Genomic DNA, 71,613 nt, shown 5'->3' with positions numbered 1-71,613 from the left:
TCCAAGTTTATTGCTTCAATTGAAATTTTGAAGATTTCTAAGCAGTTATTTAATATCTGTCCAAATAATTACCTATAAAAAAATCTGTCTAAATACTTAAAGAATAGGAATAGTAAACCACTTAGAAACTCCATTGCAAGTCAAACTGCAATGAGGGTTGTTTATGTGGATGAGAGGGAAGATTGAATAATTGAAGTAGGTGATTGGAATAGTGGCTTGACATTATCTGTGTTTCTTTTGTATCCAATGGTAGAAAGAGACTCATTAATGAAGTGGTGGATCCCTTTGCCACCTGTACCAGTTTTCATCTCAGCATTTATTGTTAATGGTGGTTTAGGTCTTGAGCTCTGTTCTACCTGTATTTAGAGTTTCGGATATTGAACTTCACACTTGTGGCATTGGGTGGTAGCTTTGAAATATGGGGAAGACTAGGGTGGATACAAAAGCTAGTAGAGGGTTGCTGGTCGCATGGTTGTAGCCTCGGGCAGAGCATCAAAATGGGATGGGATATTTTGTTTTTGGTCATGTGACTTTTGTTGTTGGCGAAGGTGTTCGAGTTAGGTTTTGGCATGGCTCATGGTGTGGACACACTCCTTCAAAGGAGCTGTATCCAGATCTGTTTGCTTGCTCAGTTGACAAGAAAGCTTCAGCGTCTGATTTGTTGGATCATCATGTGGGTAGAGAGATAAGGAGTCGGAATGTAATTTTTACAGGGAGTTGCACAATTGGGAACTGGATTCAGTAAATTCATTCTTTCCTTACTCTCAGATTCCTAAAGGGTAGGGGGGAGATAGGATGAGATGGTGATTAAATGGGAATGATACATTTGATGGTAGCTCATTCTATAAGGCTATTCATGGTACGATTGGTATTCCTTTCCTTGGAAGAGTATATGGTGCTTTAAAGCCCCAAAGAGGGTTTCTTTTTTTTATGTGGATGGCTGTTTGGGGTAAAATCCTTACTACTGATAATATCATTAAGAAGGGCTTCTCTTTCTTTAGTTGGTGTTGATTATGTAGGCGTAGTGGGGAAACAGTGAGTCATTTATTGCTTCACTGTGATGTTACTTACGCCTTGTGGTGTGAAGTTTTCTCTATGTTTGGAGTTCAGTAGCTAATGCCAATGACAGTTGCATCTTTATCATTTGGGTGGAGGAATTGGTTGGGAAAGGGCAATTTAGAATTTAGTGCCATCTTGTTTGATGTGGTTGGTGTGCATGGTTCATAATGGGGAGAGATCCAATCAGTTGAAATCCTCTTTGATTTGCACCTTGTTTGAGTGGTCTTGGGTTTGGGGTTTTACTCATTGTAACTCTGTTTGATTTTCACAATTCTCTTAACTTTGCTTTGTAATTTTTTTGGCTGTGTTCATTATCATGAACCTGATTTTTATTTTTATTTTTTAGTAAATCAATTCTACTTGACAAAAAAAAGAAGAAAAAAAATCAGATATTTTACCAGGTTTCTAATTTACTTTTAACTTGTCCACGAACAGCCCGCTACCCTTGCAACCAATGTAAAAGCGGTTTTCACTTGCCTGCTAGACCAAGTAAGCTGTCAATTAAGTCACGGTATTCTCTAGATTTGTGTCATAGGAGCTCAGATTTTCTCTTTTTGCAGGTTAGTCAATACATAACTGAAGGGCTGGAACGGGCTAGAGACAGCCTGACTGAAGCTGCTAATTTGAGGGAAAAGTTTGTGCTGGGCTCAAATCTTAGTAGAAGGGTGGCTGCTGCTGCTGCATCGGCTGTAATTACCTGATCCCATTACCCTATCTATACATTTTATATGTATTGTGAGATATATTTTGAAATTCTTCTGTCTAAAATGGAATATATAGTTAACCCAACATAAGAGTGATTGCTTGATACATAGGCAGAAGCTGCTGCTGCTGCTGGCGAAAGCAGTTTCAGATCTTTCATGGTTGCTGTACAGCGTTGTGGTAGTAGCGTGGCTATAGTTCAGCAAGTATGTTCGGATGCCTTCTTTAATTGTTTAAATTTAGCTCATGAGATAATGACCTGATATGATTGAGAACTTAAACATGATTTGAACATTTCCCTGCAGTATTTTGCAAATTCTATTTCTCGGCTTTTACTGCCCGTAGATGGTGCACATGCTGCTTCATGTGAAGAAATGGCAACTGCTATGTCCAGTGCAGAGACTGCTGCTTATAAAGGGCTTCAACAGTGCATTGAAACTGTGATGGCTGAGGTCCGTTACTGAATTAAATCATTTCTTTAGATTCTAGTGCATAGAAGCAGGTAACCTAGGCACAAAACCTTTATGAAAATTGATCAAGTGATGGTGCAATCTCTTACTTTTCAGGTGGAGCGGTTACTTTCAGCTGAACAAAAGGCAGCGGATTATCGATCTCCTGATGATGGAATTGCTCCTGATCATCGACCAACAAATGCCTGCACGAGGTAAATTGAAGTGACAAATTTGGAACTTGTGAACTTAATTAATAAGGATGAAATTTTTACTGAGTCTGAAAACCTATTAACTTCACCAGTTTAAAATATGGTTATTTTAAGATATATATAACCTTGTTTTTACCTTTTAACTTGTTATGTTTGTCAATCATTTTATGTGACAAATCTGTGCCCATCTGTTACATTAATTGGAAAAACTATATTTGATTATGATGATGTTTCTGGATATTGAGTAATGTTTCTCTTCTCTTGGCTAGAGTTGTAGCATATCTTTCCCGTGTGCTTGAGTCTGCGTTCACTGCACTGGAAGGTCTTAACAAACAAGCATTCCTGACTGAATTGGTATGATATTTATTTTCTGAAGTTTCTCATGACTAGTCTTGTATATGACTGTCATTTTAATGACTCATTTCTCTCTTTGACTCTTGTTGGCCTGGGTTATTAGAATGCATTTGGTGAAGTAAGCATGTGTGATGGACATTCAGTAAGAACAGAAGCTTTCATAGTTGAAGAATCAAATAATTATGTGATCCATTTTTGTTCATGATAAAGAAAATTGACTGAATTTAAGACAATATATTACCTTGACATGGTAAAGAATGAATGCTGACAACTAATTTACATTTCTACACAGCATAATTAGTGTGAGCATCATAATTGCATTAAACTATTTACCTTGTTGGTTGTTTTTCCAGCAACCTTTTTTGTGCATATATGATATTCTTTCACTTTTGTTCTTCTTTTCTGTTTTTCTTTCTTTTGGGGGATGGACTGCAAATTTGAAGTTTTGATATGCTTAGTATTAACATCTTTGTTCACATACTAATTTATCATTTTGTTATTTAGGGAAACCGCTTGCATAAAGGGCTGCTTAATCATTGGCAGAAGTTCACTTTTAATCCCAGGTGACTGGCTTGGCTCAAATGTTTTATGCCCTGCTATTCTTTTTTATCATTTCATGAAAGTTGTGTATGATTGACATGGCGAATGGTTGTCTGTCATTATGATATAAATTGGAGCTTTATCAGAGGTGTCTTTGTGCACTGTGCAACCTTTTTTTAATATATTTTGACAGAGAGGTCTATTAGCTTATTGTGTCCAGATGTTGGCAGAAGGTTATTCCTGTATATTGACCATTGAGAATATGAAGTAATTGATTTCCAAAAATGATGAAAATCTCAACAAAGGAAATTGAAACAATTTCAACAACATATGGCAAAGTGTTACCCTTTAAAATGAAAACCACATTCTCTCTTTTCACTCTCCCCCCCTCTAAAGTGAATTTTTTGAGTTTTCTTGTTACCTATGTTTGTGGTCCCTCTAGAATTGGCAGGGACTCAATCTTTGAGTTTTATTTTCAGTATTTCTTACGTGCCTTTTTTATCTTCTTCTTTTTTTTTTTTTTTCCTCTCTCCCTTCTAAACGTCTTTCTGATCCACCAATAGTTCAGTGGCTCTATTGATCATCTTCCTTTGTGGATTATATTGTTTGATGAACTATTGTTAGCAAACAAAAAAAAAAATTGTCAAACTCTGCAATTTCTTGTTGATTCTGTTCATTCTTTTTAAATTGATTTTTTTGTCTGATTTGTCCTTGGCACAAATGTACAATCACTTGTGTTTACAGTGGCGGACTGCGGCTGAAGCGTGACATAACTGAGTATGGAGAATTTGTGCGCAGTTTCAATGCTCCTTCTGTTGATGAAAAATTTGAATTGCTGGGCATGTAAGTTGCAAAAGGTTTGCACGATTTTCAATTTATTCAATTTTGTATCTCAGTTTACTGATGAATTTTTGTATTCAGCATGGCAAATGTCTTTATTGTTGCTCCTGAAAGCCTCTCGACTCTATTTGAGGGTACCCCCAGTATCCGAAAAGATGCACAAAGGTATTATTGAGTACATGTTAAATTGCAATTTTGTGACTCATCCACTAGAAATGCATTTAAAAAGTTATTTTTTGTTTTACCAAGGAGCATGAATTCCTTTTCCATTAAAATATCAAGCATGATTTTTGAATGGTAGAAAATGTTCAAATTTTCTGGGTTTTCCCCCCTTCTCATCCAAACACATCCAGGAAGTGCATTTTAACACATTTCACAAGAACACTTTGTTTTGCGTTTATGATATTCACTGGTAGGTGGTGAGTCTTTTACATTGACGGTGCCTGCTTTTAATGATGAAATTTTGATTCATCTCCCAACTCAGGTTTATTCAGCTTAGAGAAGACTACAAGAGTGCAAAACTCGCAGCCAGACTTAGTTCCTTGTGGCCAAGCTTGAGTTGATATGGAAGTGGAATGCTGATTTAAATTTGACTTTGAGATTTCTTGAATAGTTCATAGCAAGCTGTTACTAAGCTGTGGGGACCGACTCCTCAAGTTGAATTAATTTGGTGGCACCTGAACCAGGATTAAATTAATGGCCAGGCTGATGAGCTCATCTTTGGACAGAAAATTCAGTACAATAGATTTTTTTTTCTTATTATTTAAATTTCTTTCTTTCTTGGAGTGTATATTTTTTGAAGGTATGGATAGGATGAGCAATAGGCTTGTGTTCATTTAAGAAATTAACTTATGTTAGGTTCAATAGCTCTTGTTTGTGTGTCGAGGAAATTCATGTCCCGGTGTGCGCCCTTGTAAATGATACTTTTGGGTATGAATAATGACAAAGTTGATTTTGTTGCATTGAGTGGTCCAAACTTAAAATAGTATTTGTTTTTATTTCAATATAAATTAGATACGTTGAGAATTATTTGTTGTACTTTTCTTTTGATCATTGCTTGTTTGGAGGTCACTTCTAGCCTTATGTTATCTGCCTATTACTTAGGCTTTTGAGTAATTATTGTGGAACATCTCATCTTCTGAAAATGCAGCCTATTTGCATGATTTAAGAAATATGTATTGCTCAAAGTATTAAATAGTTGGTTGGATTATCAATTTCTTCATTTTCAGTTACTGTTAAGAAGCGGACATCGGTGCGTGATGGTGTAATATGTTTATATTCAACTATCTACAATCCTGCAGAATATTTCTTGACAAAGTTGAGTGATATGCGTATTTGACCAATAAACGCAAAATTTAGTGATAGATTGTAATAAATGCAGTAGAATAATTGTCATCCTAGTTTTGAACTCCAAATTTGTACTTGTTTCATTAAAAAAAAAAAAAAAAAAACCCTTTCAATTACATCCATACAAAAAGTAATATGATTTACAATTATTCAATTTCATACAACTCTTCGATTCCTCTCTTTATGAAGAAGGAATTAATAATAATAGGTCATAAGAGTACGTATACAAAAATGCTACGATAGTCTCTAGTCTCTAATAATGATGATGGACGCACCAATGAAGGTCCAAAATGCAAGTACATGTCTACTCCTACCAAGTTCATGAATCACAAATGGAAAGGGGACGCAGAAGCACATAAAATGCAGCCAGTGATTTGGACACATAGCAATTCCCGTAATTGTGGTGGGGGGCTCCTATTTTTGCTAGTGTAGCATCTTTCTCCCACTATAAAGTGCTCTCTCTCTCTCCAAGAGATTTTTTCTCTCCATGAGATTTATTAGAGAGAGAGAGAGAGAGAGAGAGAGAGAGAGAGAGAGAGAGAGATTGATTGATGAAATTTAGTGGGGGTGGGTTGCTTGTAGATTGCTATCATCTTTGATAGCTAAGGTATCTATCACTTGCATATCCTTGTGCCAAACCCACGATGATAATTGCTCTGTAAGATTGGCCACTTTGATACCTTCTCTCTCTCCATAAAAAATACCAAGAAAACAAGTGCTTAAGATATTGAAGACCCCACAAATGACCACTATATATCTTCATGATCGATTATCACCATCCCATTTCTTTTCAAGCCTCCATCGACCATATACGGCTAGACTTGTTAACTAGACATCTGAAGTCTTGTTCTATCCCAATCCCATACTTTTGACAGAAATTAAGGGATTGTTAAGTGCTGCAAACGTTTGACCAACCAAATGGAAACTGAACTAAAATCTCTCAAACTTAGCGTCCATCTAGGATGGGCTATAACATAAAAAAGATCTCTACCAACCAAACCCAATCCACCCCCAAAAGCACCTAGTGCTTTACTGCTCTCTATCAATGTCAATACTCGATACGTTTTACAAAGTGCGTAGCAAAAGAGAAAAAATATAGGGTATATGACGGCCCGGTTTGTGCCATAGGCTGTGGTGGTGGTCCAACTCTATAGTCTAGAAATGCCTTTCATCTCTTCTTCAACATGCATCATCAAGATTAACAATATATATATATATATATATATATATATATATTTTTTTTTTTTTTGAGAAACCACCCCAGGAAGAGGGGGGACAATATATATATATATATAAAACTCATTTCATATCTTTTTCTCAGCTGAAAAGATGGTATGATTGACGTGATTTGTGCCAACTAAGATTTGATCCCAACTTGACAAACATACACACGTAGACATAAAAAGTACCTGCACCGAACCGCATACGATTTTATGATGATAAAGGCAATCAGGAAGGGATTAATTACAAGTAGTTTACGTTATTAAGTGGCCATAATTTTAACCTATTTGCATTTGCAAATTGGTAATTATAAAACTCGATCCTAGAATCAGTTTGATGATGCATCATCATAGCCTTTCCACATTTTAAATTGAATTATATTCTATATTGGCAACCATTTTGGAATCTTATTATGCCATGAATAATACTCATAACATGCAAAATAGGCACCATTCATATCCAATTATTAAACAGCTTTTTGTTTAATGATTCCCAATTTCTTGTGGAAAAAGAACAGCGTTATATCATTGAATTTGAATGTGTTTTGTTTTGTTTTAGTGAAATTGACGGTGTTTTGTGACCTAACATGTGATTCGTCCATTTTTCTAAATAAAATATAAACTGAAAATCTTTGGCTTATTTTTTGCTGATTTCCTCTAGGGTTGCCACATAAACTTTTGAAAACTCCATTTTTTCCATGTCATCGTTCTAATGTATATTGATGGGAATAAGATTTTTACCCATTTGACTAATCGTTCGACACTCTTCACAACATATTCATCCAACATATTCCCCAGTCAACCTTCTATTGACATCGTTCAAAGCCAGATGTCCAACCCCATGGATGACTATGGTGCATTCTTCCAGATGGGCTCGTCCAACGAGTGTCAGAACTCTTCCAATCAGGTATTATGAGGCTTAGTGTTCATTTGGGATAAGCTAAAAATTTCAACTTATTTGCAATTTCATCTTATTTTTGCTACTATTCATGAGTCCCGTTGCACTTTTTGGTACTATTCATAGGTCTCATTATACTATTCAACTAACTTTTACCTTTATTTATAGTATTTTCAGCAAAAAATTTTCAATTTCAGCTAAATAAGTTGTGCCCAAACAGATACTTAATTCGTCCAACCATTTCTCCCAATCATCCGATCATTCAAATGATGGGTGACATAGATGACCCTTTGACACAGAGCCATGACCATTTTGACATGTACATCCCCTAACATCAAGGATTCTCAAACCTAGATGCATCACTCATCCAACACAGGTGTAGTTTAGTCGTTTGACTTTCCATCACCTAGCATGGGGGCCTTTCCAGTCAAGTCACGCCACTCGTTCGACATAGATGTTATGTCGTTCAACATGTATTGTGGGCAGACTTAAACATGGGTTGTCCGACCCTTTGAACAATTACACTTTGATGAAAGTACACTTATGGAAATCCCTAGGCCTTAAGCACAAGATATTCGCCCACCAATCCACATTCTGAAATAGTGGGTGCAAACTTTGTGAATCTCACTATCATTAACTCCACACCTTCCATCACGCCCAATTAAGAAAATGGCTAACATCATGGAAGGTAGTTAGCCCAAGACCCTTGTATAACCAGATCCTCTTCATTTTGAAGTATGCGCCATTAACCCAAAAACTACTGCCATTCGAGCTTTATTGGGTTTCTATGAGTTCCAAACTTAAGTATCGGAGAAACTTAAGGTCAACACCACACTGGTACCCTCCGATAGCATTCTTCCTTCTTGCAAGTCTTCCAGTACTTATAGATGGATGATTGGCTCATTAATTTTCCATGTATCATCATATATATTGTAGGGATATTAGGCCCAATAGAATGTATTGGGGCGGGGGCCTAATCTGAGGACACCTCATAAGTTTGAGGATGGATAGACATGGGATAGAGGTCAGCACTGATAAATAAAGGAAAAGATTTAGGCGTTATGTTCTAGGGAAGTGATCCGAGGATGAATGCTTCCTCGGCTAGGCAAAACTAAGGTCAGAAGATGCGGTTTGACATCAAGAGCAATGTTCCAGACGGTTCCACTGATGAGGATAAGTATCCAGAAAAATCAAGACAAAGGGAGGCCATGAAATATCTAAAGTGAAAATTGCTACTACCGCATTAAATGCTTTGCAGTTAATTCTTTGGTCGTATTAATGAATAAGTGATACCTGAACAATATCTTTTAGCCTTACAGCTACTCCTTAAAGATTTCAAGAAGATGTTGATGGGATAAGGATCAACACTAGCAATCTAGTCTACACATGGAGGGTAAAGATGAAGGAAAAAGATAGTATAAAATAGAAAGGAGACCCTGAGAGGATGGGGTTAAGAAGTTGAGAGAAAAACACTGTAGCAATCAAGAACTGAACTTGTAATCAAACTTGAGAATCAATTTATAAGAATTGATTTCCTTGGACTGTGCCGAGAACAATTTTCTTTTGATTAAACCAATCTACTTACATTTTTTTGTCATCTAGATCCACTTGTTGTCTAACTCACTAAAGCCCGGTTTTCCAATCTACTCTCTACAGATTCATTGTATTGGGCTCTTTGGGCCTAAGTTCATACATCCTTTGGGCTAGGGACTCAACTTTGGTCCTTACATATATTTTAAAATTAGAATTTAGGGTTACAAATAGTACTAAACAATATTACTATATATAAATTAGAACTCACCTTATTTTGGATAAAGAAGAACACGGCAACACCAAACAAATCCTGGTTAAATTAGATTTGATCTTCTCTCAACCAATTTTAATTAAATTTTGTATGTTTTCAATAAATTCTCTAACTTGAAATTTTATTTATTAATACTTACAAGTTGACATGGTTACATATTTTGAAAATCTAGTCGTTGGATCGTACGTTTTTTATGTTCTTAACATACATGTCAAATTTTGTGTTAATCATATATTATTTACCATTCGATCTATAAGCTTATTTTTTATACTAAATTTTAAATTACAACAACTTGAAATTTAAATATTTGATTAATTACATAGCTATGTATCTTTAATCTTTTGGAAACTTTACAAGCATGGAAGAAATAAGAAAAAAATGTATTCCAATGGTGAATTTGTTAAAATTCACATCCAATAAAAATATATTAAGTGGAGTTGTAGCCTCAGGTTACAACAAAGTTTGTAGTCAAACTTCGCCCTTAAAGAAGTCATATAACTCATTAAAAAAAATCATATAACTAAAATTACATAAACTATTTAATTTTCATATAGTAGGTTGAAGAAATTTGATTATGGTTCTAAAAAAAAAAAAAAAATGAGATTGAAGAAAGATAGCTCCAACCCAGTATGGACTCAAACTTTATATATATATATATATATATATGTATATATATATATCCTGTCTCTGTTTTAGGAGTATTTATTTTATTTTTCTTTTTTGGGATGGCATGCTTTGCGCATGTCCAACAATGCCGTCATCCAAGAACAAAGATCTAGATTTTGATAGTTTTTTTTTATTTTTTATTTCTTTTAACGGAGATTTTGATAGTATTTTATTCTAATAATATAATATGAAAATCCTAATCTTAAAAAAAAAAAAAAAATTGTACTTATTTTTTAGTTACTTATCATCTAACAACAACTTGATGGGAGTAAAATATCAAATTGTCAACCGAAACAAATTGCCTAAAAGGTGAGCGAGAGGACGGTCGAGCCCATAAAAAAAAAAAAAAAAAAAAAAAAAAAAAACAGAAAAAGAATCATTTGGGTGCGCTTTGGGCTGAGTCAAATGTCAACGCATCCAAATTGTAGACTTGCACCCATGTCACTGTCCCCACACCACACACTTGCAATCCAAAGCCTCGTGCCATCCACTTATAGTGATTCAAACTCAACATTTAACATTGTCTTGGAATCGATCATAGTTCTTGGTGTGTCTCTAAGATCTAGACCATTTATAATACTCACATAAAGATCACGTGTCTTCCTTTCAGTACCGGCTGAACCTATAAGTCATTTAGGCCACCTTCTAAGGCCCCCACTTGTAAGAGGGCCCACAATAGTACTAATATATTATATAATGTCGTGAAAAAAAAAAAAAAGTTAAGGCCTGCCCAAAAGACTTAAGATCTGCCCAAATTATTTAAGCCTTTAATTGAAAATTGAGAAGAAGCAAGTTATTTCTAACAATTTCTCACAAAGCAAAAAGACTAAAAGGACATGAAGTCCAATCAAATCACCAAATCTTTAGCTCAGAAAAAAAAAAAAAAAATCACCACATCCAAGTATCCTTTGGATCAAACCTTTGTACTATATTTCATTAAAAATACCCATATTTATTACTTGAAATGTAGAGAGGGAGAGAAAGAGAGACATTGATTTTCTTAATATACAAGTAACAAAATGCAGAAAAAAAAGATAACAAAAGGTAGAAAAAATAAAGAATAGACAAGTAACAAAAGGCAGAAAAAAGAAAGAAGAAAAAAACACTCACTCTCTCCATCTTGATTCTAAAAGAAAAACTTTTTTTAGTTGGCTTACTCGTCAATTGGTGTTGCCAATAGACTGGTGTGTTCACAGATCTTTATTTCAGGTTTGTTTTTTGTTTTCTCTTCAGTCTTCCCTTTGCCTCTTTGGTCTTCTTCATGGTTTGCCGCTGGGTTTTTATTCTCATTTTTTGCTTAACTTTCGTTGTACTCTTTACGCACTGTTTTAAAAACCGGACCGAACCGGCCGGTCCGACCGGTTCAACCGGGAACCGGAGGCCAATCCGGTCCGGTTAAAAGGTCAATAACCGGTCAAAAACCGGTCAATAACCGGAAAACCGGCCAAAAACCGGTCAAAAACCGGGGTTGAACCGGAAATTAAAAAAAAAACGGTTCTTTGACGGGTTCGGTTTTTAAAACCATGCTCTTTAGTCTTTAGTTTTTTTTATTTTTACTCTTAAATTTTGATTTCTTTAGTATTCTCTAGAAAACTATGGAATGGACCCACTTAAAGCATTGATCCTAGTCCTACACATTGTTTTTTTTTTTTTTTAATTTTAAGAAATCAGATTTAGTGGTATGGATGGATAGTGGGCTGGTCTTAGCGGATCAAGTTTAGTTTTTTGGGAAGAGTATGAATTTATAATTAAATATAATAAAAAGCCCTGTTTAAAGCTTTCGCCTAGGGCCTCCAAAGTCGTTGAGCCGGCTCTACATACTATCCTATAGTATACACTCCTATATATATATATATATATATATATATTTATATACATGTAGTTTTGAGGATGTATGTTAACTTAATCATACATAATAGAACTAGATAGATGTTGGCATGTCATGTTGGTGCTGTGTTGAGCAGAGATATTTGGCTATATACTATATATATCCACAACATGAACATGAACATAACATGATCTATTTAATAATTGTGTTAAGCCCTCTTACTCCTAATGTTTATTAAATGGATTGACATATATAAACACGCTTAATAAATATAAATATGCTGTGTTGAGTTTATAGAAACACTTGTTGTTTTTTACGATCACGACCCATTTTAATCCATTTAATAAATATGGCTTAAATTTTGACATGATTAACATGTTATCTATAATAAGGCAAAAGTTTACTTCTCAACCAGTTAGAGAAGGAGTTAAAGGAATCTCCTCTAACTTATTATGTGATGACTTATAAAATTGTCTGATTTATTTAACTAATGAGTATATAATGGGTTCTTGATAGTTCAATTGGTATAGTCTATTATTGTAGAATAATCAAATTCGCTTATTCTAAAAATCAATTGATGTCTTGACTTAATTGTAAAAACAATTATCATAGAGTGGATGTTATAAACAACTTCCATACAAATTCTATTTTATAATAACAATAATTTTTTTTTTAGAAATATTTTATTGATTGTAACAATAATTAAAGTACGAAAGAAATACCATAAAAAAGTTCAACTTTTAATCCAACAAAGTTTCATTCAAATTTTGAAACATACAATCTAAGGAAAATAAAATAAAATAAGTTTTTTCTTCTTCTTTGTTTTGGGTAAAAAGATTATGGAATTTAGGATTTCATAGAAGAATTTACTAATATATCATTTAAATGTGTTTACTTACTAAATTCAATATTTAAAATTCAAATTTACGTTGGATAAACATGACACATTTAAATGAGTTAATTAAGTTTATATGAAATTATGTCAACTTGTCTAGAAATGAATAATGAATTGAGCTAGATTAATTGTAGATTAAGAGTAGATCAATAAAAAAATTGACATTTATTATAAACTTGTTAAAACGGGTCAACCCACTTTAACACTAATTTATTTATACTAAACACTGACTTATAAAAAATTTGTCATGTCTAGGCCATGTAAAACATTGCCACCTTAGGTATCACAACAATTTGATAGGTTTTATTTATTTATATATTTTAGGTCATATTGATGGGTGTTGAAGTATATTTGTTAGGGTAGAATTTAATAATGCAGTCGAGCAATTATTTATAGGGAGCTAACCTGCTTTTAACATAAAATCTAAATTTTTATAAATTTTGGTTATTTTCCATGTAAGCAAGATTTCTTTCAAGTCTCCTTAACAGTGTTTGAGGCACTACAATGTCTAGCTAGTTAAAAAAAAAAAAAAAAAATGCTAATATACAAATTTAACTATAATATTTTTTCTCATAAAAAAAAACTATAATATTTTTCATAAATTGATAAAACCGTACAAAACAACTTGTGAAAACTTTTCTATATATATATAGACTAATATTAATAAGTTTTTACTTATAAACATTTTTAATACTAATTTTGTTTTTTAAACAATATCATAGGATTCGGGAGTTGGGACTGAGAAAATTGCGGGTATTAAAGTCATAACCCACGCGCTGCCGGTAACTCTTGAGACTCTTTCTTTGTAAAAGATGTGGGCCCAATAAAATCTGCAAGCTGTCACGCCACCCCAAATTTTAACTCGTTTCACTTACACCGTCATTCCACGCGCTCTATCATGTTTAGTCTGAACTCTTTTTCAGCCGTTGGATAATATCTCACAATTGGACCAAAACTTTTCAATCAAACCCCCTACTTGCTCGACTACATAGACATGTACAACTCGCTTTATTATTTAAACATGTGGAGACCACCGTCAAATTGTGTATACTAATACTAGAGTCTAGACTAGACCAGCCTAGGCCTAATTTAAAGGACCAAACAAAATATCAAAACAATTTTGGGATATTTTCTTTTTGAGTAAACAACCATCAAAATCGGTGTCATCCATATGTTTTCCATGTGGGGTTTTTTTTTTTCAATTTTCATTCAAAATCTGTAATTGAGGGATTCTTATTGTTAGAATCTTTATTTAATTTGATTGATATCGTACTTTTCTGTAATATGATTGATATATCGATTCAATATATGCAATGTACTGTAATCTCCTAACATATACTTGTTGTGCAAACCAAATTTAAGCCCTAATTTTTGGATCCAATAATTTTAATTTAATTATTGCTTGAAAGATAAAATTGACACTTATGAATATGATAATTAAATAGATGTTGCCAGTTACGTAATTGAGATTTGAGAATAAAGTTTATTACACTGGTTTTTTTTTTTGTGTGCTATTTTAATTTAAATATATTTTATTGAAACAAGACATTAGAGATTTGATGAGATAAGCTGAAACTCAAGGCAGGATCAAGGCTTTTTTATAAAGTTATGTGTGAGTTAAGAAAAAGTATAAAAAAATTAAAAACCATAAATTAAACATGTCGGTTTAAATGTTGCAACACTAAAAATAAATACACTTTAAAGAAACTCACTAGGAAAAAAAAAAACCAATTATAGAAATTTTAATGAAACTAAATAAATATAGAATGAAATTAAATAGAATCAAAGTGAGATACATTTGCAGTATTATTTTATAGTGATTGATTCTTTCTTGCCAATTTTGATTCAAAACACCATCCCCATCCCCATCCCCATCCCCATCCCCATCCCCATGTAGTCATTATTATTCAAGAACGGCGCAAAATAAGCGCGTGAGGACACGTAGACATACCTACCCACTAAGCGGCATCTATGATTTTTGATGAGCGCACCCAAAAAAAAAAAAGAAAAAAAAAAGGAAAACAAATTCACTGGCCTCCACTTTTTTCCACACACTTCGTTTTCTTTTTCCTCATTGTCGGTATAACTCACGAGGTGTGTGCAGTTTTGTAAAGGTAAGAGCGTGTGGTACAATTTTCCTCGTAAAATAAAATCCCACCCCTTTGACATTTGGACAAGTCAACCCCAAAAATCAATATTTTTTTGGGTATATGACTATATGTTTGAATAAAAAAACGAAGAAAAAGAAAGCACAAAAGATACGCATAGAGATGCCAAATGAAATTGCTCTCTCTCTCTCTCTCTCTCTCTCTAGACTATTGAAACCCACTTTCGCTCTCTACTACCAACATTGTCTCTATATATAATTCTCTCCCACTCATTACACCCTTATAAGAATAAGATTAGCCCCCTCCCCCCCTCTCTCTCTCTCTCTCTTAACCAAAAGTCAGCGCCTTGTTTTGTCTTTCTTTTTCTCTTTCTTCAAACAGTGTTGGCAGAGACAAATTAAGGTACAGATTCACAGGGTCTGTCTTCTAAGGCCATGGAAGAAGATTGGGATCTACACGCTGTGGTCAGAGGCTGTGTCTCCACGTCTCGCACTAACTCCTCCTCCACCGCCACCACCACCACTACCAACACCACCACCACCACCACCACCAGCAGTACATCTTTTATGCCTAATTTTCATTATTCCAATAATAATAACTTATACTTTTCTGGTGGTGTTGGTGAACAACTTGGCTTAGGACAAGGCCAACTTTTCTCATTCTCAGATCCCTTTGAAGCAAGACGACATGTTTCTGAGGATTTGGATTTGCATGAGCTTTGCAAGCCTTTCTTCCCCAAATCTGAGCCTCTCTCTCCACAACCCTCCCCTCTCACATCCTTCTCTAATTCCCTTTCCTCTTTCACTGAATCCAAACCCCAAATACTACAACAACAACAACAACAACAACAAAAACAACATCAACATCAAGTACTACAACAACAACAAAAACTACAGACTAAACAGTCTCAATCTGGCTCTGCCTCCAACCCCAAGTCCAAAAGAAGGTAAATTTGACAACTTTTTTTTTAGTACTTAGCCAAAATCGTAGATTCGAAAAATACCCAGTTCTTAAAATCTTCTCTTTGATTGATAATAATTTTTAACTTCGAAAAATAAGCTGGTTAATAATTATAGAATTTTCTATTTCAGGAAGAATCTCCTTAAGAAAGTTTGTCATGTACCAGCCGAGGGTCTCTCTTCAGACATATGGGCTTGGAGAAAATATGGCCAAAAACCCATCAAAGGATCCCCATATCCAAGGTTTGTCTCTCGAATTCTTTACTTTTAATTAATATTATAATCATTAATTTTTGGATATGCATTTAGTTAATTCAACATTCTGTTCTATATATTTTAGTTAATAAACAAATAATAATTGAATTTATTTTGCTTCTAATTTATTTACAGGGGTTATTATAGATGTAGTAGTTCAAAAGGGTGTTTGGCCCGAAAACAAGTGGAGCGAAACAAAACCGACCCGGGAATGTTCATAGTGACATACACAGGAGAGCACAACCACCCAGCACCCACGCACCGAAACTCACTAGCTGGGTCCACGCGTCAGAAGCCCTTGACACCCCAAACCGTCACCGCTGGTGACTCTAACAAAACCCAAAAGCAGTACTCTTCCCCAGAAACCTCGTTCGAGGAAGAGCTTGTTGTACCTCAGACTCAGACTCAGAGTACAACAACCGACAGCAAAGAAGAAGAGGAAGAAGAAGAAGAAGAGAGAGAGGATTTGGTGGAGGAAGATGACGAAGAAGGAGACGAGTTTGGGATATCGGACATGGTTCTAAACGATGATTTCTTCATGGGTTTGGATGGGTTCGAAGGTCCGGGCACCGGAGATTACTTTCCCGACAACTTTCCGGCGAGCTTTGCTCCTATGTCTAACTGTAGTAACTGGGTGGCCAACAATGCTGGCTGACTTGAAGAAATTTCAAAACGCTGACGTGGATTATGCTTTTTGTGACACACACGTAGACACAGTTTTTAGAGAGAGAGAGAGAGAGAGAGAGGTGGTGTATCTGGTAGTGGTAACAATTGGGTGGAATCTAAATTTATGGTTGTTAGTGAGTCTTCTAGAGTAGGGAAAAGGGAAGATATTCTCTTTTTGTGGATCGTAGAAGTAATTTGGTAGATAAAATCATTATTTTATCTTTTTCATCTCTTTTGTTTTGGTGGGAGTAAAGTAAATTTAGTGATTAATTTAATTGCTTTGTTTACCTTTCTGTTTGTGGTTCAAATTTTTTTGCCATGTGCTTGGGTTTTTTGAATGATTATCACTTATCAATTTGCATGGAGTTCGGATTAGAAAACTTTGGTCCTAAAACCCATAATTTAAGAGAATCAATTTAATAAAGATCTCTTATAAAAACCTATGTCTTCTCTTATTAGGACCTATGGTAAAGGCATGTGTTTCGCAAACCTATGTCTCAAAGTTCGAAACACATCAGAGCATTCATATTTTACATTTTCAAATACTATTTTATTTATTTTACTAATTTATTTAATAATACACACAACATTTCAGTTCTTATTTATACATATAACATAATAAAATAATATAAATTACTTAATAAAAAAAAAAAAACTCGTTTCTCTCTCCTCTCTCTCTCTCTCTCTCAAGCAAACCCAACAGCAAACACCACATTTAGCAAACCCACCACTGCCAACAACCACCTACCACCAAAGCTCAGCCACCACCACCACCACCACCACCACCACCACCACCACCCAATCACCGAAAATTGATCCAACCAACCACTCCCACCCAAATCCTAACCCACCGACCCAAAACTGAAACCCATTACCCTCCACCACCATTGACCATAAAAAACCAATGCCACTAACCACCAAAAACAACCCAAGACTCATAACTCATTCCAACCCAAGCCTCAAACATTGATTCAACAAACCCAAGACCCATAATGAGCAAAACCCAAAAATGATCTTTAAGCTGTTGCTGTGTCGCCTTCAAGCCTCTGTTGTTGCCTTTAAGCCTCTACTGCCGTGTCGCCATCAAAAGGGACCGAGTAGAGATGGGAGAGAGTGAGTTTTTATTATTATTTTATTTTATTAAATGAAGATAGAGAAAAATACTTTTTGGAATAAAAAAATATTATTTATCATTTAGCAACTAGCTACAATGTGTTGGTATTGATACCAACTTAGAGTACTCACAGCAGTGGTGCTATATTGTTATATTTTAGTTCCTTAAACATCAAAATCATGCTCCAGTAGTGGAGCTAAATCTATTTTTTTTAGCTCCATTGCTACAGTGTACATCTATAGATAGATATGCATTGTTCATAAGAGCTAAAAAAAAAATTATTTTATTCCTGGCCTGATTAAAATAATAAAAACTCACATCGTACCCCTCTCTCTCTCTCTCTCTCTCTCTCTCTCTCTCTCTCCATCTGAAAGCTCTCATCTCATCTCTCAAAACTCTCTCAACATCACTCTCTCAAGCTCACTCATTCACCGCCGCCGGCTCGACTCATCCTCAACGTCGCTGCCATCGACTCACCAGCTGTCCCAAGCCACTGATCAGCCTCAGACCCATGCCACCTCAGACCCACGCCGCTGATCACCTCAGACCCACTTCTCTTCCGTCGATCCACTTTAGGTCAAAACGGTTGGTGCTCTTCTTCCCTCACCTCCATTCCGCCGCTGGGTTGTGGTTGTGTTTTGGCCTCGTGGATCAAAGTTGCTTTCTGTGGATCGGAGTGCTTGCTCGTGGATCGGAGTGGTTATCATTGTGGTTGTGCTTGCTCGTGGATATTTGGTACCTGACTGGGAAACCCATGGAGCTTGCTAACCCATTCCTTCTGCCGACCCAGTTCGTCGGTGTTGTGCTTGTTTGTGATTGGTGATATTTTATTTTGTTTGTGATTGGTGATTTTGTTTGGTCTGGGTTAAGGAAAAAGATTGGAGATTTGGGTTTTTTTTTTTTTTTTTTTTTTTTTTCCTGCTGTGGACTGGTGGTGGTGGTGGTAGCTGTGGTTGTGGCTGTGGCTGATGGTAGAGGTGGTTGTGGTTGGTGTTGTGAATGTTTTTTGGGTAGTGGGATAAATTATTTTGTTGTAGTGGTTATATTATTTTATTGTGATGTTTATATTATTTTATTGTGTTGAAAGTTAAAATAGATCTATTGTTGCAGCATTTGTATATATAAAATAGATAAAGTAACTTTTAGTAGAGCTAAATAGCTATATTTTTAGCTCCACTGCTGTGGATGGTCTAATGGTAAGTTGGTATAAATTTTTAGATACCCCTACCCGCATGTTGCATGTTTTTAAGGGTGTAGGTGGTAAAATAGCAATTGAGGAGTTTTTACACTTTCCAATGCTAATGCTCTTAGTAGCAATTTTATTTTTACTTCATGAGGACAATGATGTCCTCTCATTCCTATTACTTCCTCTGCTTCGAGTTCAATCTCTCATCACCGTACCCCACATGAAAGGATGAGGCAATAGAATTTGGAAAGACGTTTTTTTGTTTTTTGGAAAGTATGTCAAGTATGGACCATATTAGCAACCATTTTTACTTTTAGAAAAGAATCATCTCTCCCTTCCCTCACTCCCTATTCACTCAATAGTGATGGCATCCCTCGTTCCTGGGAAGGCATGTGTTTACAAATTTATGTCTCTAGTTTGAACCACATTAGCAGCAATTTTATTTTTACGTTTTTAATAAAATGTTGTCTCTCCCCTCCCTCACTTCCTCTTCACTAGATGAAAATGGCGTTCCTCTCGTTCTTGTTACTTCCTCTGCTTTGAGTTCAATCCCTCACTACCACGCACCACATGAAAGGATGAGGCAACATAATTTGGGGAACTAGGGTTGTGAGTATGGTGTTGCCTAAATTTCTCATTTGTGTTTTTTTATTTTTATTTTTTAAATATATGCTAGTGCTTATTTTGTTTGTGCAATTGTGCCAATGTCAACCCCAGCACTGTAGCTTAACAAAAGAGTTTTTTTATTATGTCTTCAGAAGTCCCTATCTCTTTGTAAACCACTTCTCTTTTTACCTTTCTTTGCAATTCACCTCAATCTATTTCACTTTTTCTACAACTCACCAATTTGGTTAAAAATGAAACCCATGAAACCAATCTTCCTAATGCTTCACCTAATAGCAAGATTTGTCACCTCCTTTCCCTCCATACATTGCTGCATTACGGAGGTGATTTAGTTACCAGAAAAGAGCCGCAGATGACGGTAGCTTGAAGCTCGGGCAATGAGTGGCACTATCACCCAAATTGTTGATAGCTTGCAGAATAACCGTGACAGCTCTGAGGAGTTTGGCGGTGGTGGGGGTGAATGAGGCAATGATTGATTGATTCGCGCTTTTGTCTCACTTCTTCACAATGGCAAAGATTGCAAAAGGAGGTGGCAACAACTTGAAGTGATTTTTATGATGATTTTTTGTAGTGGAAAATACGAGAAATAAGAGAACGAGATTTCTAGATTTGCAACGATTCGTGTCTTGGTTTCTGTCGTTTCCTTTTTCAGTGAAGGAGTGGAATTTTGGTTAAGGAAATGGGAGAAAAAAGAAAAGAAAAGAAAAGAGATAATGATTAGAAATAGTTTTTTAAAAGAATGGAGAAAGAAAGTAGATTGTATGTGAGGTGTATTTGGCAGTGAATAGCTAAAATAGGTAAAAAAAAAAAAAAAGCATTTTAAGTTTAGATTTGAGTAGAACTTTGACTAGGCCAATGTGGTTTCTCTAAGAGCATTACCAGTGTACTATAACCCTTTAGCTAAGTTCAACTAAAATTTGATGGCCGAATCCAAAAAAGGGGCCAACAACCTAGCCAAAACAGCTGCTAGCTACGGTACAAATTGAATAATTAGCATTAATTGTAACTAAGCAAAATGTTAATTTTTTTATTGTTAGTTGATTAAAATTGGGCATAGGGTGGTTGATTTGACTATTGGATGGGTAGTGTCTTGAGAATGCTAGTTTTGGCCATCGAGTTGCCAATTTAGGTCATAGTGTCGGTGTGGCTAATCTTAACAATTATACTGTATTTGTTTGTGAATAAAAACAAAACAAAAATATAGTATTTAAATAGAATAGAAAATCAAATGACTGTGGATATAAAATATGTATTAACTAAAATAAATAAATAAATAAAATGAGTATTAAACTAAAATTAAGTCAATTATCCACAAAAAAAAAAAAAAAAAAAAAATTTAAAAAAACGCGTGAATGCTCTAAATGGTTGACGACGGCACAAGGTAGGAAATTTACAGCCAAAGGGTGAGGCGGGCCGGGTCCATCCTTTTCCCTAGTGGCTACTGACTTGTAGCATTGGTAAAGTTGTTTACCAATAGAAGCGAGTGGATTTAATTGAAAATAATCGGTTTCCTTTTCAAAATTATTAATACTAAAAAATTGATGATGTGAATCTTGTGCAAAATATGATCAGCACCGACTGCACCGTATTAATATATAATAATAATTTTTTGAATTATTTTTCCTGATTCTCTAACTTAATTTATTACCTTTTGGATGACGTGGCATGATTTTGATAAAAAAATTTATAAAATGTCTAGGAACATTAAATTTTCTAACTCTAATATGGGCTAACAGGAGTTGTGAAAAAAAAAATTAGTGGGTTCATGTAAAATTGATAGGGGACTAGTCTTATTACAGCCTATCATATTAAAGTTGTGGTACAAGTTGTGTTGGAGCATTTTAATATTAATTAATTAAAATAAATAAATATTACAACTTAAATGTAAAGATGTGGGAGTGAATATGGAAGAGTTAGTAAAAATATTTAATCCCACATTGAAAAGGAGAGAGACTCAGATATTGACTAATATGAATTGATTCAGATATTAGGCTAGATACGTGTGCAAATGGGAGGTGAATGGTGGAGGTAACCGACTTAATGGACTATTCGTTTGGAGTTTTTCATTCTTTAGAAACTCCTCATCTCATCATTAATTGTGAAACTCCAATCCATTAGATTAATATCCAGTAATTAATCTTGTACTACCCACCATATCAAAATAAGCTTGATGATAAAGATGAATAATTATTGAGCAAAAGTGTTGAAATTTTATCTTATTCTTTAGAAAAAAAAAAAGACTTGATTTTGTTGTTGAATATTTTGTTAGCCGGCTAGGCTAATTCCACACTCCAACCCCCTCCTTTTAGACATATATAGCATAGGCGTGGACACGAAGGATTGGGACTTGGAGAATGGAAGGATGTGAAAAGGAAAGGATCTCTTGTAGGTTGTTCCTCTCCCAGTTGTCAGCAAGTTACGCATTTTGTCATGTCAGCATCTTCCCAACATGACGTAGCATCTCAATTGTAGTGGCTTAAAGAATTAGTGATAACTTTTACGATAGTTCCTTCAAGGGCTAAAAGAATTCATGAGAGTAGATAGAAATTTAATAATCTATTGTTTGTTCATTTATTAGACTGAAAATTGCTTGTACTTTGTTACTAGTGTTCAACCAAAAAACAAAAAAAAAAAAACTTGTAGCTCTCATCACATTTTAGCGTTTACAATGAAGACGCGTAAAATTTAAATTCTCTATTTTTATTGTAATAATTATTGAATCTATGAAAAAAAATTAAAAAAAAAAAAACCAAAAAAGAAAAAAGAAATGGACCATTCTCCGTTTCATTGACAAATAGTTTAAATGCTACTAAACCTTGTTATAAGGTTACATTAAAATAACACAACATTTCATGTGGATAGAATTAATTCTGTTAGATATTTATAAAGGTCAAACCACAAAATGTGAGTGTGATACTGATAAGGGTCAATAACTCTAAAATGAAGAGTCGATTGACTATGTTGGATACACAATCCTCTATTTGGTGGTCAAGTCAACAAAACAGAAAAGGGCCAAGAGGAGCCAATATCTCATACGGAATAGTATCTTATTTTGCAAAATGTGTCTCAATAGAATAGCTAAGTGTTGAAGAATTTGTTAAAATGTAGTGGTTGGGATCTGTTGGTTCAACTATAATCATCCCCTTGGAACGAGGAAAAAATAAAAAATTCTGGTTCCATTTCTTTAATAAACTGTCAACAATATTTACTTTGGATTAATTCCAAGTGTCACCATTAATGGAAATGGCTAAGCGTTTAAGGTTTTTCATGATAGGAGAAAATTTTTTGTCATATCAGGATCGTAAAGCGTCTCATTCATACCAATCTGATTGGGTCCAAAATTTATGGTAATAGAAATAATACCAGGAGAACAAGCATGCGGGAAAAAAAGCAAGCATAAATACCTCTTCATGATTATATTTGCATAATGTGAATGTGATGATGGAAAAAAATAAACGGGACTGTCGTTGTTGCCAATCAACTGTTCTTATCTTAATTTCAAGCATCGATTTTAATCACAAGTTACATCGATGGCTTTCCTTGAGTCTTATAGATTTTATGACTTTGGCTTTGCTTCTTAAAGGGGATGGGTTTATTTTTTGTCTAAAACTAAGATGACTTTTTTCTTTTATCATTGGTTATTCTTTCATATCGATGGTAAACACGTTAATTGCGCCAACTCGATTCCATATCATTAGGAAAACATAATCATATAAACTTCCAAGTGATGAAACTTAAACTATCCATGCCATTATCCCAAACCCATCTCATCTAGGTTACGAGTGATGAAATTTAAGCTGTTGATTCCATTATCCAAGCTAAAAGATAAGGATCACAACAACATGATAATTAACAATCTAATTAAGAAAATTATAACTTACAAAGCTACTTACTTGCATGAAAGCCTTAACAAGACTACACATAACCATAAACTAGTGAATTAAGCAGTGGCGATGCCACATTCAGCCCAGGGTGGTCCCAAGACAACCTTGACTTGAAAAAAAAAATTATATATAATAATTTTAAATTTTTTATTTGTTTACCCTTTAAAAAAAGGTGAAAATACACTTTTGGTCCCTACATTTTGGGCCTATTCATAATTTGGTCCCTAAATTGATTTAACTCTTAGGTCAGTCCCTGATTTTTAAAAATTGTTTTTAAAATAGTCCCTACCGTTAACCCAGTGACAGAAAATGCTGAGGTGGCAAACGGAATGTCCTGTTTGCTGACATGGCTAATAAAAAAAAAAAATATATATATATTTAAATTTTTTTAAATGCCATGTCAGCATTTTCTGAATTAAAAAAAGCCAAGTCAGTTTAATTAAAAAAATAAAAATAATTTATATTTTTCAATTTCAATTTAATTCAAACTAAATTAAAAAAAAAATTTTAAATTTGATTTTATTATTATTATTGCTTTCATTATTTTTTAGCTAAGAACATAATAACTTGTTCTTCAGAATCCAAGAACAATCAAACTCAGAACAAGAGCATAATCAAACCCAGAACAATGCAATATTTCATACAAAATCCCTATCCTCCACCAAAACCTCCAGAACATGAAAAATTCATCAAACCCAAACCAAAACCAACATGAGAAAACCAACCCAAAAAAATCATCAAACCTCCAACCCAGAACTTCATCAAACAACACCCCGCCGATCAACAACACCAAATCCACCATCAACAACACCAAATCCGCCGTTAACAAACCCAAATCCGCCATCAACTCGCCATCAACAGCACTGAATCCACCTAGTCGAAGCCCAGTCTGAGTCACGGTCCACTAAACAGTACAAACACGACCACCAATATCCACCCCGATCAAACCCAGAAAAACCCAGCCCTCTCCAACAAAAACGACCACCCTGTCCAAACCTAGACCTCTCCGACAAAAACGACCACCCTGACGACCGATCTCCACCCCGACCAAACCTAGAAAAACCCAGCCCTCTCCAACAAAAACGACCACCCCGACCATCGATCTCCACCCCGACCACACCCAGAAAAACCTAGACCTCTCCAACAAAAACGACCACCTCGACCACCGATCTCCACCTCGACCAAACCCAGAAAAACTTAGCCCTTACCAACAAAAACGACCACCCCAACCACCGATCTCCACCCCGACCAAACCCAGAAAAACCCAGCCCTCTCCAACCAAACCTAGCTATCTCCATCTCCAACCAAACCCATAATCCAAGACCCATGGATTACCGATCTCCACCTCCATTACCAACCACCCCACGGAAAACTAGAAAAACCCAAAGATTAGAGAGTTAGGTTTAGAGAGAGAGAGAGAGAGGGATTGAAAGCTTGAACAAAGAAAGATACAAACAAATATACGCACCAAGAGACAGAGAAAGATAGGATCTGAAAAAAAAAAAAGGAAAAGAAAAGAAGAAAGACACAGATACAATCACACAAACACTCACCATATTTATTTATTAAGTTATTTTTATTTTGATTTTTCTTTTTTTAAGTTTATCTTAAAAGAAAGAAGAAAATGAAATAGATATAAACACAAACACAGAAACGCCGACTCATAGGCAGTGGCTTGGTTAAGGGAACTCATCGGAGCCGTAGCGAAAGCGAGTCTTCATAGGGCAATTGTCACTGCTTATGGGCCCGAACCTGGGTGATCTATCCATGATTAGGATGAAGCTTGGGTGAAACTAAGTGGAGGTCCGAACCGACTGATGTTGAAGAATCAGCGGATGAGTTGTGGTTAGGGGTGAAATGCCACTCGAACCCAGAGCTAGCTGGTTCTCCCCGAAATGCGTTGAGGCGCAGCAGTTGACTGGACATCTAAGGGTAAAGCACTGTTTGTTTGTTAAGAAAGTTAAAGAAAAATTGAAACTATAAATTGTTTTCTCAATATTTAAAATTGAAAAAAGGTTTTTTTATTATTTTTTTTATGTTTTTGGTTTTGAATTTTTTTCAGTTTAATTATTATTATTATTTTTTATTAATTAAAATGCTGACTTGTCATTTTTAAAAGCAAAATAAGTTTTTTTAATATTATTTTATTTGCCACGTCAGCGATTAACATGCCACCTATGCACTCCATTTGCCACCTCAGGATTTTCTGTCAGTGGGTTGACGGTAGGGACTATTTTAAAAACGATTTTTAAAAATCAGGGACTGACCTAGGAGCTAAATCAATTTAGGGATCAAATTGTGAATAGGTCCAAAATGTAGGGACTAAAAGTATATTTTCGCCTAAAAAAAATTAGGGACACTCTCAAATAATTTTTTATTTTTATTTTTATTTGTTCTACTTTCAAGCTAAAAAAAAAAAAAAAAAAGCCCAAAAAAAAAATTTGAACATTATCTGAAAAAAAAAAAAAAAAATTGTAACAGAGCAAGCCTACCCAGGGAAAAAAAGCCCAAAATAAATCCTAAACAACAGATGGTAAAGCAAACCCATGGATTCTTAGGAAAAAAAAAAAAAAAAAAAACCCAATACGCATCCGCCGATTCATCAAATGGTAAGGCAAAAACTGAAATAAAAAACTTAACCTAAAGAAAAAAACCTCATCAACAACAACGACCAACGGACCAAGCACATTGGCACGATGGCGCCTTTACCTCAAACTTGGACAACAGAGCACATTGGTCATCACATTGGGCCTCAAACTCGAGCTCTAGAGCACATTGGGCATCGGAGATAGGAGATCGGTCTAATCGGATCGGAGATCGATCACGCTTGGCCTCGATTCCTTCATTGCCTTGACGTGCTGCCCGACGGCACCATCCCTCAAGCCTCCTTGCTCCCTCAAGGTTTTTCATCTTTACACTTTCTCTCTCTCTTTCTCTTTGAAGTTTGAATTGTAATTGGCTTAGCTTTAGTGCTCTACTTTATAACTTTATTTGCCCTTGTTTTGACTTTATCTGTTGGTGAGTTATTGAGTTTTTCTTTTAGTGTATTGTGTGAATTTATCTGATTGGCTTTTGTGACTGGGGGCTATGGGGCTTGTCTGTTAAGTGGGGGTTGTATGGAGGCCTTGGGGCTGGGGTGGGATATTTAAATTAGGGAAAGTAAAGGCATGCAGAGGCAGTTAGCCTAACTTACCAATAAAAGACAAAATTAAATTATGTTAGGATTTAGGCACTAGGCAGGCAGTGGGTTAAGTCGTGAATAATGCACATGGGGTGTGTGCTAGTGCATAGTGGGGTGTGTGTTAATAGTTGGTAAAGAAAAATAATAAAGCAACTAAACAACAATAATTAATAATTTAATTAACCAATATATTATAAAAGACAAATAAATTAAATTATGTTAGCTAAACAACAATTAATAATTTTATAATTAATGAAACAACAATACAACAAATTATAATTTATAAAAGACAAACAAATTAATGAAACAACTAAACAATAATAATTAATAATTTTATTAATATTTCAAATAAACTTATAGTTTATTGTTTATTCTTTTGCTAGAATTATGGACAAATAATTTATAAGAAAACCATGTATCCAATATTCATCTCTTGTGTAAGATTCATCTTCATCTTCTAAGCGAATTTGTGTTGACTTTAACTTAAAAAACCTTCCTTCAGATCCTGGGCTACGAGAAAAGATATCATCTTGTCATCCTAATAATCATGATGAAATAAGAAGATATTATTTACAAAAAGGCCCTTGTCAACCTGTTTTCCAAAACCATGATTACCCTCTAATAGATTTTTCTAGAAAGCCTTGTCAATTTAGATTCGAATGGTATGTAAATAGAAAGTGATTGGAATATGGTATAGATAAGGATGCAATATTTTGTTTATATTGCTACCTATTTGGGTAAGATGTTGGTAAGTAAGAAGGAGGTGAGACTTTTGTAACGAAGGGATTCAAACTTTGGAATCAGAAAGAGAAGTTAAATTCCCATGTTGGAGGAGTTAATAGTGCTCATAACCAAGTTGTTAAGAAGAGTGAAGATCTAATGAAGGAAAAGTAACACATTCAAAGTGTTTTGGTTAAGCAATAAAATCAAGATAAAATTGAATATCGGGTTCAATTAAATGCAATAGTTGATTGCATAAGATTCCTTTTATGTTGGGGATTAGCTTCTCGTGGTTACGATGAATCTCAAGATTCAAGTGATAAAGGAAATTTCCTTGGGCTTCTACAATTTTTGGGGGATCACAATGAATCTATCAATGAAGTGTTGCAAAAAGCTTTGAAAAATTTCAAGCTTACCCACCCTGAAATTTAAAAAGACATTGTGAATGCAATTGCACGTGAAACATCCAAAGCCATCATCAAGGATCTTGACAATGGGTTCTTTTCAATATTAGTTGATGAGTCACATGATATCTCAGTGAAAGAGCAAATGGCCCTCGTTCTTTGTTATGTGCACAAAAAAAGAATTATTATAGAGCGGTTCCTTAGAATTATATATGTAGTAAGTACCACCGCTTTGTCACTCAAATATGTTTTTGAATGTTTACTTTGTGAACATAATTTAAGTTTATCGAAACTACGTGGGCAAGGTTATGACTAGGCTAGTAATATGCAAGGTGATATCAATGGTTTCAAAACTTTAATTTTGAAAGAGAATAAGTTAGCATTTTATGTTCATTGTTTTTCTCATCAACTTCAATTGACACTTGTTGCCATTGCTAAAAATCACATTAACATTGCTGAATTTTTTTATGTGGTTAGTAATTTTGTAACTGTTGTTGGAGGCTCTTGTAAGAGATGAAATGCTCTTCGAGATGCACAATTTGCCAAAATTAAAGAAGAATTAGAGAATGGTGCACGTAGAAGTGGGCAAAGTTTGAATTAAGAGACAAATCTTAAACGTCCGAGTGATACACATTGAGGATCATATTATGAGACTATTCTTAACTTTATTTTGATGTTCTCTGCTGTTGCTGATGTACTTGAGATTATTGAAGAAAATGGCCTCTCCGACTAAAAAGTTGAAACTCGATTTATTATGAGGTCAATTCTATCTTTTGAGTTTGTTTTTACTCTACACTTGATGAAAAACATTTTAGGGATCACAAATGAGTTGTCAATAGCATTGCAAAAAAAAAAAAAAAAAAAAAAAAAAAAATCAAGATATAGTAAATGCTATGGATCTTGTTAAAGTGTCTAAGCAACGATTGCAAGTGATGAGAGATGATGAATGGTTATCTTTATTGATTGAAGTGTCTTCATTTTGTACCACACATAATATTCCTATCTTGAACATGGATGAAATATTTGTAGTTAGTAGGAGGCCGTGACGTAACACCCAACAAAATACAAATTTACATCATTATCGTGTTGAGTTATTCTACATAGTCATAGATGTGTAACTTCAAGAGCTTAACAACCGCTTTTTAGAGGCAAATACTGATTTGCTACTATGTATGGCTTGCTTGAATCTAAGTAATTCATTTGTGGTTTTTGATAAGGAAAAATTGATATTTCTAGCAAAGTTCTATCCATTTGATTTTCTTGGGACAAATATCTTCGCACTTAACTCTCAACTTCAGAATTACATTTTGATATGTGCAGCAATGACTTGGTTTTAGAGCTTCAAAGAGTTAGTGAACTTTCTGAAAAGTTAGTAAACATAAGAAAGCATGAGACTTATCCATTAGTCTATTTGCTTGTGAAGTTAGTTTTGACCATTCCTGTCGCTACTGCAACAGTAGAAAGAAGTTTTTCAACAATGAAATATATACAGAATGAATTGTGTAATCAAATGGGAAATCAGTAGATGAATGATTGCTTGGTTGTGTATATTGAAAGAGATGTAGCTTGTAGTATTGATAATAAGACTACCATGCAACGATTTCAAAATATGAAAACTTGTAGAAGACAATTGTAAACTTTATGTATTTGCGTGTTTTTTGATTATTGTTGTTATCAATATATGAATTTTTTTTTATTAGATTGTGTAATTTATACTTTTTAAAGAATACCCTGAGAAAAATTCCTGAAGCCACCACTGATTACAAGTGAAAGAACATGAGGAATTAGATATGTGTCTTTGCTTGGAACATGGTCCTTTACTTATACTTGACACCTCAATGATTACAGTATAACATGTGGAGTATTATATTCAATCTTCTAGGACACTTTTCCATTCTGTTATTTTCAAGTGTTAACTTTACTTTTTATTTAAAATTAATTGAAGGACAGTCTCTAAGGAATTACTTGAGTTGTAAAATCTAATAACGGTAGCAATTGACACTTTTCACTTTTTACATTTTAAATATGACGTTGCCACATCATCATTGTGTTTTAAATGTGTTGCACTATAATATGCTAATATTCTATACACGTGTCGCTTCCCTCTAATGCCACTTGTCTTTTTAAAAATCTATCCATACAATATATAATAATGAGGGATTAACGATTACTTTTGCTAATCTTCTATTATGCCATGGATAAAATTTAGCTCAAAACTAGTTGAAGCTATCTACTCCAATTCATTATGTGGCGATTTAATAATTTATAATACTATACGGGTGTATTATTTAAACAAAGCACGTGACTTATAAAAATATTGTAGGGACAAAGTTTGGAGCCCAAGCCTGAACTCTATGGAATCTTGGTCCAAAAAACCCAATACAATGAATTTTGTAGAGTATAGGTCAACGAACTAGGTTTAGATGAGTTGAGCAACGGCTTGCATGGGGTTAAGAAGCAATCAGACACGAATAAAAGTTATTATGACCAAAGGACCTTCCGTCCGAGGAGACTAGAATTTTACTTATAAATACAGATCACCATATTAGAATTCTTTTACATGCTATAGTATTCTCTTCTTCTTCTTCTTTTTTTTTTTTTTCTTCCTAATCATCTAGACCTTACACTTGTTGATCACCTGGACCCCCACTTGAGCACCCATCCCATCAGACACCCTTTTCAGTCCTCTGTGAGTTGTGGCAGCCAAGGTAGCACTGTTCAGATGTCATCTCCACATTAATGTGGCCAGAAAAGTAGTTACAGTGCATTTAATGTGGTGGTGACAGCTTTTCCTTAGATATTTTGAGTTTTCTTCCCTTTCACGTGTTCAGGGGGCATACTTCAACTGCTTGAGTATACACTTGGTCTGGGTCTGGCATGTCCGAGGAGGAGTTCCTCCTCGGACCTTCTTCTCTTTGTCTCCCATTGATGAGGCTTATAACGTAGATAATCTAAGTCGTGTTTCTCTCCTCGGACTTGTTAGTGTCCTCGGACAAGGCCTAAGGCCCAATACATTATTTTGGGCCATAGTCCCCACAAATATTTATATGACTAAAACTACAAATGGATGGCCTCTCCATTAGCCATATAGCTAGATGGAGAGAGATAGTTTTAAATTAGTTTGAAGCTAAATTTTTTTCCTTATGCCATAGCAGCCACCTGTTTCCATCCATTCTCCCTCCCCATTCTTTGGCTCTTATTCTCTCTATTATTTGTTACCTTTTTTTTTTTTTTTTTTTTTAAACTCTTCTTATCTTTTCTATAAATTTGCTATTACTCCCTCAACACATTTTTCTTTCCCATTCAAGAAATGTTCTTCTACCTACCCAAAAACAAAAGTGATTACTCTCTTTGGTTCTTTCCTTCTCCTTCTCCTTCTTCTTCCCTTTTTTTTTTTTTTGGTGAAATTTTTAGTCTTTCTTGTAACTCTGTTTTGGGTTGATGAGGTTTTTTATTTTTTATATTGATGAGTTTAATGTTTTGACTAAGTTAGTCTACTTCTTCTAAAGACAACTAATTCTAATATATTATCTCCAACAAATTACCCGTCAGGGTATAGCCTAGTAGTTGGAGGCTTGGGATGAGCTATAGAAAAAACATCCTGGGTTTGATTCCCAATAGAAGTTTCCTTGGATTACTTGATACGCGGTTTTGGCAGGTGGGGTCATCTATCCTTAGTATACTCTCTAGAGGTGAGTCCAAGGAGCCTTGCCTGGGTGAGGTTTAACATCATTTAAAAAATAAATAAAAAACAACCTCTAGCAAATTAAGAGAACAAATTATACATTATAACCATATTATAAAATAATTACATATTTCTTGTGCATTGCATAGGTCTACAACTTGTATAAGTAAAATGAATGGGAAAATGCAACTCTTAATCTATAAGTGTTTGATACTGGTGCACCCTAGCACAACTAAAATAAGGATTTTTTTTTTAATAATAAATTGCTCTTACTAATTCGTCAATAGGCTTGAGACAACAAAGCTTGGAGCTTCTATAGCGATGACTGATGGATTACTTTCTTGGCTAAATTGCTCTTTGCTTATTCTTCAACAGGCTTGAAACAAAAAAACTTAGAGCTTCTATAGTGATGACTGATGAGATTATAAGCTATGTGCTATTCAAAGAACAAAAACAAACTTGTGTGGGAGTTTTACTGTAGTCCTCCCCCATTTATCTGATTCTATTCAGCAGAGGTTGAAGCTGCACAGCACAAAAGTATTTCAACTAAGAAATTGGAACTTTAAAGGTAATGGCTTTCGTAATGCTCTACAAGCCTTACCATTGTTAGGAACTCAGGGAGTGTAAATCCAGCTTGTAGGACTGGCTGATGGGTTTTCTGGTGTATACTTTTGATGCGAACCTCAATCGACACGCTTTGAGACCCAACAAATAATATTGGAATACTTGCCCAAGAAAGCTAAAATTCAGATTTTTTGATAGAAAACTCCGACCCAATGTCACTTCTTTGATCTTTTTGGATTTTGCTCTAGTAACGGCCCAACTAGAATATGCAATGGATCCTTTAATGGTGCTTGTTGATTCTCATCAACTTTCACGTAAAAACACCTGCAAATGTTAAAAGATTAAATATCACTGCACTTCTCACATTATATAGTCTAATAATATACCATACTCAGCCTACGCTATATCAAACCTGGACTAGGCTTAACGACCAAATCCCTTCAGCATGTAGTCTAAGAGCACTCAACTTGAACTAACAAGGTTTGGAATGCTTATAAGATAATAAGTATAGTACATCATTGTAGTCTTCTCTATAAGGTAACCAAATGGTTTACCTGTTCTGCTTTCAATATGGGAGCACCTACTGTCCTTTTTTCTTTGTCAAATAAATTTATCAGAGACCGTAAATTTTAATGGGTGATTAAATACTGTTTAACTTGTGAATTGGATTCTTTTGCACAGTAATGGTTTAACTTTGAAACAACAAACTGTATGCCAAAAAACAGGATAACCATCATTGATTGATCCCACTGATTAATCAACTTGCTAGGCAAGGTAATCACTCCCTATTTTATCAACACTTAAAAGCTAACTATTCTCAACTGTAACAAAAGCAAAATTGAATAAGTTATCAGAAGATACATATGCAGGGGCATGTGCAACTCACATATATAGAGGAGAAGTAATAGATCCACAGATGAACGTTAAAAGAACAGCAACAATAGAAAGCAGAGAGTTAAGTAAATCAAAATGATGAAGAAAAGAAATGCCTGATGTTGAATTCTTGGGTTAGCCCATCACCTTTCAACCTCATATAAAACTTCTGTTTTTCAAATTTCTAGTTGAAGTGCTCAGGAGTTTATATCAATGACCCTCACCACTTGAATACAAGCTGGGATGCCTTAGCTGCATTGAAATGATAGTGCATTGTTTCTTCTGGCACATCTATATATATATATATATATATATATATATTTATTTAAGTAATAAGTTTGTTGATATAAAAAAGGGAACACCCTAGTACAAGGTGGTCAAACAATCAAGAACAAAAATTACAAGAATCTAAGAAATCATGAAAAGATAAAAATGATTGGTTCTGCAAAACAGCCAACCATTCCATCAAATTTCTAAAGAAATGTAGCTTCAGGTCTGATATGGATCTCTCTTTATTTTCAAAACACCTATTATTTCTCTCCCTCCAAAGACACCACAATAAGCAATGGGGAACAATCAACCATACATATACCCTTTCGATGATGACCAAATTTGCCTTGCCAACATGCTAGAAGGTCCACTATAAATTGCAACATAACCCAGCTCACTCCAAAAAAACCAAACACCATAGCCCACAGATCCATTACAACCGGACAATGAAGAAAAAGATGATCAACTGATTCACCATTACACTCGCACATGTAGCACCAATCCAATATCCAAACATTCATTTTTCGTAAATTGTCAATCATTAAGTATTTCCCTAGAGCAGCAGTCCAAACAAAGAAAGCTACTCGAGAAGGAATTTTCTGTTTCCAAATACTTTTCCAAGGAAAGCAATAGTCATTAGAGCCCACTAAAAGACTATAATAATCCTTAACCATGAAGCCCTTTCTCTATCAGGTTTCCAGCACATCTTATACTTACCAAACTCCTTCACCAAAGCACCATATATGGTATCCATGAAATCGGCCAGTGCCTTTAATTCCCGAGCATGTACACCCCTAAAGAAACTTACATCCCAAAACAGGACTCCATTATCAAACTTCATAAGCTCAGCCACACTAACCTCCTTATCTTAGCAAAAATTTAGGATAGCTGACTACAAGAGATGTCTCACCACACCAACGGTCTTGCCAAAATTTCACCTTGGACCCATCCCAATATCATATAGAATGAGATGAGAAAAAGAAGGCCATCCCTGACTAATATTTTTCCACAAGCCAACACCATATGGACCATTAACAGGCCTAGTACACTAGCTACCCCATCCACAACCATTTTTCACCTCTATCACTTGCCTCCAAAGGGCAGCCTTCTCCATCCCAAATCTACATAGCCACTTTCCAAGCAAAGCTTCATTAAAAAGTCTTACCTTCCTTATCCCCAAGCCACCCAAAGAAATGGGAGTGCAGACAGTAGACCATTTAACCAAATGGAATTTTAGTTCGTCACCAATGCCACCCCACAGGAAATTCTTCTAAAGTTTCTTAATTTGATTAGCAACAGTTGTGGGTATAGGAAATAAAGATAGAAAATAAATGGGTAAATTAGATAGAGTGCTTTTAATTAAAGTGACTCTACCTCCTTTGGATAAGTACAAATGTTTCCATCCTCCTAATCTCTGTTCTATCTTCTCCAGAATTAAATTCCATATTGTCTTATCCTTGAATTTAGCTCCCAAAGGAAGACCCAAATATTTCATTAGAAGAGTACCTTGTTTACTGCCAAGGACATTCAACAAAAAGTCAAAATTATGCACCGTACCAACAGGAACCAACTTTGACTTGCCCAAATTTATCTTTAGTCCAGAAACCGCCTCAAATCAAATGAGGATCATACGGAGAAATAAAACCTGATCCAGATCAACATCACAAAAAATTAGAGTGTCGTTCGCAAAGAGAAGATGAGACACCGCCAAAGATCTTCCCTCTAAACGACTCACACCAAAGCCTGACATGTGACCTTCATGGATAGCTTTATCCAACATTCTCCCAAGGGCTTCCATAACCAAGACAAACAGCAAAGGGGATAGTGGGTCACCTTGTCTCAACCCCTTGAAACTCTCAAAAAACCCACAAGGAGAGTCATTTATCAGAATAAAGAAGCGAACTGTAGATACACAAAAGAAAATCCATTGCCGGCATTTAGCAAAGAACCTACCTTGTTCTAGTAACTACATAAGAAAACCCTAGTTTACATGATCAAAAGCCTTCTCAACATCTAATTTGCAAAGTAGCCCTGGAAAACCAATTTTCAATCTACTGTCAAGGCATTCATTAGCAATAAGTATAGGGTCAAGACTAATGGGGCGAAAATCCTTGACTTCAATTGCTGCATTTTTTTTGGGAATGAGAGTGATGAATGTTGCATTCAAACTTTTCTCAAACTGACCTTTAGCAAAAAATTGACGAAATACAGCCATAAGATCAGGTAGGGGTGTCCATGGGCCGGTCCGGGTCGGGTCTGTGCCCAACCCGCAACCAACCCGATGACATCGGGTTTCCGTTGAGAAAACCCGCTGCTGACTGCAAAAACCAACAGGTCAGGTTGGATCGGATTGGAAAGATTGGCGGTCGGGTCGGTCGAAGCCAACGAAGTGCTGCCGAAGGTTCCTTTTGGGTGGCGATCTGTATTTTTTGCCGGATCTTCACTGGATTTGTGCGAAACTAACAGATTTGAGAAAAAAAAATCAAATCGTCGCCGGATTTGTGCCAAACTCACGAGATCTGAGCAAAAAAAATCAAATAGTCGCCGGATTTGCGCCAAACTCACTAGATCTGAGCAAAAAATCCGGCACAGATATGAGCAAAACTCACAAGAAGATCTCACCAAATCCAGTGGAGATTTCATGGATTTAGTTGAGATCTCGCTGGATCTAAAAATTCTTGTCGGTAAATGTTATGTATCTCGGTTGGTTCGGGTTTTGGGGAGAAGATCTGAGACTGAATCGACCAGATCGGATTCTGGAAAAAAAGACCTGCCGTCGACCGCCGGAATAGTTGGGTCGGCTAGCAGTCGGTCCAGTTCCGGTTGGATTTACCGGGTGGATTGGTTTGAGGTTGAGTTGGACACCCCTAAGATCAGGTTTGAGAATCCCCCAGCAAGCTTGGAAGAAAGTCGTTGGAAACCCATCTAGTCTAGGCGATTTATCACCATTAAAATTCTGTATGACATAAAAAATTTTTGCCTCCTCAAAGGGTCTATCTAGCCAATTTGCATTATCATCGGATATCCTTAGAAATACCAAGACTTCTGAAAATGGTCGAACAACTTGCTGCTCAGAGTATAAATTCAGAAAGAATTGAGTAATACAATTAGCAATCATACCTTAATTGGAAGACAAGATTCCATCAACCATAAGGCTTTCAATATCGTTATTTCTTCTATTGGAATTAGCCGTTCTATGGAAAAATTTGGTATTTGCATTCCCCTCCCTCAAGTGTAGCACCCTAGACTTTTTCCTGCAACTAATCTCTTCTAATAGAATGAGTTTTTCAATATCAGTACGGAGATTAACTTGTTCTAACTTTTCCTTACCTGTTAAAGGATGAGTCTCCTCTCTAACATCCAAATCATTCAATTTGTTCCAAAGTTGTTTCTTAAAAGTGACATTGTCAAACTCCGCTTCCTTCCACATTTTTAGATCCAACTTCAAAGCTGCCAACTTCTTGGCTAGTATAAAACTAGGATTTCCTTGGAACAAATAGGATGCCCACCAATTGGCTCATAAGCAGATGATTCCAGTGGCTATGACTAATATAATATGTCTAGCGCATATATAAACATAATGGAGCAAAATCTTAGGGTTTTGCAATGCCTTTTAATGAGATTATCCAAAGCTAAGATCTTACTTAAAGCATATATACAAGTCAAAAAGGCTATATTTAAAATAAATAAATAAAATCAACAGTTACATTGGGGGAGGGGGGATTACATTTATAGGAACTTTGTTATGTCATATGCTCTTCCCATGAAATACTGGCTCATTAGATCCTCTTGAAAAATCATAAAAAATCAACATAAAATTTACCGGTATGCTTAAGTTTCCAAAACAAGCAAACCTTAGTCTCATTGGGAATTAGAATATAATAAATCCAAAAGAAAGACTACTGTTTATAATTTTTATTCCTTAAAAGCACAAATAAATTAAAGAATCATTAAATGAATCTCTCCATCTTCAGATAAGCCAAAATAAGAATAAACAGAAGCATCACTTATCTTCAGCAGTTAAATATATATCAGGATAAATATAATAGCCTTTTCAAGCAACATCATTGCACCACACATCTTTCCGAAAGCAAACTCCCATACCATCCCCCACACGAAATTTGCAATCTAGAAAATCACTCCCAACCTCCCATATGCTTATTCAAAGACAACACCGATAAGGTATCCAGTCAAAATTTGTCAGTCTACTATCCTTGACTCCCTATATGTTACCATAATTAAGTGCCTCAAATAATGATATCTTTCTTTGGCAAAATTCCAGAACTGTCTATGCAACAAAGTTTCCAATCATCCAAATCTGAGAGTAAAACAAACCACACTCTAATCTACCAAGTGAAACTTAAACTCTCACCCAATCCTCCCCATAAAATATTCTGCTGCAATTTTCCAAAATGTTTGCCATATGAGAAAGATTCAATGAAAATTGAAAGAAAAATACATGGATAAGCCAGATACAAATAATTATCCTTCCATTCGGCAATAATTTTAAGGTAGGGAACAACCCTATAACAAAGCCAACTCCTCTACTCCATCAACCTCCCTACTGGAAACAATTAACTTTTTCCCTTAGTTATAATAATAATCCTAACATCAACAATTCTTTACATGTTAGCTTGGCACCAACAGGATATAACACATATCATTTGAATCGACCGCTTCCTTACATATTGGTGTATTTATTTTTCTAGCATAATATTTTCTTTTTTCTTTTTTAAATCTTTTTGCCTAAGTTTGTAACATGAAGGTAGGAGTTTAAAAAAAAAGAATGCAAAAATATAGTTGATCCAAGAATTAGACTAGTATTATTAGTTAGACCAGAAAATTGCAATTTTGAAAATTTCCCCCATTCAATGAAATGTCCATAGACTCCATACTAGACCCTATAGTGGTTTGCTGGTTACTGTCATTATTATTTTTTGGATATATTAGATAGTTACGATGGGGAAGAGGGGGATTTGAATCCTAGATGTGTCCATTGGAAACATAAGGATGATCCAGTTGAACTACAAGGCTCTTGGCATTGTTGTTGTGGAATAAGAATCCTGTATCTTAATGTGTGTAAACACCTTCCCCTCTTTCAGGACTAAAAGATTGGCATATTAAAGATGAAGAATAGGAGTGGGAGAAAAAGTAATTGAGACATGACGTTAGAAAAAGACTACACTATATGACATTGGTAAAAGTAATTGAGACATATCATATTCATAACATTCTAGTCATGCAAAACACCAAAAGAAGACTACACTATATGATGAAATGTCTGTCAATGATATTTATAGGCAAGTCAGAAAAGAAGCTTCAATTATAATTGAGAATAAGTGTTGAACAGTTCCAGCTCTTATTGTTTGAAGTCTCAATGGCATATAATTTGCAACATACAAAAATCTCGACAGCATATAACATGGTAATGCGCATTCGGAATACATTTACCCTCATTGTTTGATTAGTTCAACATGAAAGGATGAAACCCACCATGGACATGTGTGGATACCGTAGCAAGGATGAGCTCAATAAGCACGCACACACGAGAAACTGAGGGTCTTCAATCAATGCTCTGAGTGAAGCCCAATAGGCATTCCAACCAGAAAACAGCAATAAGTCCAGAAGATTGGACCCTGTGCTTCTCTCTCTCTCTCTCTCTGTATGGATAATTCATCAGTGCAAAAGATACACTTTAAAATTTATGCACTAGAAGCAGAAACCTCATATCCTTGCACAAATTTTTTTAACTTTCCTGTTTCACCAACTGCAGAAAGCCACTCAGTAAGCACCTCCATGGTTATATAATCAGGATTACAAGCCTGTTCAATCATTCTGTCCATAAGTTCAAATGCTTTCTCTAATAAATTTTTGTCCCGGAGGCCTTTGAAGATAGCATTGTATGTGGTAATATTGGGCTTCACCCCTTTAACCTTCATATCATCCATCAGAGAAAGAGCATGTTCTACATCATCATTCTTGCAGAGAGAATCTATAAGAATATTGTATATTACGGTGTTGGGAGGAACCTTTGATGCAGAACCCATATCTCTAAAGATTTTCATGCCTTCATCTATTTTGCCGATTAAGCAATATGCATGTATTAGTGCACCATAAGTGACAACAGTGGGTTTAAGACCCTCCTTAATCATCTTTCTCATCACTCTATGGGCGGTTGTAAAATTCCCAGTTTTGCTCAAATAGGAGATCAAGGTGTTATACGTGACACTATCAGGCTTAACTCCAGCTTCCTCCATTTCCTTGAGCATCTCATATGCTTTATCCAACTTATTCTTCTTGCAGAACCCACCAATTAAAACATTGTAGCACACAGTATCAAGGCAGAACCCAACTTCTTTCAACTTTGATACAACAGAGCTGGCATCATCCATCCTTCCAGCTTGGCTCAAACCTGAGATCAAGGTGTAATAAACAATTGCATCGGGGGAGCATCCAGAATTTGACATTTGATCGAAAAATTCCATTGCTTTATCAATATTGTTGACATTACAAAAGGCATTAATCAAGATTGCATATGTGACTGCATTGCCTTTCACACCTTTACTTTGCATGTCATTGAGGAACTCAACTGCACTATTGATCCGCCCATGTCTGCACATACCATCAATTAAAGTGTTAAGGGTGATCACATTAGGAAACACGCTTTCCCTATTCATCTGATCAAACAGCTCCTGTGCCCTCTCAATTTCGCCAGATTTGCAGAACCCATCAATCAAGCAATTATAGGTAACGGTATTTGGTGCACATCCGTTTTGTGATCTCATCTGTTCCACCAAACTCAACCCTTCTTCTTGCCTCCCAACTTTACAAAGTCCATCAATGAGAGTATTATACATGATCGCATCAGGTTCAACCAAGACCCCATCACTCCCTTCTTTCATTTTCTTGAAAACCTCCAATGCCTCATCAACCCTCCGAGACTTGCACATAAGATTAATAAGAATCCCAAAAGTCACCACATTAGGTTGAATATTCATCTCTTTCATCTCCATAGTAAGCTTATTCATCCTCTCAAAATCCCCACCTTTTCCCAAACCCGTCAAAAGCGCATTGCAAGAAGCAGCTTCCACCACACCACCAGACTTCATCACATCATGTAAAAGATCCCAAGCACGACCTGTCTTTCTATTCCTACAAAATTTAGTAATCAACTGTGTAAGTTTAAACGTATCAGGGAACACATCGTGTTCGCCAAATTTTGACACCAACCCAACAATTTCCTCGTCATTGATACTCCTCCCACGCCACTCCCTCCTCAACATGGCCCCAAATATAATATCACCCGTAGAGTCATTAGGTGGGCACTCTGAATCCGGATGAAGCATTTCGTCGAGCACCTTGAGTGCATCATCAACACGCCCCAATCTAAACATCACATCGATCACCACATTGCAAAAATGCGTGTTTTTCAAAGAAGGGTCTACTTCTTTAACCACAACAAGGACCTGGTCCACCATTCCAGCTCTTCCCAAGCACCTAATAAGAAGTGTTGCAGCATTGATAGTAAGTGGGACATTATGCTCTTTAGCCGTGCCATAAAGTTCTAACAACTTGTTATGCGAATCGGGTTCGCGGCTAGCGAGCTCGAAGATGGCTTGGAAGGTGGAAGACAAAGAGGGTAAGATGTCTTGTGAAGTAGAGTTGGATTGAAGGTAGTGGAAGAACTTGAGGGCTTCAGAAGAAGAGGATAAGCGACGAGTGATGTTGCGGAAAATGAAAGGAGATGAAGGAGAAGAAGAGGAAAAGAGGAGCTCCTGGAGTGGCGTGGTGGCGTTGGAGTTGGAGTCATAATCGGGGGCTTGGAGGAGTTGGAGAGCTTGGGTTATTAGGGAGTCTTGGTCTTGGTCTTGGTCTTTGTGTGGTGGTGGTGGTCGTGGTGGGGGGTTGGATTCGGTGGAGAGGTGGCGGAGGATGATCGGAGAGTGTAGGCGGAGTTTGAACAGTTTTGATGCTGAGATTGATATGGCCATTTTTGTTGGGCGAGACACAGGGACAGAAACACAGATAGTCGCTCAAAACTCTGTTCGGTACGAGGTAAATATAAAATACACCCAACATACAAATGGCAACGGGTCCTTCAGCCCAAAAAAAAAAAAAAAAAAAAAAAGAGAGAGAGAAAGAAGGAAAAACATAGCAACCCTAACCCAAGTCATCCGACATATTTAAGGATTTTTTTAGAAAATAACAATAAAATTCAAACAATATCATTAGTTAGGAAACGTTTGAAACTAATTTGGAATATAACAACTCGAGTTCAGTATCCACGATTTGTGTGCTATAAAATCGAGTATGGTGTACTCGATTTCCCTATTTTGCACTGTCCCCAGGTGGGTCTGATATGCCAGAAAACGAGATTAATAAACTCGGTTTATATTCTTGTAAAACGAGTTTATTAAAGTTAATTTTTATAGGTACAAATCGAGTTTAATTAACTCGTTTTGTATGACTGGAAAACGAGTTCAATGAACTCGGTTTCCATTCTTGTAAACCGAGTTCATTGAACTCGGTTTGTTTTCAAAAGAAGAACCCACGTGTCAACCATCGCAGACCAAACACAAAAAAAAAAACTAAGTTCAAACATTTCCCTCTCACTCCTGACTGCATCTCTGCCCTCTCACTCTCAGTCTCTCTCTCTCTCTCACGAGACGTCTCTCTCTCACTCTCACACTCTCTCCGAGCCTGTCGCTCCTTCGCCGGCACCGTCGCCGTCTCACTCTCAGTCTAGACCCTCTCACTCTCACTCTCAGTCTCTCTCTCTCTCACGAGACGTCTCTCTCTCACTCTCACACTCTCTCCGAGCCTGTCACTCCTTCGCCGGCACCGTCGCCGTCGCTGGCTCTCTCGCTTCCGTCGCCGTCGCTGGCTTTTGCTTCCATCGCCGTCGCTGCCTTTCGCTTCCGTCGGTCTGTCTCCGCCTCGCATCTTTCTCCCTCAGTGGTTGGCGAAGTACCTCACAAAAAAGTAAGGACTCTCTCTTTTTTTCTGGGTTTATTTGGTGCCGTGCGCTCACTGCAAGGCCATTCTCAATGTCCCTCATGGCTTGGCCAGGTTCACTTGCCCTCAGTGCAACGTTGACCTCGCTGTCGATTTGTCCAAGCTCAAGCAGTTCTATCAGCCTCGCCAGACTCCGCCTCCGCCTCCGCCTCCCGAGGAAATCAACGAGGTTTTGCTTCTTTTCTCACTGTGAATTTCATTCAATTGATTAGGTTTTGTGACTGTCTTGTTTGCTACTAGTGCCAGTGCTAGTGTTACTATTGGTGGAATTGCTTAAATGATTGAATTGATTACATATATGGTTAATGTTATACGAGTTATTTACGAGGATGAGTTGTATTTGGCGCGAGATGATGTACATTGTTTGATTGATGCAGATTAACATGTATTGCTTTTATGTTTATATTGGTTCTATTTATAATACTACAACAAAAACAACAAAGCCAAGTATAGAGGTTTTTCTTAAAGGATTGAATTGGTTACATATATGGTTATAATGTTAGAGTTATTGACGAGGATGAGTTGTGTTTGCTGTGGGAGGATGTACATTGTTTGATCGATACGGATAAGAATTTAGGATTCATTTATTTTTAATTGAAACGTTACTGATATTGTTTGAAAGATAAGAGAAGTCATCATAAGGGAGGTTCTTACTCTCTCTCTCCGCATGCATTGTACTTGATATTTGGGGGTGCAGAGTTTGCTGCCATATCTCTGCTGTGAGGCAAATAATGCCCTTCTGAATATTACTATATATATTATAAACCATGATTATTTTTTTTAATATAATAGACTATAGTAATTTTACAACACCAAATTTCATTGGGTTCATTATATATATCACCCACAATTTACAATATTAAAAATGTAACAATTTAGGCTAGCTATAATCGGTGGACTTTGGACCTTTAAACCCTTTCTGTCTAGTAGGAATCGGTAACTGAAAGATTGATGATACATTGATTAAACAGGCTTTGACCATAATAAAAACGTGTGTCTAGTTAATGATCAAAGGGGAGAAAGTTAAAGTTATTTGTACAAAGCCATAATGCATTGTCATGGGGTGTCCTCGCATTGTCATATGTGATGTATGCAATGTTTGTGAAATTGCCAGTCAAATTAACGATTATAATCATGATCTGATGAGGAAGGAGAAGAATAATGAAACTTTCATTACCTAATCATTACTTTGATTTCTTACTGCATTATTTTCCCATTTGGGTTAGTGTCCTTTTTATCTTTTTTATGTCTGCATCAGCATTATGGAAGAATTGTCATGAAAATTGATTGGTATTTTCAACTGCATTTCTGCTCTACTTTTAGCTTTAGCTTTAGTATTTTATTTTTTTTATTTTAAGAATTGAACTATTATAATAAGTGGGAAGGGGGGTTTAGATCAAAATTACAAAACTCTTGAACTTTTAACTTTGTTTGGCATAACTTTGTATTCACCTAAAAGAAGAGAAAAATTCAAAGATTAGCATTCACATAAAAATCCTATCATTAATAGGCTCTTGTGAACTTAGGTCTTTATGTGTGGGCTTTGATTTAATTTATTTAGGGTCCTACAAGAGTGAGCTCTATGAGTGTCTTATTGTACTCAAACAAGTTAGAGTTAATTAATAAAACTATTGAGTATTTTGAGTATTGAAGCACATTGGCCATAGGTCAGCCCACATTTAAGAACTGTATCTTAGAGTTTTGAAGCTTCCAATATAAGCATTCAACATGGAGAAGCCAGTTGGATCGGTTGACAGTAAAGAGAGCTGACTGATTCATGGCCCTAATCGGATTAACTGCACTTCCAAACCTAGGAGTTAGCTGCTTCTGAATGATAGAGTTGGCTCCATGAGATGCATATCAATTCCTCACTAATGCACAATTTCATTGTAATTTTGCTAGACTGCCCATTAAGCTTGAGATGCTTACAGCTCATAACCTTCTGCTCATAAGCACTATTAAATGCTTATTTTCATTTTCTGACTATCTTTCTACTTGCATAAGACTGACTTGAAATTGGAACTTTCCTGTTAATGCTTGTCTTGTAATCTAATGGAAAAAAGTGTGACTCGTAACTACTTTGAAGATTTAGTTTGAGCTTTAAAGAATTGGCTATAAAATGCGGATAGACGATCCTAAACGATAGAAAGATAATTTTAACCTCGAAAACTTAAGGAATAAAAACATCTCTTTAATCTTGGTTTTCTGTTAGGCATTGAACGAGAGGGCAGAGATTTTCTTTATACATATGTATATGTAAAGAATCTATTGATAGATTTCTCATCATTTGGAAATTAAAAAATTACGTTATTAACTGCTCATACAAGTGTAAATGGACTTTGCCATTAATGCTCCTCTTTCCAATTAATCGTTTTAGTTCTCAAATCAGCATATTTCCAAGTAATCGTTTTATACGTTGCAGGAATAGGCTTGAAAAGGCTTCACAACATAAGCTTTTAGAGAAGGTAGTTGCATAGTGATATTGCAGGGAATGATTCTACTATGTTGCTGCATTTCAAATCTTGGCTGCCATGTTTGCTTTGTTACCTTTGTTCATCTGCTTTACTATACATTGCTGTTATTGAAGATTTTTTATTTATTTATTTATTTATTTTTTGTCCTGGTATTTAAAATTTGCATTATAATGTCTTATTTTTAACATCTGGTTCTTCACTTCTTCTGCATAGTTTTCACATGAATCTACACAGGCAATGCTGCAATGTTGAAATGATTTTATGATTTCTTACATTATGTTTGGTAGGATGAAGTGTAGAAATGAGATTTTTCGTACCTACTTGTGTTGGGGTGGTAGGGTAAAGGCTTTGTTCACCATTGTACCCTGGTTTGGATGTTTTGTTGTGAGTTCAGACAATCAATTTTAGAAAGTCTTTTAAGAACCCACCCCACAAACTCCTCCCCCCTTTTTAATTTTTTCAGATCTTTTATGTAGCACGTAACTCTGTAGGGTCCATTTGGTAGGAGGGAAAATAGTAAGGCGAACTATGTGGGTAGCCCAAATTAATCAACGCGGATATGATTTTCCTTCATTCTTTTTGTCACCTTTTGTAAAACTTCATTGTAGCCCAAATTAATTTGATGAGTAAAGAGGACCATCTGCTTGTTGTCAAAATAAATTGAATCATTTTCTTGTTCATCACTTTCCTTGCCAATTTAACATGTGATTATATTGCTCTTGACTCCCTAAACTTCGTGCAGTATGGCTGCTATTCCTGCTCAGCTCCCTGATGAGTTTGGTCCTGGGCCCATTGACGATTCGGTGTTAAGGTTTATAAAAACACATCGAGCGTGCGCTGTTTGGGAAGGCAAGGTAAAAATTAAAACCGACCACCTGCTGAATATTCTCTTCTTATCCTTTTACATTATGTTGATTTTTTTTTTCTTCCCATTTCTGAAATTCTAAGTGTCAATGGTATTACTAGCTTTCAATGCATGGTCATGCGCATTAGTTGGGTTAAGTTAGATTGGTTGACTGTTAGTGTGGGTGTACACTTTACTACCATTCACTCTTTCATCTAGAAAACCAAGAAAAACACTTTGAGATGAAACTAATGCTAAAAGTATGAAATTTAGGCTAAAAGGATCATAGTTATGTTCCAAATATTCCAATATGTAAAAAATTAAATGCAGCCAGGCAACCCTCAATAGAAGAATGATGAACCGGCATTATTAAAAGAATGTTATTACTTATTACTTACCACAATAGCAGTAATGATTCATTGTTACATTACAATCTTGTGATGCTAAAATTGCTATGTAGAATGCAATGAATTAAACTAATCACATCAAAAATAAATAAATAAATAAACTGAACTCAATTGAGACTTACAAGTATATTAAGTCTCATGCTAAACACTGACAATACTGTGTCCATGTGCTTATAATAACTTGGCCTTATTTCTTTATTTTGTCTCCCCAAAAGAATGGTCATGATCAACATTTTGTATAAGCATATTCTAGCCAATTAATAATCTTGGTGTATACTTTGTGTGTGTGCATATTCGTAATCGCCAGTGCTCCACAGTTCAGAAACTAGGTTGGCAACTTTCCTTATAACAATTTCCATAATCAAGCTAACAAGTTTTAAATACATACCTTACAGCCCGAGTGGATAGCATTTTGGTGCCATGCATAGCCCTCTTTACATAACCAAATCAATTAGCCTTAACCAAGTTACCACTCTCTTTGTCTATGACAAGGCCTCTAATCACCTAGATGAAACAATTGAACAATTTGTGCTTAGTTACAGGAAAGAAAAACAAATGTCAGGACCAGCAAAAAATGCCATGATTTACAAACTCTGAAAATTGTGTAGAAATGAAGATGTCAGTAAGAGTACGTTTAAATGTGTTGCGTACATGAATGTGTTGTATACGTGAACTCGATGTCTGTGCATACATGAACAAAGCAATCCTAGGTTCATAAGAGTTATTTTTGTTTGAAGCAATGTGACCTGTGATAATTTTATTGTTGCTTGGCAAGAAGTTGTTCAGGTTGTGGTTGTTGCAGTAATTTTTCTTGTTATTATTGAGAATGCTAGCCTTTGCCTCTAGTTTCTTTTACTTTCCTCTATTTAGGTTGTTTATTTTCCATCTAAATTTTCCTGGTTTAGAGACAGCAATAGGCTAGTCGCATGGGAAGCCTTTCATTACTAGACAAATGTGGATGTGCTTGAGCAGACAGTGTTGCATGTTCAAAATCAGCTTCTTACCCATCTTGAATCAATGAATCCGCTTCAACACAAGTCCATGACACAGGTGGTGGAATCTACTTTTATCGTTTTGGATCGTCTATTAGTTAATTATACACCCTTTCAAGAGCGTGTGAAGGAGTTCATTGCCTGTGCATCATCAGACAATGGACAATTAGCTATGAGTGTTCTATTCCATATCTTTATTTTAAATTTGTTCTGGTATTGATGAAACATTCACAAACTCACAACAAGTTTATTGTAGGAAATACAAAGTTGGTAATCTCTTGTTATCAAACACTTGCTGAGAGTAATAATGAAAATGTCTTTTCCCAATTCTTTTGCACATTGACCACAAACATGTAGAAAAACTCACTGAAGCTCTGTTGTTTGCGAGTCTATAGTTATAACTATTGTAATTATCACTGTCACAATGAAACTTAGTATGTGAAATTCATCATGTACATGTGTGTAAAAGACATTTGTCAAAATATAATAAATATTCTGATCTATCTGCTCAAAATTACTGCAACATTTTGCAGGGTGAAATTCATCATGTTGTAAATCCAGATCCATACCATGGAGTTTTTGGTTCCGATGCCAATCGTTATGCCAAAGATTTGCAAGATCACATTGATTTTGGTACTTCAGGAAAAGTTGCAGGATTTATAGCTGAAACAATTCAGGTTATCTTCTTTTCTTTTCTTTTTTCTTCATTTTTTTCTTTTTTGGCATCTATAGTAAGGTCTGAAATTGTTGGTGTTACAACCACCTATTTAAGGACACTGAAAATTTTCTAATTGGTTGTACTTTTCACTTACTGTAGGGAGCTGGAGGAGCAGTTGAATTGGCGCCTGGATACTTGAAACTGGTTTATGACATTGTACGCAAGGCTGGTGGTGTCTGCATTGTAGATGAAGTCCAAACTGGCTTTGGTCGAACAGGAAGCAATTACTGGGGCTTTGAAACACAGGGCGTCATTCCTGATATATTTACTATGGCAAAGGTCATTACCCATAATCTATTTTAGGAAGACATGTAAATCATGTTAGTGTTGCAAGTGTCAATAGCTTTTTTCTTTAAATAACTTACAATTTCAGTTAATCAGTTTTTGTTTTATAATCTTATGCAACCATTCCATTGAATCTCACAATTAATATCTATCAGGGTATTGGCAATGGTTTGACAACCCCAGAGATTGCGAGTGTATTGGCCCAGAAAATTCAATTTAATACTTTTGGAGGAAACCCTGTATGTTCGGCTGGGGGGCTAGCAGTGCTGAGAGTTATTGACCAGGAGAAGCGTCAAGCTCATTGCGCTGATGTTGGTTCTCACTTGCTCAAGCGTTTGAGAGCTCTTCAGCAAACACATGAAAGTAATTACTCTTGAATTTAACATTTGTAAAAAAATCATCACACTTTTGTCTGTATACGGGTATCTATTGTAATTTAATAGATAATATTGGGCTTGCCCTTTTAGAGCACTTCCTCTAAGTCTCCAAATTACATTGAAATGTGAATCCTGTGAACCAATTTTTAGGTTTCTATGCACTAGTGGAATTTCTTTCCTTAGTATTAAAAACCCATATACGTAATATAGTATTCCCATTAATCACTAATTCCCATTAATCAATGAATGCAAACCTTAAGAAGGTCACTGTTAATTTAATATTTGTCTTCATGCATCATGCTAATGAAAATTGTATGAGGATTTTAGTCTTCAGGCAGGAGCTTGCATTTAAACTTAAACAGAGTTTTATCAAGTTTTACTTGATGTCATGGCCCTCAGTCGATACTTCCCTGTATCTGTTAGAATCAGTTTTTCGCAGTAGCCAATGTGTTATCTATATGGGTTTCCTCTCCAATTCAATATCGTTAAACTTGTTTTTTTATGTGTTATCTGTACACTTATTTCCTCTCCAACTTTGTATTTCCTACAATAAACTTGTTGTGATATTGTGAATGTTTCATCAATACCAGAACAAATTTAAAATAAAGATATGGAATAGAACACTCATAGCTAATTGTCCATTGTTCAATTTAAAATAAAAGTCATCTATTTCACCTTTTCTGTTCCATTGATGCTTCTATCAATCACAAATTGTTAGAATTTATTTTTTCCTTATAAAATAACCAATGTTTAAAATGGGGAAAAAAAATCAGACAAATGGGAGGTTGTAATTGATATATTTGATAGACAATAATCTGTTCACTAGATAAATGCATAGTCGGCTTTGCATGGATGTTGAGGTGGGAAATTTCCTACGAGTGTCTTTAGAAATAAGTGTTTCCTTGGGGTGTTTATTGTTTCTCTCTTTTTGGTTGTTTTTTGATGAATGAGCATGATTGCACTGATGGTACTGACCAAGCTTCAATTGGAAGTTGTAGCATCAATGCTCAAAGCACGAATAATTAAAGGGCTGATAATTCATTGACAATATATATTACTGCTTGAAGGGGAAGGGAAGGATGTGCATGTGTCTATAGCATTCAGGAAAAATCATAGTTAAGAATTGTGAACATTGGGTTCAATAAAGGCTTTTTATGTTTTTTTTTTTGGGAACAAAAGAACCCTTACAAGTAATATTCTCCCCTAAAAAATAAAATAAATTTTTATTTTTATTTTTTTACCTAAATAATGAGGCTATTGCATTTACGTGGAGCTCTCTTGCCATTTCTCTTTTTGGTCTTCTATAATTAACTATAATAGGAGGAAAAAAACAACCTTAAAAACAACCTTAACCGTCCAAGTCACACATCACTCTGACAAAATTTGTTCCTGGCCTGGATATATATGTATTGTTTAAAGTTCATTTCAGTAAGTTAATTCAATCATCACAATTAAACTAGTGAGTAGTAAGCAATATAAACTACAAAATTGTGGGGATTTAAAATTGAAAGACAAAATTAAACAGTCATAATATCACAATCTAGAAACAGGTACATTGGATATAAAATACTTCGATTACAAGTTCATTCAGTGACAAACAAAATAATAATTGTGTGGATACAACCCAGTAGTAAGTTCAAATACATAATAAAGAGAACCCCAATTGACATCTACAATGCCATTCCAAACTCGAGTATTTGCATGCCTAGCAAAAATTCAAATATTGTTGTTAGATACCAAAACCCAAAACATACGTACTAATCTATGCAACTTGGCTAATTGATACAATCATGGCATTTTATATAAAAGCATCACTTACCTAGTTTGGATTATTACTGCTTGTCGAAGCCCCACGGGAAAGCGGACATCTTCTACGGTTATGCCCATGTTGATGACACAGTCCACAGCTCTGCTTTTGCTGAATCTCCCTCAAGTCAGAATCTGGCCTCCGGCTTCTTGGTTCTCGCCGGACCCCATCCATCTCATTTCGTATCCTAGACGCCACAGGTCGACCTTTGCCCCGCAACAGTTTTGGGTCAGGCACCCACTTTGGACCATCCACATCCCTCCACAATGAATCTGACTTTGGCACCACAAATGCATGTGAGTATGTGTGAATGGCGTTCACCAAACTATAACATGGGTCAATATATGCAGTTGCATCTTGCCCCAAGTACTGAAGAACTTTAATTGCATGTGAACAAGGGATCTTTCTCATTTGCCACTTTCCACAACCACATGTTCTGGCCTTTACATTTACTTCATAACTATGGTGTCCCCCTCTAGAGCTATAGATGTTGTATGAAGTAATTACTTGATATATACCATTCTGATTATTAAACGGATTTATTTGGTGTGAAATTGATTTTTGTAGGTTGTGTCCATAGATTTTTAAGGCATATTTAGTCCATACCTTGTCCTTTGAGAGCTCATGAGTAATTTCTTTGTGTCGATCATGGAAATACGCAACAAGTTTGCAATGAGTGAATTCAACCATTGCAGCAATGGGTAGGCCACGGCACCTTTGAGTACTCCATTGAAGCACTCCGAGACATTGGTTGTCATAGCCCCATAACGGTATCCACCATCATGTAGTTGGGTCCACTTGTCTAGATCCTCGTTCATTAGATATGTGTATGGCATGATGGATGAGTCGGGTTCACTTTCCTGCCGCTCGGTTCTCCGTTTCTTCCCAAGGGCCTCGATCTCAGCTTCCTTGATAGGTTGCATGTACAGCTCAAATTTTGATTCCTTACTAGCATACCCTGCTTTCAAGGCTAATGACTTTAAAGTGGCGTCCTGAAAATGCGTGTTGAAGTTGCTAGCAACATGTCGAAGGCAATATCTGTGAACTACTCGTTGTCGTCCATCATCATGTCTAGGCCAGTTTGCAATTGCACTTTGAATACCCTTATGTCGGTCAGAAATTATATAGATGTCCTTATCTGCTATCACATCCCCCAGTGCATTCTTGAGGCGTTCTAAAATCCACCCCCAACTAGACCCTGACTCTTTGTCCACAACGGCAAAGGCAAGAGGCAAAACCTTGTTGTTGGCATCGGTGGCCATTGCAATCAACAACACCCCTCGATATTTACCATACAAATGGGTCCCATCAATACTGATCACTGGCTTACAATGTCTGAATCCTGTAATGCATGGAGCGAAAGCCCAAAATATATAGCGCAATATTGTATCACCGAACTCGTCCCTGGGTATGGTGTGAAACCAGAAACGGGTGCCAGGTTCTTGATCCCAGTATGCAAACAATAACTTTTTCAACCTTTCGTAAGACTCTTCCCAATCCCCAAATATCTTTGCAATACCTCGTTGTTTCGCATCCCATATCTTATAGTAAGAAAGAATATGCCCATAATACTTCCCTTTAATGAAATGTCTGAGGTGATAAATTGTTGCCGTGTATTTCTCTTTCAACAATGGAACAAATTCTTCTGCTAGAAAATTACAATCCATCATTCTACCATCAAGGGCCGTGGCAAGGGGCATACAACTATGAGGACCCCTATAAGATGTGACCATCCATAGTCCGAGTTCAGGCTTCACAACTGCCCCAACGTACCACATGCATGATTCATCGCTGCATTTCACAGACAGTCTACTTGTGGTCGACCTACTAGTCACAAAGTTTCTGTTATGCTTTGCGGCGTAAATTGTTAATGCACGTCTCACTGCATCTTTATTAGCAAAAATCAACCCTTTCGCAAAATTCATATCTGCATTCCAAGAACCAAATGATTGCTGAACAACTTCAGGATCAACCATATTTTCCCAAGTATTTTCATAAAATGATGAGGCAGGAGGTTCATAAACGAGGGTCGTATTTGTAACATGCTGAACTCTAGCATTAGCGTCCTCATCATCTTCATCACATTCAGCCATATCATCAACATGAGGAATGTGAGTAATTTCATGGTCATCAAGACCCCTGTCAAAGTCACCATCGTCAATCCTCTCTTCATACTCATCTCTATCCTCACCATCTTCCCTAGAACAGTCTTCGTCTTCATCTTCATCTTCATCTTCAACTACTGGAACTGTAGAGGATTCACCTCGATGTGTACAAAATTGATCTTCATATCTATTTCCAGGTTCACTCTCAATTGTTACTGGTGTCTCTTGAAAAGGGGTTGTATAGCCTCCCAATGTGGTGCATTGATTATCTAGGACTGCAAACTGTAGAGATGTAGTTGTTTGTACAATTTCGTCCTCTACGCCGACTTCTGCACGAGGCTCCAAAGTGACGTATAACTCAAAATCTGCTGCTTGTTTCCATTTGTCCATCTTACTAAACATGAATTTCACATGTTTGTCCTCTGTTATCGCCATATATCTGTAATTAATGCATTGATTGAGGACTTCATATGGAGAACGGAAAGTAATATGTATGTCATGCAAAGCAGGGTTCACTTGCAACTCTTCCATAATTTTTACTTTCAGCTCATTCAGGGTCTTTAGCTTACGGCGTATCATCATATAGTAGCACTGGATACCCGGACCTTGAAATGAGGCTCCATCATAAGGGTTGGCATTGCTAAGGGGTCCACCGTAGTATATATTTATATAGATCATTGTCAACCTATAGATCATCAAGTGCAATTGTGTTAGTAACAAATTTATAACGCTCAATCAACATCAATCACAAAACTTTGCGTATGAAATGCCAACAATACTAACCTCAACCAAATTTGCATATACTCACTTTTAGTAATCTTACAAAAATAGTCATTACCAATTTCATATTCTTTAAAAATTCTAAATCATTCTAGGGGCATGACTTTCAAAACCCATTCAAATAAGTTATGATGAACAAAAATATTATATACCAACCAGTTATCCATTGAAATCTCTGTTACAAATCTTAAACAAATATATCTTGAAATAATTTATGGTAAAAAGACTACTATCTTAGGTATCAAACTCATAATGTTATGATATATCCATGAGAAAGACCTAAAAGTACTAAATATTCCTAACAATTGATCACAATATTTAGTACTAAATATTCCCAATAATTAATCACAATATTAATTTTTTTTTTAAACTTAGCATATTATCACAATATTTACACTAACAAACAAAACAAATATTCCCATATGTTGTAATAACATAATAATCACAATATTTGGTACTAAATATTCCCAATAATCACAATATTTGTAGTTATTTTCTAAAAAAATCCCTAATGACTCCATTCTTTTTGCCAATATCTAATCCCCTAAAATCCTAAAGGGCTATGGAAATGGACAGCGTTTGCTCTCTTTCTATTTTTAAAGTCTGCTCCTTTTTTCCTAACTTGGAATGTTACAAATGGTAACAACACCAAATATTTGTAAATTTTTCACAAAATATACGTGCTCGTGCTGCACCATCCTTACACATTCATTCATGGTCATGGTCATGACCATTTCATGTTACAATTTTACTGTTGCAACTTCCTTAAAAAAAATAAAAAATAATTGGATTTATAAGATTTTGAGCTTCGAACCTTTAGCCAAAAAAGTTTTATATATTCTCTTAAATGAAAAAATAAAAAATAAAAAGGAAAAAATTGCATATCTAGAGTACTCAAATTTTCACATAATAATCACAATATTTGGTACTAAATATTCCCAATAATCACAATATTAACTTTCTTAAAAAAAAAACTTAGCAAATAATTTAATCACAATATTCACACTAACAAAAAAAAAAAAAAAATTTCCCCAATATGTTGTAATTTAATCAAAATATTTACACTAACAAAAAAAAATTCCCCAATATGTTGTAATTTAATCACAATTATTTACTAAATATTCCCAACAATTAATCATTAAATTACTACTCATTATAGATATTTAATCACAATATACTAATAAATAAATTAATCACACTATTTACACTAACAAATAAGAAAAACAAAACATTTCCTAATATGTTCTAAATTTTTCTTTAAAAAAAACCTAGCAAATAATCACAATATACTAACAAATAAATTGATCACAATATTTACACTAACAAATAAGAAAAACAAAACTTTTCCTAATATGTTCTAAATTTTTCTTTAAAAAAAATCTAGCAAAATAATCACAACATTGTAAAAATATTACCTGAGAATGTTGTGTGATGAGTATTCTGTGAGTGAGTTGAATATAGAGACTGTGAGTTGAAAGAGCTGAATATAGAGAGTGTTCAAGAGAGAGCATATAGAGACTGAGTTTTTGATATTCACAATACAGAGAACTTATTCCCACGGCAAGAGAGAACTTATTGGAGCTGGGACCCACAGACACATGGAGGGCTGGGGACTGAAGCTGCTGTGGGGGAACTGTGATGCCCACGTGAAAGCTGCTATGGGATGGGAGTGTTGCTGTTTGATGGAACTGATGCTGGTTTTATAAAAGGAAATCGAGTCCAAAGGACTCGGTTCCTAAGCCTGAAAAACGAGTTCGTTAAACTCGGTTTCAAAGAGTAGAAATCGAGTCTAATGGACTCGGTTTCCAGGCTTTGAAACCGAGTGCAAGGGACTCGGTTTCCATGCCTTAAAACCGAGTCCTTTGGACTCGTTTTCCAGGCTTAGAAGTCGAGTTCTGTTAACTCGATTTCTTGCAATAATAAACTAATAAACCCAGGAAATCGTGGATACTGAACTCGAGTTGTTATATTCCAAATTAGTTTCAAACGTTTCCTAACTAATGAAATAGTTTCGGTTTTGTAGTTATTTTCTGAAAAATCCCTATTTAATCATGTCAAATTCCTTCAACCCTAACACAATCCATTAATTGAATGGATTGAAATGATACAATCCATTTTAACCTATTTAATACACAATCTAATAAAAACAAAGTAAAAAAGGATTTTTCTTCCTCTTTATTTTAGGTAAAAGGGTTAAGGACTTTTTAGAGTTTCAATGAAGAATTTATCAATATAGCCATTAAAATTATTTTTATTACTTAATTATATTAAGAATTCATATTTATTTTAGAGAAAAATTGACATTTATTTGTATTAATTGGGTTATTTCAAATTGATTGTGGTTTGAATAGTTAACATGAAATTTACTTATTTATCAATCCTATTAAAGTGTGTCGACCCATTTTTGACACTATCTCATTTACACTAAACACTAACCTGCAAAAACACTAACCATGTCATACTCGTGGGGCGTCTCGAATATTGTTACTCCTAATATGTACCCTAGGTGTAATTGAAAATATTAAGAAGTGTCAACTAGTTGAGCTACTAAACTCTTCATGAGCGAGAGGTTCAATGAATTTGTAGAACATGTGTAATCGCAAAAGTTCTAAATATTTGGATGATTTTCTATTATTTCAATATGTACAGGACACATCATTATTCACTATCAAAGATATGATGAAAATGACTTGAATCAAGATCCACAAAACCAAAAGTGTAAAGGATCTTTAATAGCTGTCTAGCATTAGTAGCATATATTTGCAAGAAAATAAAGGAGTAGACAAGCATAGCACACCTGATGAGGAGCCAAAAGCAGGAACACGAGGAAGAAGCCACAAGCTCAAGTGATGTTGAGAATGATTGGGTGCAGGGACGGAGCCAGAACTTTGAGTTAGGGGGGTGGTTTTACTGTTAACTGTGTGCAGTGATTTCAACCTCTAATTTTGCTAAGCTGAGTTTTTTTTTTTTTTTTTGGTAGTTAAGAACAAAATTATTTTTGTTTAGAATTTTTATAAGGGGCAAGGTTATTTATTTTGGATAAAATTAGTTAATTAAGCTTAATTTTGTTTTTAGTTTTACAGGTAATTTTTGTTGTTGAGCTAATTTTTTTTTGGCTTGAATATTTTGTTTTAGATTTTACATCTATAAATTTTTTTATGGTCACTAAAATGGGGAAAATACTAGAGTTGTAAGTTTTTTTTTTATAAATTACTTATTAATTAGTGGTTACTAGTAAGTAAAAAAATGATACAAATGGTGTGCCCATATGCGAAAAAAATAAAAAATTTTTACCAAAAAGGTTTGTAAAAATGTTATAAAAAAGTTTGTGAGTATAACATTACTTTTAAAAGAACCAATGATATTGTTAAAGAGAAATAAAATGTAATTTTATAGAACAAAATTGCTAAAATTAATACACACACATATATAATAATAATAATAATAATAATAATAATAATAATATTTTTTAAAAAAAAATTTAAAGGGGGCCATTGCCCCCCCTGGTCCAAGGGTAGTTCTACCCCTGATCGGGTGTATGTGAGTTTGTGAGAGGAAGGAGAGCTACACCTCTTCCCTTGCAACAAAAATCTCTTTCTCCATAATCGGCTAAACCCAAATACCTTCTAGTCACTACCAACACAAGAGAGGTATATATATATATATATATATGGGTGAGAGACAGTATCAGAGTGTAATGGTTTTAATGGGCCAAACCAATACTTTAGCAAGTAGAGGGTAGAAACCTTTCCATGTTAGAATAAAATTGCAAGCCTGTTCCATTAAAGGCTGCCTATAATTAAATAAATGCATAATCAAGAGCGGATGCCATAGGTTGAAACTCTTTTAAAAAGAAAAAAAAATGCACCATAATAAAATCCATACTATTAATTATAAGGTGCACTAAAAGGGATCAATATTAACAATACGTGATGATCACTATTCACTATTGAGCCTATCATATGCTTAGTAACTTACACTCTAACTAATCCAAGTGTTATTAAAAAAAAAAAAACCAATGACCCTGCTAGTCCATAACATACAAAATTCCAACGGTATATATATATATATATATATATATACCCACAAATGATGATGCTTTTGGAAAAGAAGATTCTTCATGATTTTAGTCACCTCATGGTTACTTTTGGCACAATTTGGTTTTTTGGATTGAAGACCAAGACAAAGCCTTTACTTTTGCTAATTTGAGTCAAAAAGTGAAAAATCACTGTTCACTGATTACTGTTTACTTTTTACCGTTCACTGATACTGTTCACTACGCTTTTTCTACCTCCCTTTGTGGTATCAGGGCCATTCTTTTTTGGCCGGTGATAGTGTTGTTGTGTTCTTTGTTGATTGTTTGTGTCTACCCGAAACTTTGATACTCCTTTGTTGTGTTCCCTTTTTACCATCATTGACGTCACCTTAATTGTAAAGTGAATTCCCAGAACCGAACAGTAAGGCCCGTTTAAGCTAGGAGAGCGTGTAGAGCATGAGAGGTATAGGGTTGATTAGCGTATGTGTTATGAAATGCAACGGTGTTAAGAAAAACATGATAATTGAGTGTTAAACCTAGGATAACATGAATAGGATGTGGAGATCCAACTCCTCTGTCAACTCCAGGACTAGTTGTCCTCCTGATATTGTAAATGAAGAAGATCACACTGTTGAAGAAAATGAGTTTCCGGATTTTTAGAAATGGAATATCCCCAAAGTTGATACTAAAACTGTTTACAAAACTAGTTGGGCTGAAAATACTTTTTATTCTGCTTTCAAAGTTAGAACTGTTGAACAAACATTTTCTATTTCAAAAACTCATGAAATATGTTGCTTGTTATATATATATATATATATATATATATATATATTGTACGACTGTTAAACATGGTTCATTGTGATTTGTGCATCCAGATGAGAGTACATTGCTCCAATGATAATAATAATAAATTATGTCAATAATTGTAAAAAATATTATGTCTTTAATATTACGCTTGTTTTTTTAGTTTGTTTGGTAGGATATACATTTAAAATATAAATATTACTTTTTCTTTAGGTACAGTTATATTTTTATTTAATTAATTTTATCCTATCAAAAAATAATTAATTATTTTTAAATGAGATAAAGCAATGAATTAGATTATCCAAAACTGATCATAATACTAGAAAACTTGATTTAATTTGAAAGGATTCTAGACTTCTAGTCTTTCTACATGAAATCTATTCCTGGATTTCTTCTCAAAAAAAAAGAAGGAAAAAAAAAAGAAAAAAGAAGAAGCTATTCCTGGATCCTTGTCTCATGTTGTGGGAGGGAATATCGGAATAATCAGGGACATGTTAGGTTGTGTTTAAAAGAGAAAAGAAAATTTTGAATAAGAACCAAACAAGCCCTAGCCCAACTGTTTGAGAAAATACCCAATCCGGAATTAACACTAATCCAATCTCGAATGACACAAAATCAGTGTTTTGGTTACCTCTCCTCATTGAAAAGATCTTCAAAAGCTGCATTGTAACTCATACAACAATTCATTGACAAAGCCATTATGATATGGAAACGAGCAGCTCAAAGCTCATCACTTTTGGCTTTCATCTCAAAGTTGTAAAAGGATGGGAGTGTTACTGAAATAGCTATCAAGTCCAAAAATATTACAAATAAAAGATGGGGGGGGGGGGGGGGGGGGGTGGAAGAATTAGCTTCATAATTGTTTAGGTTTCGGAATCTATGCTTCATTCGAAATACTTTCTCGACAAAAGTTTGAAAAGAACAACCTAGAGACAATCCATGCTTCTAAATGTCCCAACTTTCGAATAATACACAGATCACATTCCATGACAGTATGCTGCAGATCACTATAGAAAGTGGTACTATTCGTTTGCCCAAAACAAAACATAAGGCATAAAACAAAAAGGAGACCCCATCTGCCAATTTGATGGGAAAGTGATCAAGGCAAAGAGTAAAATATTCATTTGGTATACTTATTTTTTTTTATTTTTTTATTTTGATAATAAAGAAAAGGGTCTCATGCATGTAATCATTGAACCGACCCACTTGAACCCGCAAATGTGTTCTAACATTGCTTAAGTATACATAAAGACACACTACAACTTTACTTAAAGGCCATAGTAACTTTTAAGAGATGGTGGGACAAGTTATACTAATATTACACATAATATTCATTCTTAAGCAATGTGGGACAATTACCTCTTTTTTTTTTTTTTTTTTTTTTGAAACAAACACAAACAAGAGAGAGAGAAAGGAAATTATATGTTTAGTTAGTCATTACTGATATACATTTTCAAAGTTACTAGCTTACTCCTATAAAATAAATAAATAAAAAGTTACCAGCTTATTACTATTTTTATAAATATACATAATTAAATGTAATAAATATTATTTTCATTGAAATTAAAAAAAAATCCCATATACATCTCTACAAAATATATAGTTTTACAAGACTAAAATATTTTCTTTTAATAATTGCCCTCATGAAGAACTTGATTTCTATGCAATCACAGATAATGAAAACAGCCCCAACTTGATCTTGATTTCTTTCCCTATCCTCTATTGAAGTCTCCCTTTCAAGTTTCAACATGTTCTAACCAACTTGTTATTCAAGAAATCACACTAACAAAGTCAAGCAAACATGTTCCTAAAACTAGGTCTGAATCCTAATAGATTGCTCTTACAAATGAGTAATGAAGAAACAAATGCTTCAAGTCCAACAATTCATATTCATGATTGCAATTGCAAATAACACAGGTGAAATCGAAGCTAATATTATGAATGGTAATTGGTCTTGAAATAACTTTTAAAAACTCCTCGTTTGGTATTAAAAAAAAAAAAATTATATCTTTCAATCCTCTTTTTGGTTGTCTTGATATTTACTTTTAACAGGAAATTGAATGAAGAATTCTGTCATGAATCTGTTAAGGACATCCAAACTTGAAGTTTTTTTTTTTTTTTTTGACGTCAATGATAGAAATATATTAATAAAAAAGAGAAAACAGTATACAAAAAGAAACTTGGCCTGAGAGCTGTAAGACAAAGAGAAGACAAAGTTGAAGAAATTAGAAATTAGAATATGAATATTCAGGGCAATGAATAATTTAAGATATCATATAAGCTAAGAGTTCCTCTTCAAATTATAACAAAGTGAAAAACAAAGAATAAATATTTTTCTCCACAATGTATTGAATATTGATCCCCTTTAGAAGATCATATGTATTCGTAATTCATTAGAACCACTAATTTTTAGAAGATCATATGTTGCTCATATGTATTTGTAATTCAAACTCAAATACGCAATTATATCATTAGAATCACTATTTTTTAGAAGATCAATTTTAATGTTATACACATTTATTTACATAGTTTTATCTATAAATAATTTTAATATAGATTAATTTGGGGTAGTGTCCTGTGTCCCCCAAGCTTAAGAGTAAAACAATATTACCTTTTTTATGATTAAAAAAAATTACCTTTTTAAAGTATAATTATTATTTATTAAATTTATTTTTATTGTATTTTTTTTTATATAAGAAAAACCAATGAATTAAATTATCCAAAATGGATCATAAAATTGATTTGTGGATTTTTGTCACATGTTGTGAGCGAAATTAGTGGCAGAGCCAGTATTTTAACTTGGCGGGACATTAAAAGAAAAAAAAAAAAATCAATCCTTTATTCATTGAACCATGTTGAATTAAATCAACAATTTATTTTTTTTCATATTCTCTTTGTGAAAAAGTATGATCAACTAGTTGACAAGGTCACATTGTAGATATTCTTTGAACTTGATCTCTATCATTAGGATGATAATCGGAAAATTTTCTTCTTAAAGAAGGATTCAAAGGAAAATTTGCAAAATTTACCTCGATACGAGTTCATTTCGAATTCCCTGGACTCATTATTACCTTTAGGATTTCTCCACAATTTCAATTTACTACAAATATATATTTCATATATTAAAACAAAGAAATAAAATTAACTCATCCATAGTTACTTATAATCAAAGTAAGAGATTAATCAAAAGAAAAAAAAATTAGACATCTAATTTGATTGCTCAAAATAACTTGAGAAAATTATCCACTCTAAAAGTGTTAAGGATATACTTGGAAAATTACAACTTTGATTACTTTTCAATCTTTTCGCTCTCTACTTTTCTAAGTAATAAAAATTTGAATTTATAACAAAAATTCATACTTTAAAACTCTGAAAAAGTATGAGATAGAGGAGTAAAAAAATATAATGGAGGCGGTAGGGTTTTGGTTACATTTTATTATTATTTTGCTTAGAATTTGAGTCACATGGAGTGAGTTTCCGTTAAAAAAAAAAGAAAAAAAAAAGAGAGGCATGAATAGGTATAAAAGGATGACAAGTTTAGCCATACAAGAGATGTATTTTTTGTTTATATATATATATATATATATATATAGGGGTTAAAAAGTGTGTTAGGTTTAGCTAAGAAGAAGCAGAAGAAGGGTAAGAGTATTGGGGCATTAAATTCGGTGTGAGAGGTTATTGTTTCCTAGTGGGAGACGTGTTTTATTTTACATTACTTCTCTTTTTCTATCAAGTGAAGTTAGACATTAAAAAATAGGTACTTGTTTGTCTTTTTTCCAATCAGGAGGGGCAAATAACTCAATTATAGCATGCTTGGTTGTGTAAAAAAAACATTTTATTGAATAAGAACCAAAGAAGCCCTAATCCAATCTGTAATCAGTGTTCATGTTACCTTTCCTCATTAAAGAGATCTTCGAAAGCATTGGCGTGGCCTTTCCTCATTATGTGGTGATCCAGCTGTGTACGTGACATGAATGAATCATTTGTTAATGCAATATGCAATGTACCTCATCATATAACAAAGCCATTATGATCTTGAAATCAGCAGCTCCAAGCTCATTACTTTTGGCTTTTTATCTCAAGTTGTAAAGGATGGGAGTGCAATTGGAATAGCTATCAGGTCCAAATATATTACAAAGAAAGAAGGGGAATTAATAATTAATTACTTTCATAATAATCTACTTACTATAAAATTTCAGAATCTATGCTTGATTCGAGATACTTCGTCCACAAAATTTTTGACAAACCATGCTGCCATATGAGGATTTAAAAAAATTGAGATATCAATATTAAGAGCTGGCAATGCTACGTCATCAATATTGGCTTCTAAAAGAATTTTGGCATTTTATCTTTTGAAAAAAATATAAATATTGTAATTCACTTTCCCATAGTTTATAAATCAATTAAAAAAGTCATATAAATTGTTGTAATCCCCGTAAGAAAATTTTTTTTTTCTATGAGAATTTTTTGGTTATCTATTATTGAATTATGAATTTATGATATTGGTGAATTGAGGATTTTTTTTGTTCATCCTATATACTATTTATATTTTTCAAAAAATTTGGGGGGAGGGCCATGACCCCCTCAGCCCCTTAGTGGGTCCGTCCCTGATTCCATGACAGTGTGCAGAGAGACCACTACAGAAAGTAGTATTCGTGGGCCCAAAACAAAAGGAATAAAACAAAAAGGAGTTCATCTCTGTCTATTTGATGGTAGAGTGAATCTAGGCATCATTAAGAGTTAAATATTCATTTGGGATACTTATATATTGGTCATATCAGAAATAATCTCAAGATGGTTCTTAGCCTTTTTCTTATGCTGCTTGCTTAAGTTAAAAATCTCTAGAAATAATATTCCAAGTTCCGAACAAAGTCATGCAAGAATAACTTTTTCATTGTGCCTGAAAATGATTTCCAAAAGCACATTTTAGACACCTTTCTTTAACATTACTAGAGGAGAAAGGGAACTGGGGACGCGGAGCTGCTACTTCTTCAATCTGTATCGAAAATAATCCTAACCATTAAGAAGACAAGGTTGAATATCCAAAACTGCCTATATCACTGCGGTAAAAATGACATTCTTGACTCTTCATTTCTATCAAAGGAGAAAAAAGAAAATATAAATAATAAAGAAAATTAATTAAAACCCACCAAGGAAGAAGGTTGCTACTGGACTAGTCCAAAATTCAATTACTGGCTGGACCAGTCCCATTATCAATCACTTGCCGGGCTTCCACCACCAGGGGATTCAGCCTTACTAGTCTTCTCAGCTGCTTCAGCTGCTGCAGATGCAGCCTTCTCCAAACCTAACTTCTGCAACTCATTTAAGAAATCTTTAACATCACTGCCACCGATTTTATATGGGCTGTGGACAGGACCAGGAAATGAACCATTTGTCACTTCTTCCCTGTACTCCAAAAGCGCTTTGTTGATGACATCTCCAACACGAGCAAACTGCTTACAGAACTTTGGGGTAACCTGCAAAAGAACAGTCTCTCATGATGGAAACATGCCAATTAAAAGGAGAGAAGAAAAAATTTAGCCAGAGTTACAATTCTGGAACCAACCTTGGCATGATGGGGGTGCTGAAGCATTCCAAGCAGATCATGGTAGACTAGAACCTGCATAGACAATGAAGTTTCATTATAGTGAAACACAAAGAAGCAGAGGAGGTACACTGTTATTACATCAAGAAATAATTTGATGCAGGAGGCAATGGGAAGACAGATTTATTATATATTTTATTTGATTTTATGAATCAAGGGCAGTTTTGTAATTTCATAATATTCTGGAATGGGCTGTGCTAATAGTACATTAGATCTTCTTTTTGGCTTTATTTTAAGTTTGGTTATTTAGTTAAAGAGTTGTAGTACTTTCTATTGAGTTGATTATTAATGAATGCTTTCAGAATTTAAGAGCTATGCTTTCTTTTATGGTTTGTGTGATGCAACCTTCTTTGAGGTGTGATGCCAAGGAACCCTAGGTGTGATGCTTAGGAAGTCTAGGTGTGATTCCTAGAATTTATCTATTTTTTTTAATTTTACTATTCACGGTTACTGTTCACATCATTGTTCACAATAACCCAAATCTTGAATTTCACCTTTGATTTCATTCCTAAAACCCTATTAATCCTTGTCCCTTTGGAAACCCTATAATCCCCATTATTTTCTAGCCTATTCCCCACCAAAACCTAACCCTAATTCTTCAAAACTCAAGCTATCTGCCCTTGGTGTTCTAAATCAGATTACCTTGTTCCCTCTTGTCCTACGTTAGTTGGTATCAGAGCAGGGATTTTGCATCATGTCTACATGATCAAGGAGATTGTTTAGGGGGAAATTGAGTGAATGTGAACAAGATGGAGGTCATGCATTTGATAATGGATATTTTGCAATGGATGACTTGGAGGAGGATGAAGTGGATAGTTCTCTTTTATTTGTAGTGAGATGTATTTTAGCAGCCCCTAAAGTAGAGAAAGAGGAATGGAGGCGAACTTCAATGTATTAGATGTTGGTTCGTTGTGGAAACCAAGCAAAGAATCTTATTATTGATGGGGGAAGTTGCATGAATGTTGTGTCATCTTCCATGGTTGAATGCCTTAAACTTACGGTTGAACCTCATCCTCAACCATACAAAGTGGCTTGGATAGACAACACTTCTATTCCGGTAACTCATAGATGCCTTTTTTTTTCTTGTGGTATTTATAGTGATTCTATCATGTGTGATATAATTCCTATGAAAGTTACACATATCCTTCTTGGTCAACCTTGCCTCTTTGATCGAAATGTAAAACATTATGGGAGAGAAAACACCCATGCTCTAATGGTTGGTAAGAAGGAGGTTGTTTTGAAACCTATGACCTTAGCCGAGAATCGAGATGGATAAATTTAAAGTATCAAAGCCAAAAGTTATTGAAGGAAAAGATCTAGAAGCTAAAAATTATGGTGTAACAACAGAAGCTACCAAAATAAAACTTGACCAGCCTATAGAAGTGCCTCAAATTCCAGCAGATTTTTCCAAAGATTGCACTGATTTTTCTTTGAAAGATTTATCAAAGCCCTTATGTCCTATGCATGAGTACTCTATTGACTTTGTAAAAGGTACAAGTTGTCTAGTGAGCAACATAGGGGATGTTGAGTTGAAGATAGATGCAAGTGATCAAGGGAAGCTTGAAGTAATGCAACAAGACTTGAAAGAGATGGAAACTGTTGATGAAGCAGTTGAAATTGAAAAGGAAGCGTATCAAAATTACAAGGCAGAAGTGAAGACTATAACACTTGAAGCATCTTATTCCCAAGTTCATGTTGCTTGCCAAAGTAGGGTTTTATTGCCCACACCAACTTTTCAAAATATTGATTTTGTCATTCCTGAAAAGTTTAATGGGTCAATTGAATTGGTGGATGTATCATTATCATCATTGCTGCCACAAACGAAGAAACAAAAGGAAATTCAAATTCAAAGTGTTTATTCAATGTCAAGGATGCACTTCAAGTAACCAAAATTCTTTTTACTTCAACACTTCAAAACTCGAGGTTGAGTTTTCTCCAACCAAGGGAGAATGATGCAGGAGGCAAAGGGAAGACAGATTTATTATATTTTGTTTGATTTTATGTATCAAGGGCAGTTTTGTAATTTCATAATATTCTAGAATGGGCTGTGCTAACAGTCCATTAGATCTTCTTTTGGGCTTTATTTTAAGTTTGGTTATTTAGTTGGGCTTAGTAGTAAAAGCCTGAGTCCAAGCCCAAGTCTTATTAGGGTTTTAAGAAAACCTAATTCAACTAGGATTAGGTATTAGTTTTCTATTTAAAGAGTTCTACTCTATTGAGTTGATTATTAATGAGTGCTTTCAGAATTTAAGAGCTATGCTTTCTTTTTTGGTTTGTGTGATGCAACCTTCTCCGAGGTGTGATGCTAAGGAATCCTAGGTGTGATGCTTAGGAAGTCTAGGTGTGATTCCTATAATTTATCTCTTTTCTTTAATTTTACCATTCACGGTTACTGTTCACATCATTGTTCACAACAACCCAAATCTTGAATTTCACCTTTGATTTCATTCCTAAAACCCTATTAATCCTTGTCCCTTTGGAAACCCTATAATCCCCATTATTTTCTAGCCTATTCCCCACCAAAACCTAACCCTAATTCTTCAAAACCCAAGCTATACCAGATCTGCCCCTGGTGTTCTAAATTAGATTACCTTGTTCCCCCTTGTCCTACATCATAATTGGTATGTGGGAAATGGGAATTACATAATGTCCACTATGATTTGCACCATGAGAATAGGAATGTAATCAGAAGAAATCTTGCAACAGACTTGTCCTCCCCCCGCCCCCCTTCTTTTTCCCTTCCTTTTCTCCACCCCCAAAAAAAAAAAATGAAAACCAACAAAAAAGGCCAAACTGTTCACTTATAGTTTTGGTTTCAAAACAAATTATGAAATACTTAAAGATTAATCATCTTTAAATTTTAAAAATATTTAGAGTGGTCTAAAGGCCTGCTTTTGACACCTAACCTAGCATTTTTTCTTTATTTCTTTTGCCCCTTGTTTTAAGATATATGTATATATATATTTTAAAATTTATTTTTAATCCATGTCACTGATGCTCTCATCACTCTTAATGGGCCAAAATACTTTCTGTTAAGCACCGAGGACAATCTTTATATAGTGGGAGTTGCCAATTTAAGTTACTGCTAGTCTGTAACCACTACAAACCCACATTAGCAAAAGCAAAACATAATGCCAAGGTGACTAATTGAACTGATTTCATTTTACCAAACTCAATAACTCTAAGGCTGATTTTCTTCTATCAGAAAGTAGGTTGCTACTTCTTCTTGCAGAGGTTTCTAGACCGTTTTCAATTAGCCTAAAATAAATCCATCAAACAAGTAAACAGAGAATAGTGATCATGGTTCTACAAAAGAATTGGTAAGGTCTATACTAGAAGTTTCAATAAATGGATGGAGGTGTAAAACCAGTGATGCCCAAGCTCTATCTGATATAATCAAAACTTTCTACAAACTAACATTTTTAACCCTGCTCAAAGAGTATTGAATCCTAGAGCTTTACAAATGTGATTGTGACAGAGCACCAAATACTTTTATTTGACCTTCTCATATCAAGAGAAACCATGTATGAAGTTGGACAGCAGTTTTAAGATACCATGACAGTCCCTTATTACCTGTCAAAAGTCTCCTATCACACTGCTTAATTCAAATCACAATACATATAAAATTAACATCAATAATAGCATGATATAGGTAGAACTACATCTTATCAAATACATGACATCTCAGGCATATATACACCAGCAAAAAAAATTATTGAGCTAGTTAATCACCATACCTGCCCACTACAAAAAGGTCCAGCCCCAATACCAATGGTAGGAATCCGAAGAGCTGATGTGGCTGCAGCAGCCACTGGTGGAGGAACACATTCCAAAACAACAGAGAAACACCCTGCTTCCTGTAAAGCCATTGCGGTCTCCACAACCTACACAGAACAATTCCCTTCAACATAACAACAAAACACACAGCGCGCACACACACACATACGAAAAAACGAGGAGGGCACCTTGACAGCACTGGCAACGTTCTTGCCCTGGGGCCTGAATCCCCCAAGAACACTGATGGCCTGAGGAGTAAGTCCCACATGCCCCATAACTGCAATTCCAGCTTCCACAATAGCTTTTGCTGCACTAATTCTTGAAGGAGACCCTCCTTCCAATTTTATGGCATCCATTCCTCCTTCCTTCAAAACCCTCACTGCCGTATCAACTGCCTGCGCATACAACATCACCAATCACCAACCATTGCTCACTTAACCAAAGAGTAATGCAACAAACACAGCATTTTCACAATTTTTTCACAACTGATTATTGAAGCAATGTTACTTTCACCAAAGCTCACCCTTGACACCCACTTTTATTGTGCACCAATCAAATTATGGCACATAAACAGCCATGAAATATGTATCAGAAACCCGATCACCATAATGCATGGTAGCAAAGAGCCTTAACTCAACTCTCAAATCCCCGCCCTCAGCTATCGAATTATTTCAACAATAAAAAAAAGGTGTTTTATAATCATAGCATTTTGTTTATATTCACTACGAAATGGGAATATTAAAACACTTTAAAGTACATAATCATAAGTACTGTACCATATCAAAAACACAGACACAGACACACACATACAGAACACGTTGGTAATGGTACATAGAATTTTCCAAGACGAAAGCCCCATAAAATTGGTTATAATCAAACACAGAAACTGAGAATTTAGCAATACCAATACCTGACTAGTACTAGATTCGTAGGTACCAAAGGGCAAGTCCCCAACAAGAAGTGGGCGTTGAGCGCCACGCGCGACAGCACGGCAATGAACAAGCATTTCATCGAGCGAAATAGGAAGAGTAGTGTCGTGACCATGAACAACCATGGAAGCCGAGTCACCGACCAAACACACATCAATACCTGCGGTGTCTAAGTGCACAGCTGACGGGTAATCATAGGCAGTTACAACCGTTATGGGCTGAGCCTTACGGTGCTTTTGCCGTAAATGGGTGAGAGTCACTCTTTGGTTTGGATTCTGATTCTTTGGCCCACCGTACACTGTGTTTTCTGGGACATTGCTCATGCAGCGAAGGAGGGTGAAGAAATTGGAATTGGAATTGGTTTTTAGAGTTTTGGCTTTAGAGAGAAAAGCGAGGGTGGTCATTTTTTTGGTTTTGGTGTTATTGTGTGGGGAAGTTGGATTTGGGTTGTTGAATTTATAGTGTATCATGAATGATTTAATAATAAGGTGGGCGTTTTTGGCTGTGTCAACTACGCCTCCACCTACACCAACATTCTCACTTTCTTTTCTTTCTTTTTTTTTTTTTGAATTGTTCAAGGAACCACCAACCAACTTGTGGAAATGAAAGAGTGAAGAGGTTCATTTATTACTTTGTTTTCTAGCTAACTTTTGCGTTTTCGGGGCTGAATGTTTTTCCTGGCGCAACTTTGATTTGGGAAACAGGAAATTCTCATTTCGAGGGTCATTGTTTATTTGAGAAAACGTTTGGTCAGGAGTTGGTGGAAAGCCTCTAATTTATGCCACCAATCAATGGACGCCACGTCATATCTTTGATGAAACACACATATACTTTAGCACACACAATTATAATCCTCAAACACGTTCAGACCTGGAGAAAACGTAACAGGGCCAATGCTTAAAGGATTCCATCTCTTCCTCTCCTCTTAGCACCGGAGCTCCACCCTGCTGCTAGTGCCGCAGCACACGTCAGTCAGGAGCTGGTGTCGTCGCACCAAACCTCAAGGTTTGTTCTTTTATGATATGTATTTATTGTTTGATTAGTTATTTCCCCAAACTTGAGGTTTTGAAAATTTGATGGGTTTAGGTTATTTTTTGGATATCAATATGTTCATATTGGTACGGGTTTTGTTGATTTGGTATAGATTTTGCTGCCTTTTTTTTTTTAGTATTTTCATGGGTTTTGATTGGATTCTTAAGTGGTAGGTTCAAACCTAACAAAAATCAGATTGTTTTTTTTCCCCCTGGCTAGCTTGGGTTTTTATGGTTTTTATTTCAGCTCCAAATTATGATGATTGTGTGCTTCTTTTTTAGGTTATGAATTTTTTTGTTTTTTGTTTTTTGTTTTTGTTTTTTTTTTTTGTTTTGTTGTTGAGGTTTTCTATGTAATTGGATCCCCTGTATTGCTTTGCCTGTTGTTTTGGATCCCCTATATTACCTTTGGTATCTACGAGATTATGAAATTCATTTCAAACTTGCTTTCCTAATCAGTTAGATGGTGATTATATTTTGCACTTGACTTAGGTGATTGATCAAATCTACTTCGCACAAAAAAAAAAAAAAAAAAAAAAAAAAAAAAAAAATGAAAGAAAAGAAAAAGATGATCTTATAATACCATTCCTCTTTAAAGAGCTAATATTTATTGCTAGTTTCTTGTTCCCTATCTGTAACTTCAAGAACAAATGCAGGGCATATAGCATACAAACAAAAGGACAGATTTCATTGTTATCATATATATATATATATATATATAACCTTATATGAGTAATCTCATGCTTGGGGTTTTACGAATTGTAATTCCATTGTGTTGTTGCCATTTTGTATATAAGTTTAATGAAATTCAGACAATGGTTTTGAGATAGATGTCATTTTGGCTGTGATTTATCTAGGTAATATTTATAGTCATTTTGTCCTTTTTTTTTGGGGGGGGGGGGGGGGGGGGGGTTGTTGTTAAATAGAGGACTTAGTTGGAAATAGTTGGAAATAAGGCCCTACCATATGACCTTGTAAGTTGCAATAGTAACCAATAGAGAAAGAAATTGAGTGGTATACTTCGGTCTTAAGGAAATAAAGATTAAGCTTTTCATTATTCTTAAAGATAAAACTTACCAAAGGTAGCATAACATGACAATAAGAGCATTTGTTAGAATAGATTGGGATCTAAGGTAGCATAACATGACAATCTGCCCTCACCTGTTAATTTTTAATTTTAATTTTTTTATTATTGCTTGCTTCATCCATTTTTTTTTTTTTTTGAATGTCATCTAGATCTGAACTATTGTTGTGCTAAATGCCTCCCTACAATTATTTTTATGGTGATTTTTATCTAATGAATTGATGAATGTCAAACCTTAGATTCATGAGATGTACCATTTATAGGTTGTATTAGTTAATAGATCTTGTTGTTTGAGTATTATTTTTGTGTGATTATACTGTCATTAGATGTAACTAACTTTTTTCTTCTTTTTTTTTTTTTCTTCTTTTTTTTTTTTTTTTTAATGAAAAAAAAACTATTTGTAGGTTGCCCCATTGTGATTATACTGTCATATTTATTTAACTTTCGGTTTGTGTTTGTGTTTGTGTTTTTGTTTTTGTTTTTTTGTTTTTTTTTTGTTTTTGTTTTTTTTTGTTTTAACCTTAACTAAGGTCGATCCATTGAAGGTAGAAGAGCTACTATCGATCCTACATTGTATAAGAGAGCTAAGGTCAATTCTATGAGTTTTGGGAGAACTAAGGTTGATCCCTTAAAGGTAGGAGAGCTACTATTGATCCTACAATGTATAGGAGAGCTAAGATCGATCCTATGAGTTTCGGGAGAGCTAAGGTCGATCCCTTGAAGGTAGGAGAGCTACTGTCGATCCTACCGTGTATAGGAGAGCTAAGGTTGAACCTATGGGTTTGGGGAGAACTAAGGTCGATCCCTTGAAGGTAGGAGAGCTACTATCGATCCTACAGTATATAGGAGAATTAAGGTCAATCCTATGAGTTTCAGGAGAGCTAAGGTCGATCTTTTGAAGGTAGGAGAACTATTGTCGATCCTACAGTGTATAGTTCATATTATTATCTGCTATATGATAGTGCATATTTAAGATAACTTGTGTTGAATGAGATAATGAGCCCTTCACTTTGATTCCTACAAAAAGACAATTTCAATTAGCAATGGAGTTATTCTTTGAAATGGATTGGAAGTGCCAATGCCCCTAGTTTGGGGCATATTCCTTGCTTGGATGGAAGTTGAGTTAATTTGATGTTGCGACCATTGGGGAACATGGAAGAATATCATGGTCTGCCATCCTCGGTTCCTACAAAATGGCTTTCTTTCTCTAGCTTGTTAGAAACTGGTTATCAAGAA

General features: G+C 35.1%; 6 protein-coding genes across 7 annotated transcripts in view; 3 read left to right on the top strand and 3 right to left on the bottom strand.

The window, feature by feature from the left end:
- Positions 1-5,118, top strand: part of LOC126721466 (exocyst complex component SEC10b) — an 18,738-nt gene extending 13,620 nt beyond the window's left edge. Inside the window, exons 16-25 of the mRNA XM_050424502.1 lie at positions 1,495-1,548; positions 1,620-1,748; positions 1,875-1,967; positions 2,067-2,213; positions 2,328-2,425; positions 2,692-2,776; positions 3,281-3,339; positions 4,061-4,159; positions 4,238-4,321; positions 4,641-5,118. Coding sequence (XP_050280459.1) covers positions 1,495-1,548; positions 1,620-1,748; positions 1,875-1,967; positions 2,067-2,213; positions 2,328-2,425; positions 2,692-2,776; positions 3,281-3,339; positions 4,061-4,159; positions 4,238-4,321; positions 4,641-4,719 — 927 coding nt within the window. The 3' untranslated portion in view covers positions 4,720-5,118. The remainder of the gene's footprint in view (positions 1-1,494; positions 1,549-1,619; positions 1,749-1,874; positions 1,968-2,066; positions 2,214-2,327; positions 2,426-2,691; positions 2,777-3,280; positions 3,340-4,060; positions 4,160-4,237; positions 4,322-4,640) is intronic.
- Positions 5,119-15,209: 10,091 nt separating this feature from the next.
- Positions 15,210-17,095, top strand: LOC126721465 (WRKY transcription factor 22). The gene is made up of 3 exons (XM_050424501.1): positions 15,210-15,868; positions 16,014-16,124; positions 16,272-17,095. Exons 1-3 carry the CDS (start codon positions 15,357-15,359, stop codon positions 16,789-16,791), a joined length of 1,143 nt encoding a protein of 380 aa, XP_050280458.1. The 5' UTR covers positions 15,210-15,356; the 3' UTR covers positions 16,792-17,095.
- A 16,858-nt stretch (positions 17,096-33,953) lies between these two features.
- Positions 33,954-36,737, bottom strand: LOC126721830 (uncharacterized). Its single transcript, XM_050424901.1, has 6 exons — positions 36,456-36,737; positions 36,078-36,374; positions 35,298-35,486; positions 34,953-35,162; positions 34,814-34,898; positions 33,954-34,174 (listed from the first exon to the last, which is right to left on the bottom strand). Exons 1-6 carry the CDS (start codon positions 36,735-36,737, stop codon positions 33,954-33,956), a joined length of 1,284 nt encoding a protein of 427 aa, XP_050280858.1.
- A 1,906-nt stretch (positions 36,738-38,643) lies between these two features.
- On the bottom strand, positions 38,644-41,390 carry LOC126721463 (pentatricopeptide repeat-containing protein At3g61520, mitochondrial). Its single transcript, XM_050424499.1, has one exon. It carries the CDS (start codon positions 41,296-41,298, stop codon positions 39,010-39,012), a length of 2,289 nt encoding a protein of 762 aa, XP_050280456.1. The 5' UTR covers positions 41,299-41,390; the 3' UTR covers positions 38,644-39,009.
- Positions 41,391-47,003: 5,613 nt separating this feature from the next.
- On the top strand, positions 47,004-48,075 carry LOC126724443 (alanine--glyoxylate aminotransferase 2 homolog 1, mitochondrial-like). The gene is made up of 3 exons (XM_050428976.1): positions 47,004-47,097; positions 47,573-47,716; positions 47,857-48,075. The coding sequence occupies exons 1-3, from the start codon at positions 47,065-47,067 to the stop codon at positions 48,058-48,060; spliced, it is 381 nt and encodes a 126-aa protein (XP_050284933.1). The 5' UTR covers positions 47,004-47,064; the 3' UTR covers positions 48,061-48,075.
- Positions 48,076-62,735: 14,660 nt separating this feature from the next.
- On the bottom strand, positions 62,736-68,922 carry LOC126721461 (3-methyl-2-oxobutanoate hydroxymethyltransferase 1, mitochondrial-like). 2 transcript variants are annotated; one of them, XR_007653888.1, is made up of 6 exons: positions 68,244-68,922; positions 67,522-67,728; positions 67,294-67,440; positions 63,518-63,571; positions 63,102-63,428; positions 62,736-62,947 (listed from the first exon to the last, which is right to left on the bottom strand). XR_007653888.1 is itself a non-coding variant. In XM_050424496.1 (5 exons), the coding sequence occupies exons 1-5, from the start codon at positions 68,730-68,732 to the stop codon at positions 63,165-63,167; spliced, it is 1,161 nt and encodes a 386-aa protein (XP_050280453.1). In that variant the 5' UTR covers positions 68,733-68,922; the 3' UTR covers positions 62,736-63,164. The 2 variants fall into 2 exon arrangements, 1 of the variants encoding a protein (XP_050280453.1); XM_050424496.1 differs by having other exon boundaries at positions 62,736-63,428.
- Positions 68,923-71,613: the final 2,691 nt, after the last annotated feature.

Source organism: Quercus robur, chromosome 4, assembly GCF_932294415.1.
Source record: "Quercus robur chromosome 4, dhQueRobu3.1, whole genome shotgun sequence".
Taxonomy (NCBI): domain Eukaryota; kingdom Viridiplantae; phylum Streptophyta; class Magnoliopsida; order Fagales; family Fagaceae; genus Quercus; species Quercus robur.
Note: the sequence above shows the minus strand (reverse complement) of the source record. Positions and strands in the feature narration are given on the sequence as shown.

Bases quoted from the DNA above. Each gene is read 5' to 3' on its own strand.
- LOC126721465 (XM_050424501.1), top strand. From the start codon at position 15,357: ATGGAAGAAGATTGGGATCTACACGCTGTGGTCAGAGGCTGTGTCTCC. The intron at 15,869-16,013 runs GTAAATTTGACA...TTTCTATTTCAG, and splicing joins AACCCCAAGTCCAAAAGAAG to GAAGAATCTCCTTAAGAAAG. The intron at 16,125-16,271 runs GTTTGTCTCTCG...ATTTATTTACAG, and splicing joins AAAGGATCCCCATATCCAAG to GGGTTATTATAGATGTAGTA.
- LOC126721830 (XM_050424901.1), bottom strand. From the start codon at position 36,737: ATGTGGAAGGAAGCGGAGTTTGACAATGTCACTTTTAAGAAACAACTT. The intron at 35,163-35,297 runs GTAAACTAGGGT...GGGTTTTTTGAG, and splicing joins TTGAGAAGGCTTTTGATCAT to AGTTTCAAGGGGTTGAGACA. The intron at 34,899-34,952 runs GTTTTATTTCTC...TCTGGACTAAAG, and splicing joins GTGATGTTGATCTGGATCAG to ATAAATTTGGGCAAGTCAAA.
- LOC126721463 (XM_050424499.1), bottom strand. From the start codon at position 41,298: ATGGCCATATCAATCTCAGCATCAAAACTGTTCAAACTCCGCCTACAC.
- LOC126724443 (XM_050428976.1), top strand. From the start codon at position 47,065: ATGAATCCGCTTCAACACAAGTCCATGACACAG. The intron at 47,098-47,572 runs GTGGTGGAATCT...AACATTTTGCAG, and splicing joins AACACAAGTCCATGACACAG to GGTGAAATTCATCATGTTGT. The intron at 47,717-47,856 runs GTTATCTTCTTT...CACTTACTGTAG, and splicing joins TTATAGCTGAAACAATTCAG to GGAGCTGGAGGAGCAGTTGA.
- LOC126721461 (XM_050424496.1), bottom strand. From the start codon at position 68,732: ATGATACACTATAAATTCAACAACCCAAATCCAACTTCCCCACACAAT. The intron at 67,441-67,521 runs GTGCCCTCCTCG...TGTTCTGTGTAG, and splicing joins ACGTTGCCAGTGCTGTCAAG to GTTGTGGAGACCGCAATGGC. The intron at 63,572-67,293 runs GTATGGTGATTA...TTGTCTATGCAG, and splicing joins GACCTTTTTGTAGTGGGCAG to GTTCTAGTCTACCATGATCT.